Here is a 72,089-nt window from a genome sequence, read left to right as displayed (position 1 = left end):
TGCCAGCTCACATGAAGCCTGCTGCTTCCTCTCCTGGGCTCCAGTGCCCACTCTCATGGTATAACTACAGGTCGATTTTTGGTTTGTGGCTCTACTCTTTCTGCTAGACTTGAGTCCCGTCTTTGTGTCCCCAGAATTTAGTTCTATCTGTGGCACCCAGCAGGGCCTCCATAATCAGTTGGCACAGTGGATGAATGATCTCCAGCCCTTTGCCCTCTTCTCCAAGGTCCTGGGAGTTAACCAAAGGCATGCAGGGTGATTCCCCACAGTGACTGGAGAAGAATCGACTGTCTCCTTGAGTGGGGCCCCAGTACGGGCTGGATGTGGAGCCCCAGGTTCTTGGCTGGCCCTGCTTCTGACCATTTGTCCCTCTGTGCTGTCACTGCACCTTTCAGCTGTTCCACTGCCTCCAAAATGAGAGTGTGAGATCATGCACTGACTGGGTTGCCTTCCAGCTGTAAATCCCCATGATTCTGATGGTGCATCTCTCTCCCAGCGTCTAGTGGAGCCGCCTGCATTTGAAAGGACAATTTCCAGGGAGCAAGGGAGGCAATTGTAAAGTTTTCTAGCCCATGGCTCTGCCTGGGGACTTGGTGTCATAGCGTTTGCCCAGACTACTGTAGCCATCCCCAGACACCAATGAAGGTGACAAGCAGACAGATTGCCTTCGGCACCTCAAGAAGCAGGTGTATTGGCAAGGTGGCTTCTTTGGGTGCCGGAAAAATGAAGAGGTTGAAAGCAGGCACATCAACCTGTTTTTGAGTGCACTTAGCAGCTGCCCAGACTTGCAACCCCGTTTTTAAAAGCAGAGTTACTTCCTTAGTAGTAGAGCTCCATTATGCTTTATCACTAGACTCTCAGCTCTGCTCCATATTTCCCCTCGGTGTCCCCCTGCTCACTAACTCATTTATCCTCTCTTACAAACGTACAATTAAAGCCGACATAAAATACAGCCGTGACGCCACAGGAAAGCTTTCTGGTGATGCCTCGAGCTGGCAGAGCGCTTGTGGCCATGACAGAGAAGCCTCTCCACACTGTTTGTGGTTCCCAGGTGCCTCAAGTAGGTTTCTGGGGTTGGAGTGAGAGCTGCTTCTTAGTGTCCATTGGAAGGAATTTTAGGACTTCAGTGCTGACCCCTTGGTGTTAGGGCAGGAGGGGCAGCCCGAGGGGAGGCGGTGGCCCTCCCCCGACCACATCCCCCCAACTCCCTGGGCATCACAGGACCAGGCTGGGCACCTAGGACAGATCACACCTGACTCTGGTTTTCCTGTCCCAACCTGTTGTTTAATTAACATAACAAATCTTCACAGCTGGTGGCTGCCCTCTGCTTCGCATCCCCCCTCCTCCTCCCTTTTGTATACTAATTAGTGCGAAAGCAGGGAGCAAATCTTCACGCAGTGATTTGCCTTTGTAGTAACGATTATTCTGGGAACAACCCGACCTTCTCCAAACAGATAAACACCCACACCCTGAGTTTGAACCACATGCTTCCTTCCTCATAGATTTTGGGCTTTGCTAAGGCCAGGATTAAGAACCCAATTATTATTTTATTGTATTTTTTTTGCGGTACGCGGGCCTCTCACTGTTGGCGGCCTCTCCCGTTGCGGAGCACAGGCTCCGGACGCACAGGCTCAGCGGCCATGGCTCACGGGCCCAGCCTCTCCGCGGCACGTGGGATCCTCCCGGAGCGGGGCACGAACCCGCGTCCCCTGCATCGGCAGGCGGACTCTCAACCACTGCGCCACCACGGAAGCCCGAACCGAATTATTGAAGAGCATGATACCACATTTGTCTCCTCTGGTTCTAAAAGACAAAAGGGATTGGGAAGAGAGAAGGGGAGATAACATCTCCAGGGGATGTGAGTCGTTTAAAAGTGCTGGCTCCTCCTCTTTGCAGAAAGTCGACCCTTCTCTGCAAAGGTGGAAACCTAGTCTAGCCAACTGTCATGTGGAATGTCTCAAAAAAGCCTCTGCTAGCACCTCCCCATCTATAAAGCGGCTCCCGCCTCAGACGGCTCTCAGCCATGCTGGTGCATCGGGGCCTCAGGGGACAGGGACTTACCCAAGTCTGTGCCTGGAGCACCGTGCACAGTAGCATCCTGGAGAGGGATCTGAGGACAGAGGGATGGAGGCGGTGCCCCTCCAAGGCTTCCAGAGGCAGGCAGACCTTCAGCCCCATCCCTGGGTCCTCGCTAGGGCACTTGCCAACAGACCCCTGTGGCTAGTTAGTCCCCTGGTAAGGCTATATTGTAACATGGCAACAGAAAAGGAGTTTTTGGCCTCTGCCCTCTAGGTGGTGTTTTAAAGAATAGATAGTGCACACAGACGTGGGGAACGGACATATGGACACCGCGGGGGGGGGGGGGGGGGGGCGGGGAAGAGGGGGTGGGATGAATTGGGAGATTGGGATTGACATATATATACACTACTATATATAGAATAGATAACAGATGTGGACCTACTGTATAGTACACAGAACTCTACTCAGTACTCTGTGGTGACCCAAACGGGAAGGAAATCCAAAAAAGTGAGGTTACATGTATACGTGTGGCTGATTCACTTTGCTATACAGCAGAAACTAACACAACATTGTAAAGCAACTATACTCCAATAAAAATTAATTAAAAAAAAAAGGATAGTGCATATTGTGTTTGAGGGGATTTCGTTTATTGTGTCTTTTTTCCCCCCTAGTACTCCCTTCCACCTTGGAGGTTAATCTCCTTCGTTTCGCCCCCACTTTCACTCCCTCTGCCAAACACACAGTCATATAACCTTAATCATTTCACTTTCTCCCCATCTCTTCTCACACTGTTCTCACCTGTTCAGGGGTTGGGAAGGCCTGGGCTCTGTGTGGGAGTATTCAGTAATCAATTAGCGATGTCTGCCAGGGATGGGGATGTGGGCGGTACCAAGTAAGCTATTTATCTACCATTCCTACCCTTTAAAAATTTCTTTTTTGATTGTGGTAAAATCCATATAACTTACAATTTACCATCTTAGCCATGTTTAACAATCTTAACCCTGTGGTAAAATCCATATAACTTACAATTTACCATCTTAGCCATGTTTAACAATCTTAACCCTGTGGTAAAATCCATATAACTTACAATTTGCCATCTTAACCATGTATTAATACACTAAATACTACCATCAGTAGTATTAAGTGTATTCACATTGTTGTGCAACCAACCTCCATATCTTTTTCATCCTGCAAAACTGAAGCTAGACTCATGTATCAATAGCTCCCCATCCCCCCTCTCCTCCCAGCCCCTCGTAATCACCATTCTACTTTGTTTCTATGAGAGCGTGACTACTCTAGACAAATGGAATCATACAATATTTGGTTTTTTGTGTCTGGCTTATTTCACTTAGCAGAACGTCTTCAAGCTTCATCCAGTTTGTAGCATGTGTCAGAATTTCCTTTCTTCCTAAGGCTTGACAGTATTCCATTCTGTGTATATTCCACACTTTGTTTATCGATTCATCTGTCAAAGGACATTTGGGTTACTTCCATCTTTGGGCTACTGTAAATAATGCTGCTATGAATATGGCTGTGCAAATACCTGATCCTTTTTAAAAATTTCCAACAATTCAATGATCTAACCCAGTGATTTTCAACTCTGGTTATATTAGAACCACCTGTAGAGCTTTTAAAAAATACTGTTCCCCCCTGGGCTTCCCTGGTGGCGCAGTGGTTGAGAGTCCACCTGCCGATGCAGGGGACACGGGTTCGTGCTCCGGTCCGGGAAGATCCCACATGCCACGGAGCGGCTAGGCCCGTGAGCCATGGCCGCTGAGCCTGCGCGTCCGGAGCCTGTGCTCCGCAATGGGAGAGGCCGCAACAGTGAGAGGCCTGCGTACCGCAAAAAAAAAAAAAAAAAATACTGTCTCCTGAAACACCACCCTAATTAAATCTAAATGTCTAGTGGTAGAGTCCATTGACCAGAATCAGAGGTGCTGGGTAAAAATACTGATTCTTGGGAGACTGTGATTCAGTTGGTCTGGGATAGGGCCCAGAAATCTTTACATTGAAAAAAGAACCTCAGGATATTTTCATGATTGGGCATTTTAGGAATTACTGTCTAAATCATCAATTAAAGTTCTCCCTGACCCCCACAAAACTTTTATCCTTTGGTCATAAATGGCCTCAAATCGTTTGCTAGTTATCTTGGTCTTATATCCCCACCTGGATTGTAAATTCATAAACTTGTAGAATTTCTGAACTCAAAGAGACCCTAGAGACAAGATAATCTGTTCCACGGAGGCCACACCTTAGTCAGTTTCAGGGCTGGGTCTAGAAGCAGTTTAAAATTCTCTCCGCTCAATGGTAACTTAAATTTTTGCTTTCCCACAGTGCCAAGGCAGGCCAGTACTTTACTTTTAAGAAAGATTGTACGTGATTACTGTTGTTCTGGTGAAAGGGTTGGTGCTTCCATGTAGACCTCCTGCTGCTCTGAGAAACCCCTGTCAATGGATAACTGGTATGGGGTCATGAAATGCAAGGAATTGAATGACAAAATGGTCTAAACTGTGCCAGCCATAGCACCAGGTGCCGATATAACAGACTTGACCTTTAGGTCAGGTTCAAATCCACATCTGCTGTGAGACACTGGATCAGTATGGATGTAATTATACTTTCTTAATTAAGTCATAAATCATAAGAGTTCACATTAATGGAACACTGACTGTTCATCAGGTGGCATGCTAGATGGATTACATGGAAAATTTCCTAGGTCTAGGAAGAAACTAAAGCTTAGAAGTTTTAACTGACTTGTCTAGAGTGACTTGCTAGCAAGTGGCTAGCAAGGCTTGGATTTGAAGTCGGTGTGATTTCTCAGTCCATTCTCTTAATCACTAGGCTAGTTTGTGTCGATAAAAAGAGATGAGGTGATAAAATGTTTAGCATAGTGTCTAGAAGCTCAGTAAGTGGCCATCATCACCATCATCATCATCATCATTATCATCATTGCAACAGCAAGTAACCCTTACATAGCTCTTATTATGTGCCAGAAAGGCACTATTTTAAGCACTTAGCATAGATTTATTTGCAAAATACCCCTATGAAGTAGTACCATTATAGCAGATTTTATAGATGAGGAACCTCAGGCACTAAAAAGATTACATAACACAAAGTTATACAGCTAGTAAGTGACAAAGGTGGGATTCAAACTAGGGAATCTGGCTACAAACTTTAATGCCATTAACCAGTGCACCCTGCTGCCTTTCAGGTGGTAAATGGTAAGTGCTGCTACTACTAATGGCTAGTAATAAGGCCCTCGGTTGCTTTCAGCACAGTGTTTTCTTACATTCTTTCCTGTAGGCATCCCCTTAAGAAAAAAATAAATATGATAATAGATTCGAGTGTCATTTTTTTTTTTTTTTTTTCGGTACGCGGGCCTCTCTCACTGTTGTGGCCTCTCCCGTTGCGGAGCACAGGCTCCGGACGCGCAGGCTCAGCGGCCATGGCTCACAGGCCCAGCCGCTCTGTGGCATGTGGGATCCTCCCAGACCGGGGCACGAACCCGTGTCCCCTGCATCGGCAGGCAGACTTTCAACCACTGTGCCACCAGGGAAGCCCTCGAGTGTCCTTTTATATTTCCCCTTTCTGCCCACTCAAAATTCTTATACAGTTCAATCTAATACTATTACACGGCACCTGATTTCTTAGTCATTTTGGAAGTGACCTCTGGGAAAGGGATATTCTCGGTGTTATTACATTTTTTAACCTGGAAGAGACCTTTGAGATTCTCTTAGGACAGAAGTCTGTAAAATAGAGTGCTTGTACCCTACAGGGTGCACAAGGGTATCCACTGGGATTGGGGAAGAGAAAAATACAAGTACAAAACCAAGGAAATTAAAGGCCGTGGTGATCTTACTGTTGATAAGTTCAACGGGCCCCTCCTAGACCTTATTATAGTGATTCCTCGGCTGGTCCCTGCTGAACCCCCCCCTTCTTGAACCGTTCATCTCCCTTAACTGAGTGAGGTCACTCTTGTACCTTTTATTCTGTCTCTCTCTCTGACTGCTTCTTCTCAGTATCCCAGTCCCTGTATTTAAAAGAATTTTTTAAAAAAATAGTATATGGATTGACACAGTATCTTCACTTGCTCTAGGGGTCACGTATAGTAGGTCCTGTGTCCGAGTCAAAGGTGGAGGGTCTATAGCATGGACAAAGCTGCCTTCCTTGTTTCATTTTCTTTTGGCATGTTTATGCATGCTGTTATGGGTTGAATCGTTCCCACAAAAAGGTGTGTTGGAGTCCTAACCCCCCCAGTACCACAGAATGAGATTTTTTTGGAAATGGAGCTGGTTGTAGAAGTAATGAGACCATATTGAATTAGGGTGGGACACCTAATGTGTCTGGTGTCATTATAGGAAGAGGAGAAGAGACACACAGGTAGAGACAGAGAGAGAAGACAGCCACATGAGATGGGGCATATATTGGAATGAAGAATCAATAAGGCAAGGAATGCCAAGGATTGCCAGCAAACACCAGCTGCTAGAAGAGGTAAGGAAAGATTCTCCTCTTCAGGTTTTAGAGGCAGTCTGAACCTGCTGACACCCTGATTTCAGACTTTTAGCTTCCAGAGCTGTGAAGCAATACATTTCTGTTGTTTTAAGCCCCCTTAGTTTGTGGAACTTTGTTGTGGCAGCCACAGGAAACTAATAACACGCACCTATGTAGGTAGATTTATGAATTATATTTCTGTTTAAATGAAAGTATCCCTCACCAAATGGGCACTCTGCAAAGACAGCCCCATTTGAAGATTACACCTCTGATGCAAGGTCAAGTGGACCACAGGGACGTAGCAGCACTGCCCCTCTCTCCATTGACCACTATCATGAGGAAAAAATTATGACAGCTCCATCAAACCTGGTAGGAAGTCAGCCAAAATGTCTTGAGATTACCAAGATATTTGATCTATTGATTATCATCTACTATTATTATGATAAATCAACCTTACCTCAGTTCATTATTATGCCTGGAGGTATTAGCTGATGATGGTATCAAGCCATCACAATCAACAGGACATTTAATATTCCTTATTTCATCTTTCTCTCGTCCTATTAAATATTTTATTTTTATGCCCTTTAATAATACATGCAATATTTCTTCATTAAAGCACCTTATAAATTAAAGGATAAATAAACGCATATGTATAGGTAGTACGTACTCATTTTTTTTTTTATTGATGGGACACATGATCAAGTCAACACACACCGCCCTTTTATGCATGAGGAAGTAGGTCTTGGATGGTTATGTGAATTCGTTACCCAAGGTCACAATTTGAATTTGGTTCTTCTGTCTCTAGGCTGGGGTCAAGCTTCTACACCACTCTCTGTCCTTCAGAGATGTAGTGAGATGCACACTTTGTCTGATTTTAGCATCAGGAGGCCTTGGGCAGTTTTGAGTAAGCTGCTTCTGTTCAGCAAGCCTTGTGGGGAGCAGAGGTGTTCCAGCAGGGGCAGGCAAATGTGGACTTGAATTCTGGCTCTACTTCTCACTAGTTGTGTGACCTGGGGTAAGTACTTTGACCTCTCTGGTCCTCACTTTCTTTAATTATAAGATGCAAATAATTGTGTTTTTGCCATAGGATTATTTTTAAAGAAAAGATTATATAATGTTGTCAAAGTGTAAACTACATGATAGTAGTAAAGTCTAGTAGTAAGAGTTGATGTTACTGTTGAGATTATGAAGGTATAGGAGATATAGTTCTGTCTTATATATGGAGGGGTTCCTGCAGACCAATGGATAAGACCCATGTCCAAATGTGAATATGATTCACCTGGCTGGGCATGTGTCACAGAGGTAGCGTGGTGCTGCAAGTGGCTCCCCAGCCCAGGGAGCCCAGTGATGGCTTCTGTGGGCTGAAATTGGCTGGATGGGAGAGCTGTAATTCCTACTACCTTTCCTGGAGTCCTGGTCATATTCTTGGTGCTAAGAAATCCGCATGGCTGAATGGGAGTCACTTAATGCTCTTGTCTTGGTCGCAGGCAAATGTCTTGAAGCGGGGTCCTCTCTCTCACCTCTATCCACTCCTCAGTCCGCTTTTGTCCATCAACTGCCTGGAAGCTGCCCAACCAAGGGCCATAGTGGCCTCCTTGTTGTCAGGTCTAGTGGATACCTCTTGAGAGTTACCGTGCCACCTTGGCTGTTTTGGTCACTGTTTGGGAGCATTTGACCCCTTCCTTCTTCTGGAAGCATTCTCTCTTAATTGAGGAACACCACACTCTCTTGAATTTCCTCCTTTCTGTGCAACGCCCTTTCTCACTCTCTGGCTCACATTCTTCTACTTTATATTTATATCCTGGGATTTCTCCCAGTTCTGCCTCAGGCCTCTGTTCTTCCTGGACAGTCCCATCTATGGGCTTGGCTTCCAATGCCCTTGGCATCACTGATTCTCAAACAGACGGAGGGCTGTCAAAAATGTCGGGCGATGTACCAGCTATCACCAACATTCGCTGTCATACTGGTCCTTTTTGGGGATGGTGGTTCCTCAGTTGTATATGTGTGTGTATGTAATGTGTGTATCTGTTGAGAAATTCTTATTTGATGCTGACAGATCCCAATCCATCACCTGTACACATAGGTGCTACTACACATATCTACTTGGATGTCCACTAAGCACGTCACACTCAGTCTAACCCAAGTGACACTAAGCTCTCCCATAACCTTGCTCCTTTCCTTGCATCTCCACTTTCAGTGAGTGACACCACCATGCAAGCAGTCGCTCAGGCCAACACTTGGCTGTCATCCTTGCTTGTATTGTTCCGTTACCCCTGATCCGATGCCCACAATCAATTACCAAGCCCTTGTGAATCTACCTTCTGAAAATCATTTGCCTCAGATCATTTCTCCTCTTCCCATGGATGCTACCCTCCTCACTTCCACCCCCCAGTCCATTGGCCACATGGAGCCTTCTGAATGCAATCTCATCATGGCACTCCCCTGCCTGAGGGCTTTTGTGGTTTCCTGTTGCCCTCCAGATTCAGCTGGGCTCTGCCTACCTCTTCAGCCTCATTTCTTGCTTCTTCTCACCATACTCTGCACATTTTGGCGATACTTAGGGAGACCTGTAATTGATTTTCCAGACAAAATATATTTGAGAATGGAAGAGGGTGCTGTTAATAATTATTCTGGGACAGTAAGAGAGAACTAGAACTCTCCCAAGGAAAGCAGGAGGTACAGTCAACACAAATCACACTGAACCTTTAGTTCCTCACACATGATTAGTTTACTTTCATCCACAGACCTTGGGTTTGATGTCCCCTCTTTGCCTTTCTGAGACCTCCATCCCCTCTGTGTGTTCTCCTAGCATCCTGTACCTCACCCATTTAGCATGTAAAACACTCCATTTTAACTGTTTTTTTTTTCCCCACCCTCATCTAAGAGAAAAAGAAGAAGTCAGTTTGGATCTGCAGTTACTTTCATGCTTTTACCACTCCCTAAACTGCTTTCTCCAGCACAACCCTGCTCTCTTCTTAAATAAGAGAGAGTAGGTTTCAGGCTTAGATTCATCACGTAAGTGACAGACTCTAGCCAGAAATTTAAAACGTCGTCTTGTTTTCATTTTATTTACTGAGGTTTATCTTCTCTTTATAACAAGTAATGCTGATTTTCTATTTGTGCTAATGACATAGCGTTTTCTTTCAAAATGAACTAACTAAAAGAAAAGGAGTCAACTGATATAAAAACAATAAAGTAATAATAGCCCTGTTGATACATGACTATAGACAAATTTCATGACAGCTGGTACATCCAAGAATAAGGACATTTTCCCATGAGACAATAGATACCATTATCACCTAAGAAAATTAGCATAGCAAAGTCTGTAACTTTTGATATAGTCTAAATATTGACATTTAAAAATAAATCTCCTACATTATTCTCTTAAATGTATCCAGTGGAATCTAAAAACCAAAGGACTTTGATACTCATCACTATCTATTTTAAAATATTTAAACAAGCTCCTTTTTAGCATTTGAGCATTTTACATCTTTATTTTCTATCTATTCTGCTTACTCCACAAAATCTTATCCTAATGTATAGTTGTTTATGCTTGAAAGTTTTTATTGATCATTGTGGCATGTTCTTCTAAAACAAACAAAAGAAATGCACAGATTAAAATTGAATGCTTCCTTTATATCCTATGATCATAAAACCCCAAGTATTAAAAAATTCTTTCTGATTGAGTTATAATTATTATCAGTAGTACACAGATATACTATTAGTGCGTTATTGACTACAATAGCATAATAACATCCCAATAACACCCCAATTTCAATATTAGTCAGAAAGTATAAAAAAAGGTTTTGGAAAGATATCTCCTAAATGGCATGATTGGAGTTCTAACAACGAGTTCCTGTATTCATGGGTGAGTATGACTTATTGCTGGGAAGAGGCCGGGTGCAGCACCAATTCTATTTCTATTTTTTATAGATGCAAATAAAAAATTTCACATATAAAATAAGCAGTTATGGAAGAAGATTTATGATACCAGTTTGAATTCCTTCGCGGTTATATGACAACAATCACATAGTGATATATCACAGAATTTATTTTAATAATGATACATCATTTGCTAGCTGTTAGGTCCTCTTCCAATTTTATTAAAAGCAAAGAATTGCAAACAGCCTGAACTGCAGAAGATTTGTTATCCAGCTCTTAGACTTATTCGCTCTTTTGATTTCTTGGAAATATACTGAAAAGTATTTATTAATCTTTATCAAATTATTATTAACAATACTTATTTTTTCACCTAAAGACATCATCTTTAACCTTCTATACTTATAAATGAGAAAAATATTGGGCATTGCAATACACTTTTGCCAATGTGATGTATACATACATTTTTAAATCAGATACAAAGGCTTCAAATGTATTTGTATGAAACTGTGGAGTTATAGATTTTAATTTATGGACAATGTCCACCATGGTCAAGCTCATCAGCCAAATCTACTTGCTTGCTGCCAGAAAACATCTGACTTCATTTTCCAATTCAAGTAGCCATTTCTGTGTCACCTCTCTCACTTCTGATCTAATTCTAAGAAAGAGAAAGAGAGATGAGTGGGACCTGGAGCCTTGGAGCCTGCTGCCTGGTGACATAAGGCCTGTGGTGACTCTTTGCTTTGTTCCCGGCCTCAGGAGACTTGCTGTCTTTGATGCATGTTGGGGATGAAGAGGAGAGGATGTTAAGCAGAGATTTTGAATATCTGAATTCAGAACTTCCTTATATGGCCAAAATACCTTGTATCTAAGGCCCCAGTTTGCCCTTAACAGAATGTGTATAACCGGGAGAGACCAGCAGCCCTGCCCGGTGCCTCGCTCTGACAGCTGACCCTCTCCCTTTATTTAGGACCTGAGCCAAGGACCACCTGGGTCAAGTCGCATGGGAAGATTCAGGCCAGGTGAGAGGGCTGAGGTCTGTAGTGAGCCTTGGGTGCCCAGAGGCAGGGAGGTGGCAGAGGGGGACCAACAGGTTGGCAAGAAGCTTCTACTGTAGACCGTGGCCATAGTGGAGATGTGAGTGGGAAATCTGGAATTGGATTGCCTTCAAATTATTGATGGTTGTGGTTACCCTGGGGAGGTTTCTAGTCCCTCCGGGGTGCACGTACCCCCCCCCCCCACCCCGCGCCATGGAGCCTGCTGGGCTAGCCAATTAGCTTTGCTGGAGTCTGGGTTGAGGATGAAGTGGGGGAAAGGGGGATAGGAACAGAGGGGGACCAGTGAATGTCCCTGCTGGTCCTGGGTGCCCCAGGCTGTGGTCTCCTGACACAGCTCTGAATGACTCAGGGAAGCCCTAGGATCCCACCCTCCACTAAGGAAAAGCTTTTGACTCTTCTACTTTCTTGGGAAACTGTCAACATTTTTTAACCATTTTTTTTTCCAGTTCTGTTGAGATATAATTGACACACAGCACTGTTTAAATTTAAGGTATGATTTGAGTTACATATCTTGTGAAATGATTGCAACAATAAGTTTAGGTAACACCCATCATCTCATATACATACAAAAAAAAAAAAGAAAAAAAAATTTTTTTTTCCCCGTGCTGAGAACTCTTAGGATTGTCTATAACAGCTTTCACATGTCACATTCAGCAGTGTTAACTACAGTCGTCATGTGGTATATTACATCCTTAATACTTATTTACCTAGAGCTAGAAGTTTGTAACTTTTGATCACCTTCATCTGATTCCCCCTTCCCCCAGTTCCTCACCTCTGGTAACCAGAAATCTGATCTCTTTTTCTAGAAGTTCATGGTTTTGTTTTTTAAAAAATAAGATGCCACATATAAGTGAGATCATACAGTATTTGTCTTTCTCTTATTTATTTTACTTAGCATTATGCCCTCAAGGTCCATGTTGTCACAAATGGCAAGATTTCCTTCCTTTATGGCTGAGTAATTATATATATATATATATATATATATATATATATATATATACATATATACACATATATAATAACTTCTGCTGTGAATAATGTTACTATGAACATGGGGGTGCAGATATATCTCTTTGACATAGTGGTTTCATTTCCTTTGGATATATTTTCAGAAGTGGAAAGCTGCATCATATGGTAGCTCTATTTTTAGTTTTTTGAGGAACCTCCATACTATTTTCCATGGTGGCTGCACCAATTTACATTCTCATCGACAGTGCACAAAGGTTCCCTTTTCTCCACATCCTCTCTAACACTCGTTATCTGTTATCTTTTGGATGACAGTCATTCTGACAGGTGTGAAGTGATCTCTCATTATGGTTTTGATTTGCATTTCCCTGATGATTAATGATATTGGGTACCTTTTCATGAACCTGTTGGCCATTTGCGTGTCTGGAAAAGTGTCTGTTCATGTCCTTTGCCCACTTTTAATTGGAGTATTTGTTTTTTTTTGCTGTTGAGTTGTGTGTTTTCTTATATTTTGGATATTAACCCCTTATCAGACATATGGTTTGCAGATATTTTTTTCCCATTCCATAGGTTATCTTTTCATTTTATTGATTGTTTCATTTGCTGTGCAGAAGCTTTTCAGTTCAATGTAGTCCCACTTATTTATTTTTCATTTTGTTGCTTATGCTTTAGGTGTCATATCTAAAAAAATCATTGCTAAGACTCATGTCAAGGGATATAGTCTATGTTTTCTTCTAGGAGTATCATGGTTTCAGATCTTCTATGTCTTTAATCAAACCATTAACCTTTAATCAAGACTCAGCCAAGGCCATGGGGACAGAGTGGTTTTCACAAAATGCATATTGAGGAACCTCTTGAGTTTCTTCCTTCTGAGAGGGAGACTTTCTAATATATTTGGGGAACTTCTGGCGTGCAATAATCTATTCTGAACCTCTCTGAACCAGTTCTTCAATTAATCTCTTGGTTTCTTAGACTAGGTAAAACCCAGCCGTCTGTTCCTCTCTCTCAGTTCTGCAGTGACACACAGAGCAAAAGGAGGAACTCTTCTGATGTGCCCCTTCTCCCCTTCCCCTCCATTCCTGTCACTTCCCAGTTTGGGTCAAGGAGAGGTCCCAAACTGGTATAATTTGAACAGTTTGCTCAGTTTGAACAGTACACTCATTATTCAATTAAATTTTTTTCCTCATCTGTTGAAATCAGTAGATTTTACTTTTCATCCCCAAATTCCAATTTCAGGTTTTTCTTAAAAAATCAAAATAAAAACAGCATTGTCACATGGCAGTGATTGGCTTGTGCTAAGTAATGCTGTCCTTTTTAGGTGGTAGCATGAGATTTCAGGTTTGCCATAGTCCCTAGCTGACCCTTGACACTTCGGGCCTGTTTCCTGTAGAAATTTGGATTTGTGATCTCTAGATGAAGGTTTATTGTGGTAGTTTGCTCATTTTGCCAATAAATATTAATTGAATACCTATGACGGCTATCCAGACTCACAAAATCCCTGACTGCATGGAGCTTACATTCTAGTGTGGGAAGACAGTCCATAAGCAAATAAGTAAATTATAGAAATATGTTGGAAGGTGATTGTTCTATGAAGAAGATACAACGGAAAAGTGGATAGCAAGTGTGGATGGGTGCAATTTTAAAATAGAATAGGCAGGGCAGGGCTCACCAAGACATTTAAATTAAGACTTGAAGGAGGTGAAGGAATACTCCATGCAAATACGGTTTGGGAAAAGCATTCCAGGCAGAGGGAACAGTAAGTGCAAAGGCCCTGAGGCAGTAGGATGTTGTAGAAAGAGCCATGGCTGGGGACATGGACACTGCTCTGTGCTCTAGGTGATCACTAGCCCCCTTTGAGCATCACTTCTTCATATGAAAATGAAGGTTTGAGTGAGGAGATTTCCAGGGGCGCAATCAGCTCTAACATTTGATGATTTTACAACAAAGCCCTTCCCTTAGGTAAAACAGGAGGCCGTTTGCCAATGTGGATGCGCTTATGGAAATAAACAGACTTTTATTGATTCTCTGAGGGGATTGGAGTTTGAGAAAGGTGGCTTTCACCCTGGACTTCTCTCACAGGGGAAAGAAAGGTCATGCTGGGGTTTGATGGCTGAAACATGCACCTTCTTGCTCTCTGAGGGCTGAATTTCCAGCATACATGGGGTGTAGATGGGTTGGAAATGAATGGAATTGGCAGAGTTGATCACTATCGTTTTTATTACTGTTCAGTGTTTGACTTCTGCTGTAGCCCAGGCAGATGACAACAGATTGCTGAGCATGACCAAAAGTAGATGATTTCTTATCTGATCATTGTTTATGTGTATTTGGGATGACCAAAGATTTTTAATATTGGAAAGTCAAACAGCACGGACCGTTTCAGCCACCATCAGCTGAGCCTATTATTTACAGTCCTATTCCCTTAACTTTCCAGTTCTTAAAAAAGAAAAAAAAGAAAAAAAACCATCAGGCATCAGCAGCTCAGCTTGATAATGTTGGAGGATGAAAGCTGGAGAGAAATACACATCCTTCACAGCTCTTGGGTCCCTTCTGGGAAACTTTGGGTTTAACACACAGTTGCTTTCTTGTGACTTACGTGGTTGAATCCCACAGGAAATGTCCATCATTATGGTTAACTATTCTTTAACCGTGTTATACCGAGGGTTTGGCCACAGCAGGGAGCTAAGTGCCTGGAGGGATTATTTCTGCAACTAGAAAGTTCTCAAAAATACACGGAGAATTATTCTGAGGTTTCTATGATTTGGTTAAAAGTGTTAAAATATTTATATTTTCTGGGGGATGATTGGAAGCTGAGGACCCCATGTTTACATTTGGGAGGTAGGTTAGGGAAGGTAGGTGGGGAGGTGATGAAGAGGAAAGGAAAGTTAAGAAGGGTCTGGGATTTTACTCTACTTGCAAGCCACTCAGCCCACCACAGTGTTGTGGATGCTGATGGACTCCTGGTTCAGAGACAAAGAACCTTATTACTTCCTACAGTAGCAGTAGCCACAGTATCAGCATTTGGGGCAGTGCCCTGACCCCATTCCCACAGGGTGATATGATGCAGGTCAGGTGACACCTAGACACGCAGCGGGTTGTGTTACAGGAGGGGCGCCCTGAGCTTAGGGAACTGGAATCTTTTATAATGGGCAATAAGCATGCCTGCTCTTAGCTCCAGAGGAAGACGTCGCTATTATATGGGCAGACTGGCCCTTTGCTCTGGAGAGAGATAGTCTCTCTACCTTCCAAGACTGTTCTCTATACATCATCCTGAAGCGGATAGGCTGGAATAAAAGCAGTCAGTACCTCTGCTTTCAGTATGTGCAGAGACGCATGGAGAATTGTCTTCCAGAGATACATTTCTGCTCCAAAGTTGCAATTTCCCCCCCTTCCTCCCCAGCTGCCTCAGGTGAGTTCACTCCTGGTTTTGCGTCCTCGTAGTTTTCGCTTTCTAATTTCTAAGGAAATTCAGGCAGATGGATTTCTGCCTGAGTTTAAGGCACAATTCAAGCCTCTTCCTGGGGGTAAAGGCTGAGAAGAATTTTTGAAAAGTCTTATTCACGTTATGTCTCTCTTTTGCCTTGGTGCTCTTGGCAGGGCTGTTGGACACCCCGACTAGTGGAAAAGTTAATTTCTCATCATCTTTGAACTAGATGGGACTGTGGGTTGTTATCTAGGCCAGTCTTCCTTGACTGAGGCAGGTTTTACATTTGAGGCAACTAAGCTCCTAAAGAATCAACTCTCTTGTTCAAAGTCACTCAGCAAAGATGTGTGGGAATCAGGATTCCAAGACAGATCTATGGAAATGAAGTTTCCTGTAGTTTTCCTCATAACCAGAGTTTAGACGAGGGGATCTTTTCAGACAGGCTTGACCAAGGAAGAAAGATGAATGGGGGTCCTCAGCAGCTTCAGCAATTCTCAAGAAAGCAGGATGGGACTTCCCTGGCGGTCCAGTGGTTACGACTCTGCACTTCCACTGCAGGGGGCACAGTTTCCATCCCCGGTTGGGGAACTAAGTTCCCACATGCCATGCAGCACAGTGCCCCTGAAAAAAAATTAAATAAAAAAAAAATTTTTTTTAACCAAAAAAAAAAGAAAGCAGGGTGTGAAAGAGATTACTACTTGACTACTCACTAACCATCCTCTCCTTTTTAAGGACAGAGTTCTATAAATTTGAGAGTGGCAATTTGCCCAATTAAAAAAACACAAACCATTTGGTAGCTTTCCTTGAGGTTGGGGCAGTCAATGAGGTGTGGGTAGAAGTTACTTCCAGCAGTTCTTTCAAGGGGACTCACTCAGCTGGCAGGAGACTCTTACCTTCTCCCTGTACCTCCTTCCTGCCCAGAACATGGCTGGGATGACTAGAGGCACAGTGATCGTCTATTAAGGAAACCTTGTAGATGGAAGCATGAGTTAAAGATGGTGGAGAAGAAACAGAGAAGCCTGGCCCAATGTGAACATCATGGAGCCACCACACCAGCCCTGGTGCACCTACCTCTGCACTTCAGTGTGAAAGAAAAAGAATTTCTCGCCATTGTATTTCCGCATAGCAGAGGCATGTAACTCTTTGCAGATTTTAGGGGCTCGTTGAGACCTGATTTTGATCCTTGAATGTTCGTTGTTGAACCCACTGGTTGGGTTTTTAAACATTGCAAACAACAGAAGCATTGGCTAATTTTAGAATAAAGGGACTAAGTATCCTTTGAGAACTTTATGGGGTTGTTCATAAGCTTCAAGTGAGGGCTGAAGACCTAGGCCTGGAGCAGATGGGCACCGGCTTGCCCTGGAAGGTCCTGGTAAGCAGGCTCTGCTCATTGATCTTATCAGTGAACCCAGATTTCTTGCCACCTTCCTTGTGTCCTTCTGTCAAGATTCAACATCTAAGAGAAGCAAGGATTTGATTGGCTGAGCCAAGGTCACACGACTGCTCTAAGCTAACACGGCCGACCTGTACCAAGTTGGTAGGAGGAAGGACAGAGCAGAAGGAGCTTGCTGGGAACACTCCAGCTCCCTCTCTGGGAGGGCGGGCACCTGGCTTTATTGTACTATAAGGATGGCATCCCAGTGGGGGTCAAAGGCAAGTTCCCACAGGGAAATCAGAGTGCTGTGCGGAAGGGATACTGCACTGAGTGCCCTACCTCAAAACAAACAAGACAAAACAAAACAAAATTGTCCAGGATAGCAGAGGATTTAGACCTTTCTTTGATGAAGTGAATTGGTCAAGATAAAAGGCAGAGACTGTTAGGCCACGAAGGCTTCAGGGATGAGCAGTTCCTGACAAGTCCACCCACCTTGGGAACAAAGGCTTATAAAAATGGCATCATGTAAAAGAGCTCTTTTAATCTTCTGAGTTTATGTAGATGTAAGTGATATCTCATGGTAAAAATACTAACACTTCTATTTCTTTGGCTGGCTCTTCTTCCCTTAACGGGTTGCCGTTTCTAATTCCCACTCATTTGCCCACCGTAGCAATTATGGGTCTTGCCTAAGTGCGGGCAAGTCATCTTGTCCTTCACAGTGAAAAGTCAGAACTCCAGAAAAATCAAATACTACTCCCAGGGCTTTGAGATGTGATGGTAGCATAGGGAGGTAAAAGCAAATTATAGAGTCTGCAGTTAAGGTGGACTGTAGGTCATCAGTTAAGTAAGGGCTGCCAAGAAGAGCTGGCCTCAGTGTCAACACTCTCATGAGTAGAGAAACAGATGTGATGCTCTGGCCTCAGACATTCGAAGTGTGCACATATTATTAGTGAAACATGGCTAGAGACTCGGACCTTCAGGGTCCCCACCAGACTTTGGTTTCTTGTTGCGACCGTATTGAATATACATCACTGAAGAAGACTGTTAGTAGGAAAGCAAAAGCTCGAGTCTCTCCCTTTCCGGTAACTCTTTAGTGGCATCCCGGGGTCAGGAGAATACAATCCAGCCTCCTCATTCCAGCCAATGAGATCTTTTATGATCTGACCTTGCCTTCCTGCACGCTCCCCTCTTTTCCTCTGACTCCACATGTTGCTTTAGCCATTTTGGTCTGCTTTCAGTTTCTGGAGGCTGGTTCCTGCCCATTTGCATTTGCTGCCTGGGAATGCTCGTCCCAGAACTATGCTTGCCTGACTTCTCCTCTGGTCTCAGCTCAGATGTTGCCAGCCCTTAGCGGGGTCTCCAGAGCCCAACTGCCTGGCTTCAGGTCTTGGTTCTATCACGTGCTGGCTGTGTAATATTCAGCAAGCTCTGTGCCTCATTTTGCTCAGCTGTAAGTGGGGATTATGATATCCTTATATCATAAGGTTGTTTGTGCAGTTGATAGAATTTAGTGTAAGTAAAGCCCTTAGGACAGTGCCTGGGCGCAGTCAGTGCCACAGAAGTTATAGCAGCCCCCCACTCCAAGTCACGAACCCTGCTCTGTTTGCTTTACAGCAGTAACCACTGTTTGAAGTTACTTTATTTGCTTCTTTACTCTCTGTCTTCCAGGCTATATGCAGGTTGAGTAACTGGAACTACACAGAACTCAAAGTTTCTTCCTTAGATAGGGGAGGATGGAGCAAAACTTCCTCGATAGCATCCTCATGTGTCCCATCCCCCCTCTCCCTCCCCGCCCCCCAACCCCGACCCAGAGCCCTGGTTTCCTACCCTGTGTGGTGAAGGGCTGGGACCACATCTGTGGTTCTGTTGTGTATCCAAATCCCCAGGGAGCCTGTGAAAACTAGAGGTGCCCTGTAGAAATCCCATATGATCCCCAAATCTCACTTCTAGGTTTGTATCAAAAAGAATTGAAAGCAGGGTCTTGAAAAGATACTTGCACACTCCTGTCAACAGCAGCATTATTCATAATAGCCAAAAGGCGGAAGCAACCTAAATGTCCAGGGACAGATGAATGGATAAACAAAATGTAGTCTACCCATACAATGGAACGTGAGTCAGTCTTAAAAGGGAAGAAAATCCTGTCAAATGCTACAGCGTGGATGAGCCTTGAGGACATCATGCTAAGCGAAATAAGCCGGTCATGATAGGAAAAATACTACCTTGATTCCATTTATGTGAGGTATCTAAAGTTTACTTCACAGGAACAGAAAGAATAGGGATTACCAGGGGCTGGTTGGGGAGAATGAGGAATTGTTGTTTAGAGTACAGTTTTAGTTTCACAAGATAAAAAAGTTCTGGAGATCTGTTTCATAACAGTGTGAACATATTTAAGACTACAGAACTGTATACTTAAATATGGTTAAGGTGGAAATTTTATGTTATATTTTTTTGACCACAATAAAAATAAATAAACCATGCCGGACCTAGATTCCAAGTAAATAGGTCGGAGCGGGCAGGGCATTTACATTTTAAAACTCTCCCTGGGAGATTCTGACACTCACCAAACTTTAAGAAACACTAGACCGTTTTTTAAGGATGCATCTGTGGTTTGCACTTAGAGCATTTAAACCTTGCACCATCCCTCATATAAAGGCTTAATTAAATGGAGGAAAAAATGATCCCTAAACCCTCCTCATGGGTTCTCTTTCATTTTGCCACGTTAATCTGCTTCTCATCTGTATTTCCATCTCTCTGCCCTCTCTGTCCCAGTGGAGAGGGATCCCTGGGAGTCCGCCCGCCAGGGTGTTTTCCTAGAAGTGTCCACAAGGTGGCAGGCCAGGCACTTGGATTTGGGCCGCCAAGGGTGCGCGCAGCCCACAGCCCGGAGCGCCCAGCAGTTCGCCGAAGGGGTGAGGGACCCCAGGACTCTGCACGGTTTGGGGGTGCCTGGAGGAGGTTGTGGGGTTCCCGCTGATGCCCAGCCTAGAACTGAAGCCGGCAGGTCAGTTTCCCGGGAGCAGGCGTGGGTTCGCTCTTAGGGGAAGGCGAGCACTTCCTGTGCCCTCCCCGCAATGAGCGCCGCGCCGCAGCGAGGGGGTGGGGGTGGTGTCGGAGCGTCTCTCCCGGGGAGGCGGGCGTTCGAGTGGGTGCACGTGCGGAGGAATAATGTTCACAAGCTGCTCTGCTTCTTCGGAGGGGGAGCAATGTTTTGGTGATAGTTTCCTTCCAATAATTAAAAGGCCGGAGGCGGAATAGATGCTCTGTGTTTTCTGAAAACTCTTATGTGATGGGGCAGGGTGACGCCCGTTAACACGCACCAGCTGTTGGATATTTAATAGGCATCTTAAAAATATTGATTTGCTGACCCACTTCAGGCCTTGATCCAGCAAGGGGTCACAGGCCACAGCAGTAAATAACTCGGTGAGTGATTTGGTGACACGTTGAGCCGAAAAGTGGAGGACTTTTGACATGATTTTAACGTGCTGTTCGTCTCTCAAGCCAAGACTGTGGCTTTCAGTAGGTACAGAATGTTGGCACGCGAGGAGAAAAATGACATGGAGAAAGCGGTGGGTGCAGCCCAAAGAGCACGGGTTTGGGTTTGGGCAGATGTGGTGGGAACTGGGGTTCTGGGCAAGTTCTTCGTCCCGTCTAAGGCTCAGTTTCCTCATCTGTGTGACGGGGATAAGAACACCAGCATCATGGGCTGGTAATGAGGAGTAGCTGAAATGTGGATTCATTCATTCATCCACTCATGCAACAAACATACATACATTCAAGACCTATATGCCAGGCACGAGCTGGGCACTGAGGGTGCCCAGACAATGAGCCCTGGTCCCTTGCAGTCAGGTGGGGAGACCAACATGTCCATGGAAGTTTTCCATGCAGTAGGAGAAGCACCCCTACCAGAAGTTCACTTGGGGTGCCCTGGGGACCAGGGGACTGGCCAAGGGGTATTTGGGGAAGGAGTAGAGAGAGATTGACATACAAACGGAGGCAGCAGACTTCAGTCCAGAGGGGTCCAGCCCAAACACACCTGTAGTTTGGAATGTACAGTGTTTGCCACTATGTTTTTTCTAAAAATGGAATTCTTTACCATCATTTAAAAGTGGAGAGATTGCACTCACTTGGAATTCTAGGTTTCCAGCTCCTCTGACAAAAATAGATTTGGCTACATGAAGCCAATATTTCTGCAGGAAACTGTGGTATGACACTAAGTCGTGGCTGCCTTGAGACAGTGTGCACCCCAGTCCCCACCATGCCCAAGTGCTCGCCCAACTCAACTTGCTTCCCGTGTTCAGACCCTATGGACATTGGAGGTGCAACCTCCACTATGTGTCTAGAACAGTGGCACTCAACGGGTTCTTCATACCTATTTCCTTTCCCTTTTGAGGGCTGAGAGGGCCTCAGAGGCTGCTTTCCCAACAATGACAGACATCTATGAAGAGCTTAACTAAAGAAAAATGAAGGAAAGAGAACACTTTAGATGGAGCCACAGGTGTAAAGTCAGGATTCAGTCCGCTGGGTTTTCTGTTTCATTTTGGGGGTCCTCTCACATTCTGGCCATAGCCAGGGGTCTGGTGAATGTCTGGAGGCTGGCTGGAGTTATGGTTGTGTGGAGGCCTTTGATTGTCAGCCAGGCTTGGCTCATTTTAGAGAACCACATGCAAATCCTTCTCCAAAGTGCCATTCCCCCACAAATAATAGTGAACTATTGGAGGGAGGGTGGTGAGCCTAGGGTTCTCTAATAACAGCATTTTCATGAAAGAAAAATCACATGCCCACCGTGAGCCCAGCTGAGAACATGAAACCTACTATTGAGACATTCTGGTTAACAGAGAGCATTATCCCATCAGATGGGCCTGTCCGTGGGGGTCTGTGGGAAGCCAGCTGAGAGGGCTTTGCAGGTCCTGCTGGAAATGAGTGGGTAAAAAGTATCCATCCATCCAAGGATGATTAATCTCAGTCATGGGGCTGTCAGGAAGCCCTGGCCTTCCCTTCCCGGTGGCAGGAGGTGAAAGTGGATAATTCACTGTCACCAAAGGAGCCCAGGGAGTGTGGGATGGGGGGGGGTGGCTAAATGGAAGAGGGAGGGGGGCAGGAGGCTGCATCATGAAGTCCAGACTTCACACTCAGGTTTCTTCCTTTTGGGGGCTTGAGGGTGGAGCCATCTATAGGTGTCAGTGGGTTTCTGTGGTGGCACCATGTTCTGCATGTTCCCACCCTGCTTCAAGAACCAAGAGGTGGGAAGTCAGCTGCAGGTGGAAGGGGGCTGGGATTAAAGAACGGAGAGAGAGGGGGCTTCCCTGGTGGCGCAGTGGTTGAGAGTCCGCCTGCCGATGCAGGGGACGCAGGTTCGTGCCCTGGTCCGGGAAGATCCCACATGCCGCGGCGCGGCTGGGCCCGTGAGCCATGGCCGCTGAGCCTGCGCGTCCGGAGCCTGTGCTCCGCAACGGGAGAGGCCACAGCAGTGAGAGGCCCGCGTACCGCAAAAAAAAAAAAAAAAGAACAGAGAGAGGGACCAGCAAGTCCTCTATCCTCAGATAAGACCTGCCCCTTGCCCTTCCTCATATGCTTAACTACCTTTTGTTCTCATTGCATTATCAAACTAAACAAACAAGCCAACCCACCAAAACCCAAAAATACCACTTTTGCTCTGCAAATAATCACACATACACAGAAGTATAGAGAATAGCATAAACCGAATGGTTCCTGCATATTAGAATCACTTGGGGATCTTTGAAAAATCCCAATGCCGAGGTAACCTCCCAGACCATTTAACTCACCATCTCTGGGGTTGGAACAGAGGCATCAGTATTTTTGAAGCTCTCTGGCTGGTTTCCATGTACAGACATGTCTGTGACCTCGTCATCCAGCTTCTACAATTATCAGTAAGTGGCCAGTCTTGCTGATCTTGTAGCTCTTGTGTCCTAGGTCCCCAATTTTCCATTGCCCCCCAGATTATTTGAAAGTGAACAGCAGACTTATTTCCTCCTTAAATGCTTCAGAATACATTGAGAACCTGAAAAAAAAACATAAGCACAATAACATTGTCACTCCAAAAAAATTGTGATTCCCTAGTGCCATCTAATATCCTATCTTTGGTACACACTTCAGCTTTTGAGACATTCCTGTCTCTCCTTTATCTTTGATTTTAATTTGATTCCAGAGGGATGAATAATGTCCCCTTCTCCCCATCTTGGAAGTAGTAGAGTTGGTGAAAAGGGCATAAAGTTGACACCCCTGGTTACTTGCCCCTTTTCCTCGGTGTGACTCTGTGTTCTCATTCTCTTTGGAGACAGCCCAGCCCACGTCTGTGGGCAAGAGGACAGCCAGAGGGGCAGAGATGCTCATATATTCAATGACTGTTGATGACTGTTGATCGGGAGCTCCTGTCTGTCCAGGCACCGTGTTAGGTGCTGGATCACCGGGCCTGTCTTTGTCACCATAATATTCTGTGTAGCACAGAGTCTGGTATATGGTGGGGACTCAAGAAATGTTTAGTTCAGTGATGAAAGTGTGTGTTTTTGTTACCAGGACTGTCAGATGCCCACTGCTGATGGGCTGGGTCCGATTATGCAATATCCCTTTATAAATCACATAGGTGCGAAACTTACACATCGTCCTTCTTTACTTGAGGATCTGAGAACTTTGTTTTCTTTTAAGTAATTTTCATGAGAACATAATATGGATTCCCCAAATGAGATGAAACAGCTTGGCAGAGTGAAATCTTAGTAGCAGGGAGCAAGGGCAGCCTGAACAGTTGAAATGCAAACCCGCTGGCTAAGCCTCATTTCAGCTGTGAGGTTTCAGCTTTCTCTTTCCAGCGAATCCTTTTAAAGGGGCGCAAACACGCCACAGAAATTGACTGATTTGAAGTTGACCTTCTTTTATTTTCTTTGCCCAGCCTCTAAGTGAAATGCTTAGGAACAGAACGATAAAATGTTCAGAAGGTGACTAGTGTCGCCAAGGAAGATAGTGAGGTCTCACTGACCCACACGTTTTTTTAAAGAAGATTCTTCTGCTTATCACACTTTTATTGTAGAAAATTTGAAAAATATAGGATAAAAGTATGAAGAAATGAAAATCACCTGTATCTTACCATCTAGAAATAACTACCATTATCTACTGGAGATAACTGACCATTTTGGTGTATTTCCTTCTTGTCTTTTTTTTTTTTTCTATGCCTAAATATAGACTATTTTCTTATTAGAGTTATTGTTAATTTCTTTAATTTAAATGTACATAGGACTTTATGCTTTTATAAGCCATAAACAATCTGTTTCCTTCTTTGTTGCTCATTATAATTCAATAAAGGATGTGGGAAGGAACTTATTCTCATATTACAAGTGAGAAATCAAGGTCCAAAAGGTTAAGTGATTTTTCTCGAGGTCACACAAGTGGTCCAGGTCATTTGTCATCAAGGGGTCTTTCTGTCCTGTCCCAGTCCTCACTGTGTATAGAGGCCTGTCCCAACAGTGGGATAGCCCTGGGATTATTTATGGCCGCGAGACTGACTGTTATTTCTTTCCCCATCTCCAGAAGGTTTGATTCAGAGGGTAAGGACACACACACCTCCCGGTACAGTCTAATTATAGACGCTGAGAGGGAAGGTGTAGAAGATAAAGTACCATCATTTATGGGGTAATCCAACCTGCATTCCAGATGACGTACTGTGTTAAGCCCTTGTGGACTCTACCTGTCTTTCGACCTCTGACCTCCAAATCCTTACCCACCCATCCCCTCTTCCAAGGGAAGCTGCCCAGCCATTGCCTCTGCTGCCTCACCTGCCAGGCTTAGTGCCAAGGTGCCCTGGGCCTTAGCCTCATCTTATCGGTGTCCCAGGGCTGGATTATGGTTACAATCTGGTATAAAAAGTTGTTCTAGGACAATCAGATGTTCTTCCTCAGGAATTACTAAACATGGGGAAGATTTACCAGTGATTTACTGAGGCAGAGGGTCAGGACAGAGTCACGGCCAAAGCCAAGTGTAAAATGAGATTATGATGGAGCAGGAAATTTGAATATGTTGGCAGAGAGAAAAGAACTGTGAATCACAGAGAGAATCAGAACCATGGAGGGAGAGATCAAGAGACCAGCCCTACGTTGCTTGTTCCTTGGGGTTCCAGGTTCATGTCCAGCCCCTGTGTATCTGACAATAATTATCTTCACCCACCACCTCCCTGGAGGTAACTTGCTTGTCTTTGCAGCCAAACAAGGCAGCCTGCCTGAATGGTCACAACTCCGCAGCCCTATAGACTGGAAGAGACCTTCCAGAAGGCCTTGCTTGCCCTCCCAGTTTTGCAGATGAGAGAGCTTAGGCTGCAGAGGGGAGAGGACTTGCCCACGGTCAGCAGGTCTCCTAAGTCTAATCCAGGTTCCCTACCGTCTCCAGGCCATGTGCTTTCTTGATTTCTTGCATCTCAGCCTCGGCTTCCTGCCATGTCGTTAAACTTGACGGTGGGGCTCATGCTTCCTACATCCATTTCTTCCACTTCCTTTTGCTGTGTATATTGCTAAACACTGAGTAGGTGCTCAATAAGTACTTGTTAACTTGAAGGGGAAGATGCTTTCGGTCAGAGGCAGTGATGGAGGTGGCCATTGATGAAAGCTCCCTTGACTGATGGCCAGGCTGGCATTTTGGGTGAGTGTGAGACAGGACCCCTTGGCTCCTGTACAGTCACTAGTCTTTGAGGTTGGAGGTGACTCTTCATACTGTGGATTTGCCACAGCACAACTGAACAAAGAGGATGGTTTTTGCTGTGTCTGACAAGGCAGAATCTATCACCAGCAGTGTACAGCCAAGAGAAAGGAGGTTCAGAAAATGTGTGCACATCTGATTAGACTGTATATCTCCTGGGCAAAATTGAATATGGTGCATTATATTTATTGGTTGTTCGGATTCTCCAAATCTTTTTTTAAACAATATAGCCAGAATTTAGCTTGACCAGAGTAAGAGGGAGGGAAAATGTAGTTCAGAAATGGTGTTTTAGACTGATGTTATCTAAGTCTTCATTCTTTCTTTTTTTTCTAACAAATATTTATTGAGTGCCAGGCATCACTTTAGACACTGGGAATACAGCAGTGATCCAGGCTTTGAAAAATTCGTGCCTCCCTGGAACTTGCATTCTATTGGGGTTGCAAAAGTAATTAAAGGAAATGTGACACGTACTAGTTTGCTAGGGCTGCAAAAATAAAGTATCACAGGATGGCTTAAACAACAGAAATTTATTGTCTCAAAGTCCTGGAGGCTAGAAGTCTGAGATTGTTGGCAGATGTGGTTCCTTCTGGGGCCTCTCTCCTTGGCTTGTGGATGGCCATCTTCTCCCTGTGTCTTCACATTGTCTCCCCTCTGTCTGTGTCTGTGTCCAACTTTCCTCTTCTTAGAAGGACACTAATCATGTTGGATTAGGGCCTACCCCACTTTTAACTTAATTAGCTCTTAAAGACCCTATCAGTGGTTAGGACTCTGCATTTCCATTGCAGGGGGGCCTGGGTTTGATCCCTGGTCGGGGAACTAAGATCCCGCAAGCTGTGTGGCATGGCCAAAAAAAAGACCCAATCTCCAAATGCAGTCACATTCTCAGGTACTGGGCATTAGGGCTTCAACATATGAATTATAGGAAGGATACAGTTCAGCCCATAGTATGGCATAAATAAAAAAGTTGATGCATGATGACTCAGCAATTTAAAACATAAAGGTTTTGATGCTTTTCCAAACTGGAGAAGGATCGCTTGTCCACCCATGATGCCTATGGTCAGTGCTGGCTTAGAGCGAAGGCTGACCTCGGGCAGCAAAGTGATCTGGAGTGATGCATTGAGTTATCCTCAGTGAAACTAAGCAGGCCATGTGAGAGAATTAAACTACTGATCTGGACTTAATTAATAAGAAAGTCTAAACAACTGAGAAAGAGGCCCAGACCCCCTATCCCCACACACATATATTTAACATATCTTGCTGGAAATAAGTAAATTTATTTTCATAAACAATGACTCAGGGAGAAACTGCAACCATTCCACATGGAAGCATTAAAGCTGTTTATTTTTTCCCTTTAATTACCTCCTGTTTTCCTAATGGGATTGGCGTGTGTGTGGTTCCTGCTTCTTTATGTACCTTGTTGCCGTGTGGCTCATCGGTTTCTCTTTTCTTTTATGCTTTTGTGGTTTTACTAAACAAATGACCTTCTGTGTCACAGTGAGCTCCTGGCTCTCCACATGCTGATGAGCATAAATCCACCCAATCTGGAGCTCTTTGCTGTGGAAGATTCAGTTTGGCTTTTGAAATAAGATAAAAGTGCTGAAATAGTTGGTCAAACACGTAGGAGAAGGGCTCATGGTCCTCCCGGGGCTTTGATGCAACAGATGCCTGCTTGAGCAGTGGAGTGTGGGTTTGGTCAGTCTGTCAAATCGGAAAACCCATCCATCTGCTAGTCTGAGAACGGAGACTCCTCTCATGGGCACACTGGGACTAATTTGTTAGTAAAGAGCTCTGCAGGCCACTGAGTCCCAGGGAGAGTTGGTGAAGCAATAAGAAGGGCGCAAAAGCTGTGTCAGTTTTTTCCCAGAGCGACCAGTTGAGAAAGGAAGGATTTAGATAAACAGGGGAAACAGTTGGGTTGACCTGAGGCCTGATTAGGAAGAGAGGGTTTTCTTTGTGCTTTCTATGCTCTTTTTTTTTATTGCCTTAAGAAATCTTGGTAGGAACTTCTATGTCCATCAACTGATTCCCTTGTTTCTGTATTTGTTAATTTACTGAATACCCATTAGGTAACAGGGCCTGGGATAACATATGATACTTTCCTTCAAAAAGCCTGTGGTAGGGAGGTGGCAAGATGGCAGAGTAGAAGACCCCAGCCAACATCCCTCAAAAAGATCAATAATTAGACAGCTATCCAAGAACAGAACCAGCTTAGGAGAGCTCTGGAGTCCACGTAAGAAACTCCAGCAATATAGTAGAGCAAAAAACCCAGAGAATAACCACAGAAAAAGTGAAGGAACAGTAGTTTCATTTTGCCTGCATCATCCCATCCCCCAGGCTGGCCCTGCTCCCCTTCTAGAAAGAGTTCCCCTTGCCAGGAAAGGGAGAGTGGGATGAGTGACCAGATGTCAGGATACTACACAAAGGACGGACCTCGATTTCACTCCACCCAGAAACTGGCAAAGCTGAGATGTATAAAGATGGCTGGGGGCAAGGAAGAGGAACCGTGGCTGCCAATATCGGCCACACAGCAGGAGTGACTGTGGTTCCCAGTGACCTGCTTTGCGGAGGACCCCGACGGCTTTCGCCACTGAAGAAGCCAGCAGGCCCCCTGCAGATGTCACTGGTTTTCACCCCACAGGTATTGGCATTCACTAGCCTGAGTCCCCCGCTGTTCATTACCTCTCCCCCATCCCCTGGCCACCTCTGGTGCCTGGGACCTGCACTGGCAGCTAGTCCCAGCCTCTGTGTTGCACACATGCGAGACAGCAGCCTAGGTCCCCGTGGCTGACCTCACTGACGTGTGTGTGCTCGGTGCTGGCTTCTCCAATGTGCGCTTGCACACCACTGGCCTGACTCCCGTCGCTGGCCTCCACTGCTGTGTGCATTTGTGGCGAGAACCTGCAGCCACGAAAGTGCACATGGACAGCCAAGGCTCCCACAGCTGCTGTGGGCCCAGATCCAGCCCTGTCTCCTGTCACCGGCCTGCACCACGGGGTTCACCCGCCGCTAGCCCCTTCAGCTGTGCACGTGTACCCTGCTGGCCTGACTCTCATTACCAGCCTCCACTGCTGTGCTCGTGCCTGTGGTGAGACCCTGCAGCCACAGGAGTGCACACTGACAGTCAGGGCCCCTGCAGCTGCTAGTGTACACGCAGTTGGCCCTGATCCTTGCTGCTGGCCAAGGCCCTTGCCACTGTGTGTGCATCAGCTCCTGACATTACACGGGCACCTGCAGCTGGGTCCTGCAGCTGAGGGTATGCGTACCACCTGCTCTAGCCACCACTGCTGCCGGCCCCGGTCCCCAGCTGCTGGACCTGGAGGTGCTGCTGAGGATCCCAGCAGCCCTTGCAGCCACTGTGGACCACCACAGAGCTCACCAGACACCACACAGTTGTAAATGTTGTGGACCGCAGTGGCTGAGCCACTGAGACATCATGCCCTTCTGTATCTGGAGATGCCGCGTGGCCCACCACTTGATGCCCTGCACCACCTGACCTAGAATCACAGCACACTCCAGTGTGTCCCCATCTGCAGATGAAGTGCTTTCCTTCCTGAAGTCAGTCCATAAAGGCTGGAATTTTTCTGGATTACTTCAGATGTGCACACAGCTCCACCAGACTATGAAGAATCAGGGAAACACATCTCCACCAAAGGAATATAGTAAACCTCCAGTCATTGGCCCCAAAGAATGGAGATCCAGGAATTGCCCAACAAAGTTATCAAAATAATTGTTCCAAAGATGCTCTTTGAGAACACAGGTGAACAATTTAATGAAATCAGGAAAACAATGCAAGGACAAAATGAGACGTTCAACAGAGAGATAGAAAACAAAAAAGAACCAAACAGAAATCTGGAGCTGAAGAGTACAGTGATAGTTCCATAGAATTGAACTATCTATTGAAGAATTCAGTAGAAATCTTTGACAGAAGACTGGACCAAGCAGAGGAAAAACATCAGTGAACTTGGAGACAGAGCATTTGAAATTATCCAGTCAGAGGAGCTAAAAGAAAAAAGAGTGAAAAAAGAAGGCTACAGAATTTATGAGGTGCCATTAAGAGAAACAATCTAAGCATGTTTGGAGTCCCAAAGGGGAGGAGAGTGAGAAAGGGGCAAAAAGCTTACTTAAAGAAATAATGGCTGAGAACATAGCAAACTTGGGAAGAGATATGTACATCCAAGTTCATAAAGCTAATATGTTATCCCAGAATTTCAATCCAAAATGATCTTTCTCTAAGACACATTATAGTAAAACTGTCTAAAATCAAAGACAAAGAGGGAATTTTAAAATCAGCAATAGAAAAAATATTTCTCTCGTACAAAGGAAACCCTGTAAAGATATCAGTGAATTTCCCAGCAGAAACCTTGCAGACTAGGAGAGAGTGGGATGATATATTCAAAGTACTGAAATAAGAAGACTGCCAACTGAAATACTTTATCCAGCAAAGTTGTGCATCAGAAATGAAGGCAAGATAAAGACTTTGCCAGACAACAAAAACTGAGGGAGTACATCACCATTATATAATATCTACCTCACAAGAAATGCTGAAAAGAGTTCTTCAGACTGAAACAAAAATATGCCAATTAGTAACATAAAAACTTATGAAAATACACAACATACTGGTAAATATAAATATATGGTCAGATTTAAAGTACTCTAAAGTGATAAATATATAGTCAGGTTTAAAATACTCTAATACTGTCATAAGGTGGTGTGTTACGACTTAACTCTTGTATAAGCTTAAAAATTTAATAATTTTTAAAATTATTAAAAATAGCTATAGCTACAAAATTGTTCATGGATACACAATATAAAAAGATGTAAATTGTGACAACAAAAACATAAAATGTGTTTGGGGTTAGTGAAAGGGTAAGGTTTTATTTTTATTATAATTGAAGTTAAGTTTTATCAGCTTAAAATAAACTGTAATATCTATAAAATGTTTCAAATAAGCCTCAGGGTAACCGCAAAAGAAAAACCTGCAGTAGATACACACAAAATAAAGACAAGGGAATCAAATTATGCCACTGTGGAAAATCATCAATTCATAAAGAAAGAAAGCAAGAGAAGAAGAAAGGAAGAAAGGAGCTATAAAACAGCCAGAACATAATTAACAAGATGGCAATAGTAAGTACTTACCTATCAATAATTACTTTAGGGCTTCCCTGGTGGCGCAGTAGTTGAGAGTCCGCCTGCCAATGCAGGGGACGCGGGTTCGTGCCCCGGTCTGGGAGGATCCCACATGCCGCGGAGCGGCTGGGCCCGTGAGCCATGGCCGCTGAGCCTGTGCGTCTGGAGCCTGTGCTCCACAACGGGAGAGGCCACAACAGTGAAAGGCCCGCGTACAGCGCAAAAAAAAAAAATTACTTTAAAAGTAAATGGATTAAATTCTCTAGTAAAAAGGAATAGAGTGGCTGAATGGATAAAAATCAGGACTCAACTATATGCTGCTTACAGGACACTCACTTTAGCTTCAAGGACACACATAGGCTGAAAGTGAAGGGATGGAAAAAGATATTCCATGCAAATAGAAACCAAAAAGGAGAAGAGGTGGCTATACTTATATCGGACAAAATAGACTTTAGATCAAAAGCTGTAACAAGAAAAGAAGATGGTAATTATTTAAAGATAAAGGGGTCAATTCATCAAGAGGCTCAAGCCTAAGTGAGCCGCAGCTCCTACTCAGCCATGCGATCACAAGCGTAAACAGCTGTTATACTTACAACCATTCTGTACCCATACAATCATTCTGTTTTTCATTGTCAGTACAGTATTCAGTAAAGTACATGAGATATTCAGCAGTGTATTATAAATTAGGCTTTGTGTTAGATGATTTTGCCCAACTGTAGGCTAATGTAAGTGTTCTGAGTGTGTTTAATATAGGCTAGACTAAGCTATGATGTTTGGTAGGGCAGGTGTTTTAAATGCATTTTAGACTTAAGATATTTTCAGTTTATGATGGGTTTATCAAGATGTAACCCCATCATAACTTGAGGAATGTCTGTATCTTATAAGGGGTCAATATAAAATATATAAAGAAACTCTTGCAACTCAATAGCAAAAAACCAAATAACCCAGTAAAAAATGGGCAGAGGACCTGAACAGACATTTTTCCAGAGAAGACATACAAATGGCCAAGAGCTACATGAAAAGGTGCTCAACATCACTAATTATCAGGGATACACAAATCAAAACCACAATGCGAAATCACCTCACACCTGTTAGAATGGCTATTATCAAAAAGATAGGAGATAAATGCTGGCAAGTGGTTTTGAGAAAAGAACCCTGGTACACTGTTGGTAAGAATATAAATTGGTGGAACCACTATGGAAAACAGTATGGAGGGTCCTCAAAAAATTAAAAATAGAACTGCCACAGGATCCATTGATCCTACTTCTGGGTATTTATTGAAAGGAAATGAAATTAATATCTTGAAGAGATATCTGCTTTCCCAGGTTCATTGCATTATTCACAATAGCCAACACATGGAAATCACCCATGTGTGTGTTGACACATGAATGGATAAAGAAAAAGAAAACATATGTGTATATAACTTGCCTGCATGGTTATAGTAGCTTCATAACTGGTTTTTCCACCTCTAATAACTTGCCTCTTAAGTTGGCCTCCACAACCAGGCTTATCTTTCCCAACTATAGGTAAGACCATACTTCTACCCTCTTAGAGTCTTATAAGTGGCTCCCCATTGTCTAGAGTTTGGATTCCTCAGCTTGGCAAGTCTATCATTCCCCCAGCTGGCCCTGCCCCGTCTTCCATCAGATTCTGCTGTCGTCAGCTAGAGCATGTGTACCCTTTCACATCTCTATGCCTTGGCTCGTATGATTTCTTCATCTTGAAAATCTTTTCCCTGCCTCATCTGTCTCTTGAAATATTTTTTTATCCTTTAAGCCTCAGTTCAAGTTCCACCATCTTTATGAAATCTTTGTTGATATCTAGTCAGAATTAACTGTTTTTCCTTACTGTAATTTATAGCTCTGCTTTAGGTTCTGCTGTAGAGTTGGTGCTTATATTCTAACTCTCTCCAGATTGCAAGCTTTTGAGTTCAGCAGGTATCGTATCTTATTTTTCTCTGTATGTAGCCTAGTGATTAGCATGTATTAGTATGTAATTCTACACACAAATTAAGTGTTCAGTAAGGGCTTACTGGGTAAACAACTGTCATCAGGCTATTGGATTGTTCCCCTGGGAGGTCCCTTCATCAACCTTAAGCTCCTCATGTCCAAATCTGAGATCATGAGTTCTAGCCACCCCCAAACTGGCTCTCCTAAGCAACTTTCCTAGTTCTGTCAGTTGCCACTTAGTATCTGGGGCCCCACAACTCAGCCATCCTTGATTTTTCTCTCCATTCTCCCATAATACCTGTTAATCTCTAGGCCTTGCAGATTTTACACAAGATATGATAAATATTTGTGCTTTTCTCTCTGATAAACCTGGCCCTTCTCACTTCATGCTCAGTTTATCTTAGTAGAATTTTAGCTGGTCTCTCTTGGGGTCCATCTTCATAGAAGTGGTTGAGCGTAGCTGTGTGCTGAGCCAGCCATAGAACAAAAAACATAGACAAAGCCCTTTAAGGACTGTGAAACATGTCTACATTTCATTGATCACAGTCAGGGCTTCACTATCAAAAAGTAGTTTTTATAAAGTTTTTGTCTTCTCACAAAAGCAATACAAAAGCACTGTAGAAAAATTTTAAAATATCAACAGGAAAAAAAATGATATAAAATCCTACCATTGTGTATATATATATATATATATATTTTTTTTTTTTTTTTTTTTTTTTTTTTTTGCGGTATGCGGGCCTCTCACTGTTGTGGCCTCTCCCGTTGCGGAGCACAGGCTGCGGACACGCAGGCTCAGTGGCCATGGCTCACAGGCCCAGCCGCTCCACGGCATGTGGGATCCTCCCAGACCGGGGCACGAACCCGCGTCCCCTGCATCGGCAGGCGGACTCTCAACCACTGTGCCACCAGGGAAGCCCTACCATTGTACATTTTGATGTATCTCCCACTATTTGTTTTTGGCGTGCATGTATGTGTTGTGGGTACATGTGTGCCTGTGTATGTGCGTGTCCTTCAGGTTAGGGTTACATTTGGCTTTAAGTGACAGAAAACCCAACTGAAAATGTCTTAAACAAATAGACAGTTATTTGTCTCTCGCAAGAGATCTGTAGAGAGCAGGTACTTGGCAGGCTCTGGGGCTCGTGATGTAGTGCTGGATTCTCTGCAGTTCCCTTGGCCATTTGCTCACGGATTGAAGGCGGTGGCTGCAGTTGTAGCCGTGTCAGCTGCATTTACTGCAGGAGTGAGGCAGACGGGGAAAGGTAGCACTTGCAGACATTTGGATGTGTTTCATGGGTCAGAACTCTGTCACGTGACTGTTCCAAGCTCCACGTCAGGCTGTGAAGATGAACACTTGGCTTTTTCACCTTCCCTGCACAGCAGGCAAGAGTGAGAGGCCTAACGTTGCTGTTGGGTGGATTGAACTGCGGTATCTACCACATAGACAATGAAATTTATGGCTCCAAAGGTGTATCACCTAAAGAAAGCTTTGTAGAATTAAAGCTTTGTTGCTCTGTCGATAGCAGCAATGACACATGGCTTTTATTACATGTGGAACAAATCTCTGAATTTAATTAATGTGATTGTGGGCTTCCTGCAGCTGGGCCCTCACTGTGGCTGACCCCTTGGTAGAGCAGATGCATATCCTTCTGTCTGCCCCTATAACTGCTATTACTGACCACTGGGTGGAGGGGGTGGGGGGAAGGAGGGACAGGAGAGCTCTTCCTTGAACGGCCATTTGCTCCACACTCCCAGGCCTGGCAGATATTTTTAGCTGACTCTTTCTTTGATGCGCTGGTGGGCTGTTTGGAAATGCCTCTGCCTGGGAATCCCCCTGCAGCTCTCTCGGTGCAGACTGTGCAATTCCCACCTTCCTTGCTGCTCTCCTCCTGGTTTTCTGATGTTGTCCATACACTGTCTCACTATTGGAGGCCTCACGCCCCACCCCCAGGAGGACTTTTGGCAGGTTTTAAAATGGACCCAGGCTGGCTTTCTTTCATGGTCTGCATCTCATTCCTGTAAACCCTGAGGGTTCAGGCCCGTCCCAGCTGTACGCCCTTCTCCTGCTGCCATGTGCTGAGTAGATTTCTCTACAGTGTACAATGTCCCCTAAGTATGGGGACCATCTTCCTACTCCTTCAATGGCCCAATGGCAGCCCCCTCCCTAGGCTTGAGGTGACAGAAAGCACATCCTTCCCCTTACATGGCAGTGTAGGGTGGGACTCACAGCATCTCAAAAATTCTCTTCAAAGCAATCGATTCACAAATTCCCCCTTCATCCACTCTCTTAAAATTTTATATTCCCAAAGCAGATAAAGGCCTCTGGGTGAGGAACTCAAGAGTTAGGAAACTAGTTCCTAACCATTTCCTATAAATTCTGCGTTGGAGGTTTGTCTTAGTCTGGGCTGCTATCACAGAATGCCATTGATTGGGGGGCATGTAAACAACACAGATTTATATCTCACACTTACGATGGATGGGAAGTCCCACAATCAAGGTGCTGACAGATTTGGTGTCTGGTGAGAACCTGCCTTCTGGTTTACAGAGGGTTGTTCTCTCTGTGTCCTCACATGGCAGAGGGAGATGGGAACTCTCTGGGGTCTCTTTTATAAGGGCACTAATCCCATTTGTGAGGTCTCTGCCTTCATGACCTAATCACCTCCCAAAGACCCCACCTTCACATACCATCATGTTGTGGGTTAGGATTTCAACATACATGAATTTGAGAGGACTTAAACATTCAGTCCTTAGCAAGCCTGTTCTGTGCTCACTCTGCAGTCTGATATCTGTGGTATTGGCATCTCAGTTGGAGTGGACAGAATTGCCGGCTTGCCTCTTCTTCCAGGTGAATGCAAGAGCTGTATATCTGGTGAACCTCCCCTCAAGGCTTCTCTAAAGTCTAGGCAAAGACGATTCCTGCTCTCTCTGGAGCTGAAAAAATAAAAAGCCAGCAATTGTCCTAGTAGAAATAAGTATGTATAATGATTTATGTAATCCAAATGGCTGTGAGAGCTGAAAATTGGCTTGTATAAGAGGTTAGGCAAATTCTTGCTAAGGAGTCTAATGCTGTGAACTGTCGCTGTCTATTTAAACTTCACAGGGAGTGCCTTATGGAGGGGCAGCTGGACTTGCTCTGTTTTTCAGAGAACAGAGCCTGATGGCTTCTCACACTTAGGGCTGTCCAAAAGCAAATGCAGGGGCTGCTCGTGATAGCCAGGTGTTGGACGATGTGCTGAAAGCCCAGTAGCTGGTGTCTGCATCCCAAAGAAAGATGTGATCTGGTTACAAGATCAATGGCCCTGCCTTATGGCAACTCCTGCAAAGTTCCTACTGTTGAGTTTGGGGAACTTCCTCCACACTGGACAAAATGCTGCCTCTAGGACCCGGTGGCTGGCTTCCTGCCAGGGACACGGCGGGTGGGGAAAGACAACCTTTGTGGTGGAGGGCTGAAGTTGTCTGTGTGTATGTTAGCTCATATCCTGTTCCCTTTCCAGAAATCCTGCCTTATTCTCCCTCCATCCATGCAGCTGAACCATCTTCGGAGCCTTAGCTCAAATGCCCCTTTTCCATGAAGCCTGGAAGCCATCTCTCCTTGAGGTCGTGTGCAAGTGCTGCTATCTCCATGCTTGCAATCCTGTTGTGGTTCCTGTGTGGTGACATCTCTGCTGTTACCTTATATGCCTTTTGGGAAGAGCTGATGATGCCCACATGAAAGAGAAGAGCCCCAGAGAATTCTAATGAGAGACAAGCCATAAGAAGCTACATGGGGCCAAGACTCTCAGCTGTAGAATTCATCTTTGTTGAATAATTGAGCCCTGTCCATCTGAGATTACTGATTATTCCTTTCATTTCTTTACTTTCAACACAGGTTAACTGAGCACTGACAGTGTGTCAGGCCCATGCCTGGGCCCCAGGGCACTTTAGGAAGGGCTATGGTCCTTGTCCCTCCAAGAACCCAGTCTCGGGGAAGCCTGGCCCATGTGTGCATGTAATAAGGTGGAGAATGCCATTCATTCAGGTCTAGGGGGAGCCTTCTGGCAAGATGAGCACTCAGAAGCTCAAGATGGGCAGCCCTTCCCCAGGGGATGGGTGTGGCAAGGAGGCTCTCCCATCATAAGCAAGGGTGCTGGAGCAGAGGAGGCCGGTGTGCAGAGGAATGGACAATACAGCAGGGAGGGCGGTGAGAGGAGAGATTTTTGGCAACTGCTATGAGTGGGAAGCTTTGAGGAGAGGGACAGATGTCTAAACAGGATTTTTTGCTGTGGATTGTGCCATGTAATCCTTACCTCCGCCAGCAGTGTCCTTTAAGGAAAATATGGCAGATTTGGGGAATGACAAGTACTCTTCACAGGGGTGAAGGGAGGTGAGGTTGACCAGATGGCCTGGCAGTTCACCTGTGTTTTGATGTCCATACCACAACCCATATTTCTCCTTTTACCCTTTGGTTAGAATACGCTTTTAGCAAAATTTATGCATTCTCAATAATTTTTATTTAACTATTTAATCTCTTTAGTGTGTTACATTAGCTAATATTACTTACTTTTGTCTTTTTAAAAAATAATATTTATTGTATTATCTGTTTTTTATGATGTAATCTTACTGTTTATTTTATCTTGGCCACCTTTTCTAGTTCTAATGTTTTACGTGTGCACTGTTCAACTTATCACATTTATATTCCAGCGTGTTTTGATTTTGCTGGTATTCGTTCCAGCATGTTTTAAGCTAATGTTTATTTATGGTTTTTACTTTTCCAAAACTGTTTCAGATAAATAAGCTAAAAGCTTCTTTTACCTTATTACTATCACGGGTGGCTGTGCTGATGTCTGGCCTCCTGTTCTACCTGCCTTTTCTCCCTCCCACAGTCCCTGGCAGAGTGGGTGGCCTTAAATCTTTACCAGGAAAATGACTGAATGCATGATTCACTCGTGTCAGGTCAATCACTGGGTCCTGGCCATATTACTTCCTGAACATTTAAAATCCATCCCTTCATCCCCTCTGCTACTCTGTTGTACAGACCACCACCATCTCTCAGCTGGGTCCCCACACAACCTCCTCCTGTCTTTTCTCTTCTTCTCTCCAATTTACTCTCCATCCCGCAGCACTGTGATATTTTTAAAATGTAGAAAAAGAGTATGCAAACATGCTCCCACTTATTTTTGGCTAATGAGTTAGGATATATAGCCTTTTTTTAAATTGTAAGAATTAAATATACATGCTTCCGATGTTTAAAAATAATTCATGTTAGTTTTAAAAAAGTATTTCTACCATGGAAAATTTCAAACCCAGATGAAAGTAGAGTGAATAGTATAATGAACCTCCATGTACCCATCACCTGCCTTCAAGAGTTATTAACACTTTCCATTACCAACAGTTCACCATTTTCTCATCAATCCCTCTTTTTGTTTTTATTTGTTTTTGTTTTGTTTTGTTTTGTTGCGGTACGCGGGCCTCTCACTGTTGGCGGCCTCTCCCGTTGCGGAGCACAGGCTCCGGACGCGCAGGCTCAGCGGCCATGATGGCTCACGGGCGCCTTCCTGCACCGGGGCTCGAACCCGTGTCCCCTGCATCGGCAGGCGGACTCTCAACCACTGCACCACCAGGGAAGCCCTCTTCGTATATTTTAGATCTGGTTTCAAGGTCCCAAACTCTGGTCCTGACTCCCCTTCTTTGACTCCTCTTCCTACTGCCTTTCCCACCTATAACACACCATACTCTCTTGCCATAGAATTAATTACATTCTTTTGTAATTGCCTTGTTTACATATTTATTTTCCTCCTAGACTCTGAGTTCCTTGCAGATAGGATATTTATGCCCCCCCTTTCCTTTTAATTATGGCAAATATAGAATGAATAGGTAGTTGACCTCATCCTCGGGGACGTTCTGGCTGCCGGGAATTGGGATGCTTCTGACACCCCTCTCTCACCCATTCTTTGTGCGTGTCACCATTCATTGTCCTTCACATGTCACCATTTACTGCACTCAGCCTGGGACACCTTTGGTGAGAAGTGAGGGCAAGCCAGAGCATCCATGGATCTACCCTCCCTGCTTTTCTGTCGAGCTGGGGACTTTCTGAGGCATGAGAAGCCTGTGGGGTCCCCACGGCATGGGCTGCTCTGTGCCAGTGCCCCATCCTTGTCCTGGGACCTGGGGACTGGGGAGCACAGGCTGGGTCTGCAGGTGGAGAAGGTGACAGGCAGGGTTACAGGCTGGCTCCTCACATGAATGTCCAAGGCTGCCCTCTGGAGGTCGGTCAGCAAGTCTGACAAACAGCTCATCAGTCTCCATGGAACTGCTGTTTGTTAGAGGCATAAACGTACTGTTTGCCACATTGGCCTTTGTGTAAGAACAGAGCGTGTTCTTCAGTAGGGCTGTATCTTATTCATTTGCCTTGCACACATTCATATTGGGATGGATTAGCCCAGTAAATGGTCTCTCTGCTTCTCCAAGGTAGGGCAGACATTTTCCACCTGCACGTAATCTCTTTTCTGAGAATATTGTCCAAAAACTAGGTCATCTATTGTAAAGGAAATTAGGCAGTAATTAAATTTAACTGGAAGTTACAGTATTGGTGTTTCATTTTAGAGGGAGTGTGCCTCCCTAATGACTTTATTGCTACAGTTATGTGGGCTATTTATTTATTCTTTTTGACAAGGTGTAGTGGAAAAGGTTGTATTTAATAAGTTAGATGATAGTTTCTGGACTTGAATTTTTAAAAAAAATTTTTATTGAAGTATAGTTGATCTACAATGTTGTGTTAATTTTCTGCTGTACAGCAAAGTGATTCAGTTATACATATATATACATTCTTTTTTATATTATTTTCCATTATGGTTTATCACAGGATATTGAATATAGTTCTGTGTGCTCTACAGAAGGACCTTGTTGTTTATCCATTTTATACACAATAGTTTACATCTGCTGATCCCAAACTCCCAGTCCTTCCCTCCCCAACACCGCACCCCCCCCCCCCCGCCCCCGCCAGCAACCACAAGTCTGTCCTCTGTGTCTCTGAGTCTGTTTCTCTTTCGTAGATATGTTGATTTGTGTCATAGTTGAGATTCCACTTATAGGTGATATCGTATGGTATTTGTCTTTCTCTTTCTGGACTTGAATTTTTAATGGGCAGAGTCTCACCTTGAAAGGTGAGTTCTGTTTCTTTGTCCCCTTTTCAGGTCAACCTGACAGAAGCCAACTCAGTTCCCCTGCACGGTCGTTTGGTTCAGCGGCTTCAGGATGGGGTGTCTTTTGGCAAATGAGCCATGTAGACAGACGAGACCAGGCTAAGAAAAAACAGCTGTTTTGGGTGGCTTCTTTTCACGTATGCAGTCAATTGTCACAGCTGGCTGGGGTAGTAGTGACCTCCTACTATCTCCCCTCATTATTTTCCAATTGGAAAGGGCTCAGAGAGGTGAGTCCTGCAGAAGGCCAGCCTGCTAGGTGGGTGGCAGAGCTGGTGGGAGGACCCAGGTTCTGCTACTCTATGTTCAAGCACTTGCCACCTTCCCATGGTGGGGCCTGAGGTCAGGGCAGCCGGGGAGGGTTGGGCACCATCATGCCTGTAGGAAATGCTGAGTGAGTGCTTGCTGAGTGAAAGGACCCCCTTGGAACAGCCTGGCTGCATCCTCCACATGTGGATTATGTGGCCTCCTCACACTTCCTTTAGACCTAAGGTCCACTTAGATCACCCATAATGACCATCCGTTAGCTCGTCCATTAGGTCATCCGTTACATCGCCTGGGCAGCAGTCCCAAAGTGCTCGGGGCTCACAACTTGCTTTCCACCCTGTCCTTCCTCCAGAATTCTTTGATCCCAGGCCTCCTCTTCTAGCTTCCTCTGCTCAAACGCTCTAGACAAATCAACCACATAAAGACCACTGGGTACCCAAATGTACCCAATCCCATTTTCCTGCGGTTTCTTCACTGGAGGCCATTATCATTAGTGTTTGTGAGGAAAACCTATCATTAAAAACTTGCTATGCTCCTTAAAAAAGTAATTTATTTCTTCTGAAGGCTCACAAACATGGTGCAATGCCCCTTTCCTAATACTTTTCTTGCTGACTACCGCTTCTTCAACTAGACAGTGGAGGGGACTGGGCAGCCCACCCAGTGAGTTGTTCTGTGTCTTTGTGTGGAAGTTGCCAGCTTCACATGGGGACCTCGCCAAGGAGGATGACACAGGGATTGTATCTCAAAGCCCCATCTTGCTGTGTACACATGAGGTTCTGGTAGAGCTGGACAATTTTCATAAACAAGGGGAAAACCATAAGTAGCAAAGTAATACCTCAGCTCCAGAGATTCCTTAAAGAGCAAAGAAGTGGTTAATAAGGAAGCCAAGTACAATGGATCTGTATATAACCTGCTCCCACATTCTGTCAGTATATAATTACCACATATTTTCCAATCTGCCCCTGGGAGACATGCTAGGTAAAATAGGTTGAGAAGAAAATAAAGATGCTTGCTGTACAATATATTAGGTGATACCTGTTAATACTTGAGCAGGCTCTTTGCAGGATGATTGGAAGGCCCCGGATGCTCTCAGTACAGACAAAGCAAAGTGACTGTTTAAGCTCTTTGTTCTTTTAAATACATACAGGCCTGTGCAGTGTGCAGACCATGTAAAACTATTAAGACTCCCTGTCTTAGGGGTTGGAGGTCTTGCTAGACTTGACCAGGGGAAGCCCTAGTTATGTGGAAAAATGGTTTGTCTCCATCTTCCCCCAATGCCAGGGGCAGCAACTGACGATTTTTCTCCCATGTTGAGTTTGGCAGGGGCCTTGGGAGGGGCCCTGTGGTGCTGGAGTTAGTGTCATGCAGGTTACACCAGCCTAAACTGTCTCCAAATTCTGTTTACCCCTCTTTCTTCTTCCTTATTGGGAAAAAAAAAGAATATTTGGAAAATGGAAATAGAATACAAATATAGTCACCTAGAATCCCATATTTTACTTTTTTTTCTTCTTTCCACTTTTTGCATATTATGTTTCAGTTTTGTTCTCATAAAAATAATATACATATGTTTTTATAGTTACAATTAGTGTCCATATACTTTCTGGAATTCTGATCTTTTTTTCCCCACATAATCACATTTCCCCCATGTTTTACCCAGATTTCACACTAGTCATCACAAAGTTAGGCTGCCTATCATTTCATCATGATGGTATATCAGAATTTAAGTAAGCACGGATATGTCTATGAGGTGCCCAGCACAATGACTCTTGTTTATGTATTAATTAATTTGTTTGTTAATTCATTCATTGAACAACACTTATCAAAAATCTATTGCATGCCAGCATTGGAGAGAGGGAGATAAATAAGACATAGTCATTGCCTTTAAGGAATTCCCGGCAGGTGACATGGAAACTAAGGATGACCATTAAAAGAGAAACAGTGTTTTCTACTCATAATACTTCTGACACCAAATATATGGGAGGTTTTCCTACACCAACCAATTTCCAACTCTTCAGACACCAACTGGGTTTCCTACAACTCAATTTTGACACTACCTGGAGTTAGCACAGACCCCACAAGTTCAGGGCTCAGTCCCACAAGATTCCTCCCACTTTGGATGCAAATCACAAGAACAGGCCTCCCACACTTCTCACTGACCTACTGTAAACTGGGGGTTCTCATAACCCCCTCCTCAGGCTTGATAGTTTGCTATAATGGCTCACAGAACTCAGGGAAACACTTATGATTATGAGTTGATTATAAACAATACAACTCAGGAATGTTACCGAACTCAGGTTTGGGACCTTGCTGCTCAGAAGCCAATATTTGAGAGGCAGATGTTGGTAGAAAGGAAAGTTGCTTTAATCAGAAAAGCTGGTAACCTGGGGAGAAGGTGGACTCATGTCCTGAGACCCACTCTGAAGATTCTGCTCAGCCATGATGATTTTTAAAGGGAAAAAGGGGAAAGAATCTCAGTGAATCATCAAGGCAGGAGGTCACATTCTTTGTCATTCTCCATTGCTTGCAGGCTGGCTGATTCCTCACGATCTCTCTTCAGATGTTATCTTGTCTCTTTGTGGTCTGCCTGCAGGATTGCTAAGGGGGCTGTTGGGGGTAGAGAGCTAGCCGTTCTTTAACTACTTCATTCTTCATTCTTGCTTCTTTTAATCTAGGAAAAGGATCAAGGTATGGTGTGCATTCAGGAGAGAATAAATCAGGAGTTAGGTTAAATTGCCTAGTAACCTCATTCCCATAATTACGTTCTTTTAAGGTTGGAGGGGAACAGAAATGAGCAAACAGGGAAAGGGCAAAAGGGCTGCTTCCGGGAACAGCCAGGTAGAAGAGATGCGTAGGGCAAGGTATGTGGGAAGGACCCAGGAGCTTCTATGTCCTCGCCGGGCCATCACCTTCCCAGCACCTCGAGGCATTCACCAACCAGGAAGCTCTTGGAACCTTGTGGTTTAAAGTTTTTATGGAGTTCTATTACATAGGCAGGATCGATTAAATCATTAGCCATTGGCTCAATCCCTGGCCTTTCTCCCCTCCCTAGGGGTTGGTGGTGGGGCTGACAGTTCTAACCCTCTAATCCCATGCACGGTTGGTTCCTCTGGCAACCAGCCTCCATCCTCCAAGAGTCACCTCATTAGCAGAAACTCAGGTGGGGTTGAAAGGGGCTTAGTATAAATAGCAAAAGCCACTCCTCTCACTGCTCTCACTAAGGAAATTTCAAGGGTTTTAGGAGTTTTGTGCCAGGAACTCGGGACAGCGACCAAATATCCTGCTCCTTATTATATCACGATATCAAAGCCACCCAGGCAGATACACTTGAGGACACCGCTATGTGCTGCCTGTGACTGTGGGTCCATGGTTTAAAGGCTGGAGGAATTCTCTCACCTGGAGTCATCGGAGAAGGCCTAGGGGGTGCTTGAGCTGGGCCTTGGCAGACAAGTGGCGGTTCAGCACATGCAAGTGGGAGCAGCATGTGAGGAGTGGGCACAGCTCACTCTGACTTGGATGACTTCATACTTTGTTGCCAAACTGGGACACGCATGAGCGTGAAGGAAGACGTCACTCTGTTAAGATTTACAAGGGATGCCGCGTAATTGGTCATTCTCAGTGGAATCCTCTTATCAGAACCACAGGGGCGTTAGAGCTTGGGGTAGGGTGGGGGGTGCTTGTTAAAGTACAGCTCCAAGGCCACTGCCTTCCTGCCGACAGGTCAAAGAGGGCTTGGGATCTGCATTTTAACAAGCACCAGGCAATTCTGATGAAGAGAGTTCACAGACTGGATTTTTAAAAATTAGGAGCCCATTTATATTTAGTTTTAAAACTTTTTACTATGGAAATCTTTGAAAATACATAAAAAAGAGCAGAATAAAGCATCCTACATGTAGTCATTCAGTTCCAACAATTAGCAACATGTTTCCCTAATGTTGTTTTATCTGCCTATCCCTCTTTTTTTTTTTTTTAGGCTGGAGTATTTAAAGCAATTTTGAGACATTATTTCACCCACCTGTAACATGGACTTTTAAAAAATGTAACCACGATACCATTATCACACCTAAAAATATTAATGGTAATCTTTAACATCCTCTAATACTCCATCATTGTTCAAATTTCCCTAATTGTCTCAAAAATGTCTCTTTAGAGTTCTTTTTTTTAGGAGCCAGAAAAGACTCGCATACTGTTTTTGGTTGTTTTATTTCTTAAATCTGAGACCTTTTTTAAAAAAAAAATCTGTCTATATATTTATTGAAGAAACAGGTCATATGTCCTGCACAATTTCACGGATCACATCTTGAATAACACTGATCTAGTCTTTCTTATTGAAGTTATTAACCATCTTTCTTTCTAGAGATTTCCACTCTGGACTTGGTTAGCCCCAGGACAGACTCACAGCCATCAGTTTTCCCATACTCGGGTTCGGCTGATCACTGCTCAAAAGCCAATACTCAAGAGACAGGTGTTGGTTGTAAAGGAAAGGTTGCTTTATTCAGGAGGCTGGCAGCCTGGGGAGAAGGCAGACTCATGTCCAAAAGCCAACTTGCAACTGCCAGTCAGGGGACAACAGCTTTTAAAGGGCGGTTTCAGGGGTGTATAGGCGGAAGGAGGGTGCTACGTGTAGAACAGCACTGTCAGCTCCCACAGTCATCTTGAAGTTAGTCATGTGGTGGTCTGGTCTGCATCATCTTGATTGTTTTAGGTACAATTAATCTTCAGTTCCAGGGTTGGTTTGTTCCCATTTCCTTGAGGCCAGTTCTCAGAATTGTGTAAGATGGAGAAGCTTATGTCATAGCTACAATCTGTTCATCACGTGGTTAACTTCTTCCACCTTATGGGGGTTTTGGTATCTACAAAACAGCTCAAAGGATATGGCTCAGAATATCGTCTATAGCCTTTGAGGAGGAACTAAAAGTCCTCAACTTTAATGACTAAACTTATTATTTTGTCCTGTTTGACCGCTTTTCTTTGCTTCTGCATCATTTTCATTTCTCTGATTAACTTTATTCTTTGGCTAAAGTTTTTCTACAAGCAAGAGGCAGGCTGAGGACATGGGGGGTTTTGTCCTGAGAAGGCCGCATGGGGTCCTGCTCGTTATATCACAGGTGAGGATATTGGCCATGTGGTGAACAAAATTCCTAGGGAGACTTTGGTCACTCACATTCATTCCATTGTTTATTCATTTTTTCCCAATAAACTGGCATTAATATGTGGCAGTCACCATCAGACTCAATGATGTGAAAGAAAGTTCCTGTCTTCAAGGAGTGTAAACATGACAGCTAACCGGGCCAGTGGGAGTGCAGTGAATTCTGGATGCTGGGTCCACATAGCTGTGGAGGGAGGAGTATGTAGAATTAGACATCATTTTCCCCATCTTTATATGTTCGTTACGTTTGGACTTTATCATGACTGTTAAGACCATGATAAATCATTATGGTAAGTAAAACAATACAGAGATGAATAATAATAAAGGGTTGACAATTTCCCTCCTACCTCCTTATAACGTCAACTTTGGAAATCGTCAATATCAATAATTTGGTGTGTGCTCTCCATGTCCTTGAGCCAAATCCTCTGAGCTGAGAGGCCTTCTCTGGGAGCCTGAGGCGGACGGGAGAGGTTTCTTCCTGCAGGGGACTCCCCTGGTCCTGGTGCTGTGGGAGCCCTGCAGGACTTTGAGCTGGACAGCGGCATACTCACTCACTGTGCTGGGACTTGTGTGGCCACGGTGTGGCCCAGGGGAGATGAGGGGTACCTGAGCTAGGCCACTAGCTGTGGGACTGGAGAGAGGGACACATGTGACAAAGGGGGCGAGGAGTGTCCTTTTCTCACTGGGGGATTCTTGTCCCTACTCCTAGAAAAGTGGCGCTTGCTGGCCATCACCTCCTCTTGCCACGTTGTACTAACCAAGGGCTGCCACTTGGTATGCTCACGCTATCCTCGGGTAGGCTGGCAGCAGCTGCTCTCAGGCATCCTCTCAGCATGGTTCTGTGTCAGAGTCCAGGCCCAGGAGGACCCACGATCATTAATTAGTGGCAAATGGGCCTGGGAGGGGAGTGGCAGCGTGCTTGCATTTCCTGGTTCAGCTGCCTTGGAGGGTGGTGGCAGTGAGCTTCCAGACAGCTTGTGATACCACAAGAGCCGAGGAAGCAGCGTCAGAGATAAAAGCATAAGCTTTGGAGTTGGGAATATCCGGGTTCAAACTCTGGCTTTACCACCTGTGTGATCTTGGACCAGTGACGAAACTGTTCTGACCCTGGTTTCTGCGTGTGTGAAGTGGGATGGATGATACCTGCCTTATCCACCCCCTGGGCTAATGAAATATACCCAGAGCACCTAGCACAGTGCCTGGCACATGGTCAGGTGGTTCTTGTTACATCATGACATCATCTCATGGGTCCATCCCAAGGCTGTGAAGCAGGATGGTTTTGAGACCCGACGGCCCTTGGGGAGAAGGCTGCTGAATTGTTGCAGGCTTGGCAGCCAGTGGGCAGCTGGGAATGGTTCCTGGCTAATGTCAACTCCCCTCTTGTCCTCCTCTCTTATCTCCCAGGCTGGCTATTACTCTGTATTTTACTTTTCACCCCTGCCGTGGGATCTTTGATGTGCGTTTTAATGAGATCTCACCCAGGGTACGGCCTGGCTTCGAGGCTTGCATTTCATATTTATCTGCCTGTCAATCCATCAGGCTTGACAGTGATGGGCACCCACTATGTGCCCGATGTAGCCCTTGGCTTGTTATGGTCCATGCCTTGGTGCCCAAAGGGACACCGTATTTATAGCATCCTGTCTGTTTGTCTCCTGCTTTAACCTTGAAACCGTGGCTTTATTTTGTTAACCTTGCCTGGGGAACAGCCAGCTCATTCTTTGCCTCCTTTTCCAACCGTGTTCCATTCCTCTGCAAATGATACATCTTTGCCTCCAGGGCAGGACTCTACTGTCTCCACTCGCTCACACCCTGATTGGAATGCAGGGGTGGCAGGCTATCTGGGAGTAGAATATGCCAGGGGTTCTTGGTCTCTTTTACCTGAGCAATTATTTGTGTATGGAACTGGGGATAGGAGGAACTACTAAATAGCCATCTTTTTCCTTGGGAAGGAGAGATGTCGGCCTTGTTAATATTAAATCATTTGCTGCAGCTTCTTGCTCAGTGTTTTCTGGAGTTCACCAACTCTTTCTGGTTCCTGAATTCTGGGTTATTATTGATAAATCAGGCTTGCTGTTAGACTTGCCCACTTATATGCTAGGGACAACGTGTCGTGGCCCAGATGTAGCTGAGGGGGGAGGTGGACAGCACATTCTCTAGTTGCCTCTTTCCTATAATTGTTTAATTTTTTTTTTTTTTTTTTTTGCATTACGCGGGCCTCTCACTGTTGTGGCCTCTCCCGTTGTGGAGCACAGGCTCTGGACGTGCAGGCTCAGCGGCCATGGCTCACGGGCCTAGCCGCTCCGCGGCTTGTGGGATCTTCCCGGACCGGGGCATGAACCCGTGTCCCCTGCATCGGCAGGTGGACTCTCAACCACTGCGCCATCAGGGAAGCCCCCTATAATTGTTTTTAAGATAGTGTGTTGGCATGATGGTTGTTAAGACTATGTTGGAAACACCTTTGGGAAGCAGTGTGAAATAAGCAATTGAAACATCAATGGGTAGATGAGGGAAAAGGTAGCCCGTGAGGGACACCATTTTTCTGTGCTTGTTCATCCCACCAACAAAGGGTACAGGCGCAACTCACCCCTGGCTCACGCTCTCCACACCTTTGCAGGAACCTGGGTTTCATGGTGGTTCTTTATCCATCTGTTTCTCTAAGCTTTGAGACACAGTAAGGCTTTTTTTTTTCTTTTCTTTAACAGCAACTTGACTTACACCTAATGTTTTGTGTAATCCACATATTGGAGAGTATAAATTCAATAGAGAAGGAGAGGAAGGGCATGGGAGCTGGGAGAGGACAGAGAGCCAGCTTTGACTGTTGACAGTATGAGGTGGTGTCCTGTGCATGTGGGCCACTAAGTTTTGGGATAGTTTGTTACACAGCAGTAGATAACTATTACAATGTCTGTTGAGTAAGAAGAGTGTTTTCAGACTCAGCCACACGCTGTGCTCAGAAACAGCACCCATTAGCACCCACCCTAGCCCAAGTCAATGATTCAAATTCCCTCCTCCTTCAAGGTGACCCCCCTTGGCAGTGAGATGGGTGGTAGTTGTATTTGCTCAGTCAGGATAGGGTAGGTTATGCTGTGGTAACAACTCCCAAATTTCAGTGGCGTAAAAGAAAAAAGGTTAATTTCTGTTCTTGTTCATGCCGCATGACCTTTGTAGGTCACAAAGGTGGCTCTGCTTTAACTGTAAGTACTCAGTGCCCCAAGCTGACTGAGCAGCCACCATCTAGAAAGTTGCTGGTCACTATGTCAGAGGGAAAGAGGTCTAGAGGGTCTTGCACTGTTAATTAAATGCTTCAGCTTAGAAGTGAAGGGGATAGGGATATGCCACCCGGAATTTGCTACTTTGGCATAAGGAGTATTTTGAGCTGAAGGAAATTGAGAAACGGCAAACAGAGGAGGAACTCTCTGCCCTTCCCTCTTTCTGCCTAAAAGCACGGCATATGCTTCCCTTTGTGAAGGTATTCCCCTCCCCCTTCTCTTGTACCAGGAAGAGAATGACTTTTAAGCACTGGAGATGACTCTTATCACTAGAGACAGCACTGACTTGAGTTTTCATAACCACTTTACTAAAAAACCTTATCTACATTAGTTTCTTGTATATATTTACCTTTCCATGACTTATCACCCCTAGAAGACCAAATGCCTTTTCCGTTGTCTGGTCACATCTCCGTGATTTATCAGCCTTTGTTAAAATGGTATATAAGCTCTCAAGCTAACTGCTTGTGTTTTCATTTCTTTTCTGTGAAGCTCCCATGAGCATGCAAAATAAACTTTGTCTTTTGTTAATCTGTCTTTTGTCAGTTTAAGCTGCAGGCCCTGGGAAGTAAACATAAGAGGATAGGGGAAAAGTATTTTTCCTCCCCTACAGAAGTTATACACACTATGTCACTGACTAGAGCTAGTCACAAGGCCACACCTTGTGCCCAGAAGTTTTGCTAAGTGTTTATTATGTCAAGCACTGTGACAACTGCTTGATTTAAATTGTCTCCTTTGTCTTTACAACAGCCTTATGAGGTAGATACTATTGCTGTCTCTTCCATTTTACAGAGGGAAATTGAGGTACATAGAGGTTAAATAACTTGCTGAAGGTGAGACAATAAGTGGTGGAGTCTATATTCAAACTCCAGATTCTTATCTTCAGAGCCCAAGCTCCCACTACTGCAGCATGTTGCCTCCCTGATATGAGTTGGAGCCATGAGAACAACCAAAGATGGTCTAAAAACACTGAATCTCAAGAGAAACATGGGTCAGCATCTTGGTATCTTCTCTCCCAGGAAGCTTCTTGGTTGCTATGCAAATTTGCTGGATTTCTACCCAGAGGCCTTGAAGCTTCACATATCAAATAGTAAGGGAAGTGTGGTGGGTGCTGGGTGCTGGAATGGCTATTATCAAATCCAAAGAATATTTTATGTTTCAGAAATGAGACAACAATAGCATATTACATTTATCACAGGCTTACTATGGACCAGGCTCATTTTATTTTCACATCTTTATTGGAATATAAATGCTTTACAATGTTGTGTTAGTTTCTACTCTACAACAGAGTGAATCAGCTATATGTATATATATATCCCCATATCCCCTCTCTCTTGAGCCTCCTTCCCACCTTCGCTATCCCACCCCTCTAGGTTGTCACAAAGCATTGAGTTGATCTCCCTGTGCTATGCAGCAGCTTCCGACAAGCCATCCATTTTACATTTGGTAGTGTATATATGTCAGTGCTACTCTCTCACTCCATCCCAGCTTCCACTTAACCGCAGTGTCCTCAAGTTGGTTCTCTACGTCTGCGACTTTATTCCTGCCCTGCCACTAGGTTCATCAGTACCGCTTTTGTAAATTCCACATATATGCATTGGCATGTGGTATTTGTTTTTCTTTTTCTGACTTACTTCACTCTGTATGACAGATTCTAGGTCCGTTCCTCCTCACTGCAAATAACTCAGTTTTGTTCCTTTTTATGGCTGAGTAGTACTCCATTGTATATATGGGCCACATCTTCTTTATTTATTTATTTATTTTTTTTATTTTTTTTTATTTTTTTTTTGCGGTATGCGGGCCTCTCACTGTTGTGGCCTCTCCCATTGCGGAGCACAGGCTCCGGACGCGCAGGCTCAGTGGCCATGGCGCATGGGCCCAGCAGCTCCGCGGCATGTGGGATCTTCCCGGACCGGGACACGAACCAGTGTCCCCTGCATCGGCAGGCGGACTCTCAACCACTGCGCCACCAGGGAAGCCCCACATCTTCTTTATCCATTCCTCTGTTGCTGGACACTTAGGTTGCTTCCATGTCCTGGCTACTGTAAATAGTGCTGCAGTGAACATTGTGGTACATGTATCTTTTTGAATTATGGTTTTCTCAGGGTATATGCCCAGTAGTGGGATTGCTGGGTCACACTGTCGTTCTATTTTTAATTTTTAAAGGAACCTCCATACTGTTCTCCATAGTGGCTGTATCAATTTATATTCCCACCAACAGTGCAGGAGGTTCCCTTTTCTCCACACGCTCTCCAGCATTTATTGTTTGTAGATTTTTTGATGATGGCCATTCTGACTGGTGTGAGGTGGACCTCATTGTGGTTTTGATTTGCATTTCTCTAATGATTAGTGATGCTGAGCATCTTTTCATGTATTTGTTGGCCATCTGTATGTCTTCTTTGGAGAAATGTCTATTTAGGTCTTCTGCCCATTTTTGGATTGGGTTGTTTGTTTTTGTGATATTGAGCTGCATGAACTGCTTGTATATTTTGGAGCTTAATCCTCTGTCAGTTGCTTCATTTGCAAATAAACAGAGTGTTCTGCCTACGTTTTCCTCTAATAGTTTTATAGTGTCTGGCCTTACATTTAGGTCTTTAATCCATTTTGAGTTTATTTTTGTGTATGGTGTTAGGATGTGTTCTAATTTCATTCTTTTACACACAGCTGTCCATTTTCCCCAGCACCGCTTATAGAACAGGCTGTCTTTTCTCCATTGTATATTCTTGCCTCCTTTGCCAAAGATAAGGTGATCATAGGTGCGTGGGTTTATCTCTGGGCTTTCTATCCTGTTCCATTGATCTATATTTCTGTTTTTGTGCCAGTACCATACTGTCTGGACTACTGTAGCTTTGTAGTATAGTCTGAAGTCAGGAAGCCTGATTCCTCCAGCTCCGTTTTTCTTTCTTAAGATTGCTTTGGCTATTCAGGGTCTTTTGTGTTTTCATACAAATTGTAAAATTTCTTGTTCTAGTTCTGTGAAAAATGCCATTGGTAATTTGATAGGGATTGCATTGAAACTGTAGATTGCTTTGGGTAGTATAGTCATTTTCATAATATTGATTCTTCCAATCCAGGAGCATGGTATATGTCTCCATCTGTTTATGTTATCCTTGATTTCTTTCATCAGTGTTTTATAGTTATCTGAGTACAGGTCTCACCTCCTTAGGTAGGTTTATTCCTAGGTATTTTATTCTTTTTGTTGTGCTGGTAAATGGGATTGTTTCCTTAATTTCTCTTTCTGATCTTTCATTGTTAGCATATAGGAATGCTAGAGGTTTCTGTGCATTAATTTTGTATCCTGCAACCTTACCAAATTCATTGATTAGTTCTAGTAGTTTTCTGGTGGCATCTTTAGTATTTTCTATGTATAGTATCATGTCATCTGCAAACAGTGAAAGTTTTACTTCTTTTCCAATTTGTATTTCTTTTTCTTTTCTGATTGCTGTGGCTGGGACTTCCAAAACTATGTTGAATAATAGTGGCGAGAGTGGACATCCTTGTCTTGTTCCTGATATTAGAGGAAATGCTTTCAGTTTTTCACCATTGAAAATGATGTTTGCTGTGGGTTTGTTGTATACAGCTTTTTTTTTTTTTTTTTTCCAGTACATGACCACTCACTGTTGTGGCCTCTCCCGTTGCAGAGCACAAGCTCCGGACGCGCAGGCTCAGCGGCCATGGCTCACGGGCCCAGCCGCTCGGTGGCATGTGGGATCTTCCCGGACCAGGGCACGAACCCGTGTCCCCTGCATCGGCAGGTGGACTCTCAACCACTGCACCACCAGGGAAGCCCTGTTGTATATGGCTTTCATTGTATTGAGGTAGTTTCCCTCTAAGCCCACTTTCTGGAGAGTTTTTTTTTAATCACAAATGGGTGTTGAATTTTGTTAAAAGCTTTTTCTGCATCTATTGAGATGATCATATGGTATTTATTGTTTAATTTGTTAATATCGTGTATCACATTGATTGTTTTGTGTATTTTGAAGAATCCTTGCATCTCTGGGATAAATCCCACTTGATCATGGTGTATGGTCCTTTTAATGTGCTGTTGGATTCTGTTTGCTAGTATTTTGTTGAGGATTTTTGCATCTATGTTCATCAGTGATATTGGTCTATAATTTTCTTTTTTTGTGATATCTTTGTCTGGTTTTGGTATCAGGGTGATGGTGGCCTCATAGAATGAGTTTTGGAGTGTTCCTCCCTCTGCAATTTTTTGGAAGAGTTTGAGAAGGATAGGTGTTAACTTTTCTCTAAATGTTTGATAGAATTCGCCTGTGAAGCCATCTGCTCCTGGGCTTTTGTTTGTTGGAAGATTCTTTTTTTTTGTGGTACACGGGTCTCTCACTGTTGTGGCCTCTCCCGTTGCATAGCACAGGCTCTGGACGCGCAGGCTCAGCAGCCAAAGCTCATGGGCCCAGCCGCTCAGTGGCATGTGGGATCTTCCCGGACCGGGGCACGAACCCGTGTCCCCTGCATTGGCAGGCGGACTCTCAACCACTGTGCCACTGGGGAAGCCCTGTGGGAAGAGTGTTAATTACAGTTTCAGTTTCATTACCTGTGATTGGTCTGTTTATATTTTCTAATTCTTCCTCGTTCAGTCTTGGAAGCTTGTACTTTTCCAAGAATTTGTCCATTTCTTCCAGGTTTTCCATTTTATTGGTATATAGCTGCTTGTAGTAGTCTCTTATGATGTTTTGTATTCTGTGATGTCTGTTGTAATCTCTCCTTTTTCATTTCTAATTTTATTGTTTTGAGTCCTGTCCCTTTTTTTCTTTCTTTTTTTTTTTGTGTGTGGTACGCAGGCCTCTCCCTGTTGTGGCCTCTCCCTTTGCGGAGCACAGGCTCCGGACGTGCAGGCTCAGCGGCCATGGCTCATGGGCCCAGCTGCTCCGCGGCATGTGGGACCTTCCCAGACTGGGGCATGAACCTGTGTCCCCTGCATCAGCAGGCGGACTCTCAACCACTGCACCACCAGGGAAGCCCCCTTTTTTTCTTGATGTGTCTGGCTAAAGGTTTATCAATATTACTTATCTTCTCAAAGAACCAGCTTTTAGTTTTATTGATCTTTGCTATTGTTTTCTTTGTTTCTATTTCATTCATTTCTGCTCTGATCTTTATGATTTCTTTCCTTCTACTAACTTTGGGTTTTCTTTGTTCTTATTTTTCTAGTTGCTTTAGGTGTAAGGTTAGATTATTTGAGATTTTTCTTGTTTCTTGAGGTGAGCTTGAATTGCTATGAACTTTCCTCTTAGAACTGCTTTTGCTGTGTTCCATAGGTTTTGGATCATTGTGTTTTTGTTGTCATTTGTTTCTAGGCTTTTTAAAAATTTTCTCTTTGATTTCTTCAGTGATCTCTTGATTAGTTAGCAGCGCACTGTTTAGCCTCCATGTAGTTGTGTTTTTTACTGCCTTTTTCCTGTAATTGATTTCTAATCTCATAGCATTGTGGTTGGAAAAGATGCTAGATACCATTTCAATTTTCTTAAATTTTCCAAGGCTTGATTTGTGACCTAAGGTGTGATCTATTCTGGAGAATGTTCCATGTACACTTGAGAAGTAAGTGTATTCTTCTGCTTTTAGGTGGAATGTCCTATAAATATCAATTAAGTCTATCTGGTCTATTGTGTCATTTAAAGCTTATGTTTCCTTATTTATTTTCTGTCTGGATGATCTGTCTGTTGGTGTAAGTTGGGTGTTAAAGTCCCCTACTATTATTGTGTTACTGTTGATTTCTCCTTTTATGGCTATTAGCATTTGCATTATGTATTGAGGTGCTCTTATGTTGGGTGCATAAATATTTACAATTGTTATGTTTTCTTCTTGGATTGATCCCTTGATCATTATGTAGTGTCCTTCCTTATCTCTTATAACTGTTTTAATTTTTAATTTAATTTAATTTAATTTAATTTAAAATTTAATTTTAATTTTAAAGTCTATTTTATCTGACATGAGTACTGCTACTCCAGCTTTCTTGTGATTTTCATTTGCATGGAATATCTTTTTCCATCCCTTCACTTTCAGTCTGTATGTGTCCCTAGGCCTAGGGTGGGTTTCTTGTAGATAGCATATATAAGGGTCTTGCTTTTGTATCCATTCAGCCAGTCTGTGTCTTTAGGTTGGAGCATTGAATCCATTTACATTCAAGGTGATTATTGATATGTATGTTCCTATTACCATTTTCTTAATTGATTTGGGTTTGCTTTTGTGGGTCTTTTTCTTCTCTTGTATTTCCTGCCTAGAGAACTTCCTTTAGCGTTTGTTGTAAAGCTGGTTGTGTGCTGCTGAATTCTCATAGCTTTTGCTTGTCTGTAAAACTTTTGATTTCTCCATCGAATCTGAATGAGATCCTTGCTGGGTAGAGTAATCTTGCTTGTAGGTTTTTCCCTTTCATCATTTAAAATATGTCCTGCAACTCCCTTCTGGCTTGCAGAGTTTCTGCTGAAAGATCAGCTGTTAACCTTATGGGGATTCCCTTGTATGTTATTTGTTGCTTTTCCCTTGCTGTTTTTAATATTGTTTCTTTGTATTTAGTTTTTGATAGTTTAATTAGTATGTGTCTCGGCATGTTTCTCTTTGTGTTTATCCTGTATGGGACTCTCTGTGCTTCCTGGACTTGATTGGCTATTTCCTTCTCCATGTTAGGGAAGTTTTTGACTATAATCTCTTCAAATATTTTCTCAGACCCTTTCTTTTTCTCTTCTTCTTCTGGGACCCCTATAATTCGAATGTTGGTGCATTTAATGTTGTCCCAGAGGTCTCTGAGACTGTCCTCAATTCTTTTCATTCTTTTTTCTTTATTCTGCTCTGTGACGGTTATCACTATTTTATCTTCCAGGTCATTTTCCCATTCTTCTGCCTCCGTTCTTCTGTTATTGATTCCTTCTAGAGTATTTTTAATTTCAGTTATTGTGTTGTCCATCACCGTTTATTCTTTAGTTCTTCTAGATCCTTGTTAAATGTTTCTTGTATTTTCTCTATTCTGTTTCCAAGATTTTGGATCATCTTTGCTATCATCACTCTGAATTCTTTTTCAGGTAGGTTGCCTATTTCATCTTCATTTATTTGGTCTTTTAGGTTTTTACCTTGCTCCTTCATCTGTAACATCTTTTTTTATCGTTTCTTTTTTTTTTTTTTTATTGGTGGGGCTGTATTCATTTCTTACTGGTTGTTTGGCCTGAGGCGTCCAGCACTGGAGTTTGCAGGCAGCTGGATAGAGCTGGGTCTTCGTACCGAGATGAGGACCTCTGGGAGGCCGTACCCTGATTAATATTCTCTGGGGTCTGAGGTTCTCTTTTAGTCCAGAGGTTTGGACTCAGAGCTCCCACCACAGGAGTTCAGGCCTGACCTCCAGCCTGGGAACCAAGATCCTGCAAGCCACATGGTGAGGCCAAGAAAAAAAAATTTAAAAAGGAGCAGTACAATAACAAAGAATAAAAAAGAAAAGAAAATTAGAAAGATTAAAAATATATTAGGAAAAATAAAAATATAATTGAAACAGCGGCAGTAAGGTAAAACAAAACCACAGCAGAAAAACGGAAAAAAAAGTTGGGTGGGGGTGTGTGGAACAAGCCAAAAGGAGCAGAACAATAACAAAGTATAAAGAATAAAATAAAATTAGAAAAATAAAAGATTTATTAGAAAAAATAAAAATATAAATGTATCAACAACAAGGTAAAAAAGAACCCCAATCAATCTAAAAGGGGAAAAAAGAAAAGAAAAAAAAACCAAACCTTGGCTATGGGGGGCGGAGTTTAGGCAGAGGTGGAACTTATGCAGGGGCGAGATTTAGGGTGGATTAGGGTTAGGGGCGGGACATAAGCAGGGGGTGTGACATTTGAGCGTGGTGCGGAGCCTAGGCTCAGGACCCAGAAAAGGCATTGGGGGAAGGGCCTCTGCTTAGGACCCAACAGGGAGCAGAGAAGCAGCATGTCCAAGGGGCTGCCTGCAGAGTGTGGGGCTCTGGAGTTTGGTGGTAAGGCCCTGGGTGAGGGTGTGTGGCTGGGGTTTAGGCCCAGCGCAGCTGGAGGGGGTCTCAGAGGGTGTCTCCAGAGTGTAGAGGTGGGGCCCTGGGTGGGGGTCTAGGGGTGGGGCTTGGGCTCTGCATGGCAGGAGGGAGACTCAGGGCAGAAGATTAGGCCTGGGAGCCCAACCAGCTCCCAGGTGCTTAAGTGGATAGGGAAGGCGCTGGCCGTGTTCTCTTCCATTCCTCCATGTCTGCCATGTCTCCCCCTGGGTCTCCCCCATTCCCGCTGGACTCCTAACCGTGGGTGGGTCCCACTGGGTGTAGGAACTCCTCCCTCCTCCAGCCACCCCTCAGGGGTGCCAGTCGTATGGGTCCGGCCTTTATTTTTGCTCCCCCTTCCCTCACTCCCACTCCCTCAGGATCCACCTGGCTGGAGGGTGCCTAGGTGAGCAGAGGATCAGGCCTGGGATCTCAGCAGGCTCCCGGGGGCCCAAGAGGGCAGGGGAAACCTGGTCACTCTCCCTTTTGATCTTCTGCCCTCCCAATGATCGTCCAATTTCCCCCTTCAGACATGGGATCCCTTCCCCTCCCCCAGCCGCTCCTCAGCGGCGCCAGTCCCGATCCGCCTCCACTTCTCTTCCCCCCCTCACTCCTCCCCACGCCCCACATCCTACCTGGTCGATGGGGGTTCCTTCCATCCCCTTAGGTGTCCGTGGTCCCCAACCAGTGCCTGGTAGGTGCCCTAGTTGTGCGGAGACGCGAATTCCTCATCCTCCTAGTCCGCCATCTTGACTCCTCTCTGCCAGGCTCATTCTAAGTCCATTACATTTATTTAGTCCTTATAGCGCTCTTATAAGGTATGGGTATTATTATTATCCCTATTTTATAAATGAGGAAATGGGGGCCCAGAGAGGTTAGGCAAGTTGCCTAGCATCACATGACTGGCATGTGGAGGAGCCAGCAAACGTTTTGGAGAGGTATGGTATTGAAGATTGGATTTTATTTTCTTGCCCAACTCTGTAACATAGTATCAGATGATTTTAGGAAAGGTACCAGCTCTTTCATTCAATGTATTTCCTAATCTTTGAATTTAGAGCTCAAAGCAGCAGTAAAATGGAAAAGGGAAAATTTGGTGATACGGAGGGAAATGGCCACAGAAAACTCAGATGTCTTAAAGGACATCTATTTTAGTGTTTAGAGATGGAGTGTTTTGCATATCACGTGCCAGCGAATGTTTTTAAGAACTTGAGAACATTTGGTTCTCCTAGGTGTCCCCGATGGCCCCTTTCTTGTCCTGTTTATTTTATATTTCACTACCCATTAAGAAAGTGTATATTGGGCACTGTTCCACCACAGCTGCCTCACTGCTCAGTTATCTTAAATTCTGATCTAGTGGTTTTGGAATCAGTGAAGTTGTTTGTTTACTGAAACATTTCAAAATTAAAGAAAACTTGTAAGAACTTTACAAAGTACTTTTCTTCTCCTGGACCATTAAGGGGAAGTCCCATTGCCCCTGAATACTTTTTTTTTTTTTCTATAAACAAGGATATTCTCCTCATCAGCGGCTCTCAATGTGGAGTCTCTAAATTAATAGCATCAGCCACTCCTGATAACTTGTTAGTGATGCAAATTCTTGAGCCCCGCCCCAGACCTCCTGAATCAGAAACTCTGAGGTGGAGTCCAGATATCTGGATCTTAACAAGTCTTTAAGATGGTTCTGATGAACACTCAAGATTACATGTCAGGTATTCTGTAGAGTATCCTATATTACCTCACCACAACCATACAGATCAGGCACAGGAAATTAATACTGATACATTACTACCATTTACTCCTCACAATCCATTTACATTCTGCCAATTTCCCTAATTTTCACATTCTTTACAGCAAAAGAATGACACCCTGATGCTCCCATTGCATTTATTTGTCATGTTTCTCTAAAGTATCCTTCAGTCCTTAATATTTCTTGGATTTTCATAACCTTGACACCTTTGGAGATGACAGGCCAGTTATTCTGTAGACTGTTCCTCAATTTGCATTTGTCTGATGTTTCTTCATGATTTGATTCAGGTTGTGTGGACCCTTGTCAGAAATATCACAGATGTGATGCTGAGTTTTTCTCATTGCATCCCGTTGGGTGGTACACAATTTCAATTTGTTCTCTATCTGATGATGTTTACTTTAGTTACTTGGTTAATGTGATGTCCATTAGACATTTCCACTGTAAAGTTACATTTTTCTTTATAATTAATAAGTACTTAGTTGAGAGAAACTTTGAGAGTATATAAATCCATTGTTTCTTATCAAACTTTTCATTTATTTGTTTGTTTTTTCATCCATCCATCCATTTGTATGGGTATGGGTCTCATGGATTCCTATTTTATTAATGGGTTATATTCATTACTACCATTATGATGCTCACATTGTCTCAGAGTGGGCCAGTGGAAGCCCTTTCAAGGTTGCTTGTGTGTTCTTTTTTTTTTTTTTTTTTGTGGTACGCGGGCCTCTCACTGCTGTGGCCTCTCCCGTTGCAGAGCACAGGCTCCGGACGCGCAGGCTCAGCGGCCACGGCTCACGGGCCCAGCCACTCCGCGGCATGTGGGATCTTCCCGGACCGGGGCACGAACCCGCGTCGCCTGCATCGGCAGGCGGACTCCCAACCACCGCGCCACCAGGGAAGCCCTTGTGTGTTCTTTTGACACGTCCTTGTCATCTGTTGAACTCTTCCATGTTTCCTGGTACAACAAGATGTTCCAGGCTCATCTTATATTTTCTTTGCCCTGGCTCTGGAATCAGCTATTTCTCTAAGGAGCTCTAGTTTCCTTTCTTTTCTTTTTTAGTAGTAAATGGTATTTAAAAATCAAGATCTGGGTACTAGGTGTGCTCATTGCTCCTGGGGTGTAGCTGCTTCCAGGCCCACTCAGTCAACAGAGCTAGGGACCGTATGTGTGTGTGTGTGTGTCTATACACATTCAAATCTGCATTTGTTTCAACATTTAGCTATACATATTGAAAACCATGAGTTCACCCTGATATCTCCAATTCCAGTCCAGTACCACAGAGTTTATTCTAGTTTTTTTCCCTTTTTGTATTTGTAGCTCCTTGCTTTAACAGTGTGGAATCTGATTCCTACTCTCTTATGTATTCCTACTATTTTATGTATTTGATCAACTTCTCTGTCTATGGGACCAGTTTCCCATCACCACTGCTGTCCCACTCCCTTCGTGGACACCCTCCCCATCCCATTTGGTCTCTGACACCCATGCTGGCACCTGCCACTGCTCTGGTCTGCACAGATGCCTCTCACTCCACTAGGTTCAGATATCCCATGAAGCCCACTTTGCTACACAGATGACCTCCTTACCCTGCTCAAACTTTGAAACTTTGTGCTGGGCTGCCTCTCTCATGCACCCATGGATGATGTCCTCACCCAGCTATGGCTCTGATACTCTGCATCACTGCCCTCCTTGCCCCACTCAGGCTCCAAAATCACACGCTGGGCTGGGCCACCAACCCTTCTTCTCTTGTGAATGCCTTACTCACTGCACTTGGGCTCCAACCAACTATCTTGGACTGTTCTCCTTCATCCCCAATTCCATCCCACCCACCCCCAACATGGGCATGCTTCCCTCACCTTGGTAAGACTCCAGCGCCCCACTCTGAGCCACTTAAAATTCCTCCACCATCCAGACCTTTGGATTGAATTGTTCAGGAAAGAATAGGAAGAAGAAGAGGAAGAAGAAAATACACTGGGCTTTTAGTGTGCTTTAAAAATCAACGTATTTATTCACAAGACCAGTAGATTTACTTTTAGCAGTTGTTTAGGAAGGATACAAAGCCATTTCCATTTTTGTCATAAAGCTTATGAACCATGTATTGCCCTAAAATAATGTCTTTATTATATATATCAGGTTCCTAGAGGCATTCCAAATGTTTTTTTTCTGCTCAGGGGAAAGTTGACTAGTATGGTAGGATTGAAGCATTTTTTCTTGGTTCTCTGAGAACCCTTGATATCCACACAATATCATTACCTTGTTACTTTTGTTGTTCATGTCATAGTTGGATTATATCTGGCCTTTCCTGCGTGTTTTTCATCCTCACTAGATGCACTAATGTCTCTGATTCATATCCTGAGGGCTTTTCCATTCTTTAGTGCTCAGATCTATGGGGCTTGGGTCACTGCTTCAGAGACAGCATCTAAGAGCCTAAGATGCAAAGAAAGAAGCTGCTTGTAAAAGTGTCAGATGAAAGAGTCAGATGCAAGATTTGGAAGCAAGCTTGCTGAATTTTCCTGTTTCTATAAACTACATATGACTGAAATGGGGGAGGAGGGGGAGGAATTTGAAGGATTGAAGAAAGAGGAAAGAGTGGGAAACCCTCAGGCCTGGGTTGGAGGAAGGGTGATGACATGACATTTTGTGGGGAGCACCAGGGAACCCTGAGTAGGTTGGACTCAGCTGTCGCTCTTGTTGCTGTCACCAACAGCCAGTGGTTGGCCTGTCAGCCGTGAGTGTCTGGGTCAAAATGACACTCGTCTGAGCCATGGAGATTCTGCCCAGTCTTTTTTCCTGTTCCAGTCATAACTCACTGCTGGTCACGGGACGGTGTAAGCATTTGCGAACAGAGACTAAGAAAATTGTAACCCTCGTGGGGTTGACATGGTGGCGTCAAGAGAGAACTTTGCCTCTTGATCGTGATGCAGCCAAGTTGGTCCGGACAGAACCAGTAGGAAATTGCGCCTTGGGACAGGACAGTGGTGAACTCACATTCCCTGTTATGTTATTGTTATTGTAGTAGATGTACATGGAAACTAAAATATTAGTACAGAATGCTACAGCATGCATAGTAAAATTCTCCCCCACCCAGTTCTGCTAGTGTTATAAAATCATAATTCTGAATGATAAGCTAATACCTTAACTCATTGATTTATCAACTTTAAATTGTATTTATTGATGCTTTAGTAAAATATATGAGGGTGAAATCATTTCAGTTACCCTTTTAATCTGATCCCATGAGATTTTTTTTATTGAGGTATAGTTGATTTACAATATTATATGTTTCAGATGTACAGCATAGTGATTCACAATTTTTAAAGATTATACTCCATTTATAGTTATTATAAAATATTGCCTATATTCTCTGTGCTATGAAATATATCCTTGTAGCTTATTTATTTATACATAGTAGTTTGTACCTCTTAATCCCTTACCCCTACCTTGCCCCTCCTCCCTTCCCTCTCCCCGCTGGTAACCACTAGTTTGTTTTCTATATCTGTGGGTCTGTTTCTTTTTTATTATATTTACTACTTTGTTTTATTTATTAGATACCACATATAAGTGATATCATATAGTATTTGTGTTTCTCTGTTGACTTATTTCACTAATAATATCCTCCAGGTCCATCTATGTTGTTGCAAATGGCAAATTTTCATTTTTTATGGCTAAGTAGTATTCCACTGTGTGTATGTGTGTGTGTCCACATCTCCTTTATCCATTCATCTGTTGTTGGGCACTTAGGTTGCTTCCATATCTTGGCTATTGTAAATAATACTGCTGTGAACACTGGGGTGCACATTTTTGAATTCGTGTTTTTGTTTTCTTCAGATATATACCCATGAGTGGAATTGCTGGATCATGTATTAGTTCTATTTTTAGTTTTTTTGAGGAACCTCCATACTGTTCTTCACAGTGGCTGCATCAATTTACATTCCCAACAGTGAATGAGGATTCCCTTTTCTCCACATCCTCACCAACATTTGTTACTTGTGTTCTTTTTGATGAGAGCCATTCTGATAGCTGTGTAGTGATATCTCATTGTGGTTTTGATTTGCATTTCTCTGATGATTCACCACATTCAGTATCTTTTCATGTGCCTGTTGGCCATTTGTATGTCTTATTTGGAAAAATATCTATTAAGGTTTTCTGCCCATTTTAAAAATTAGTTTTTTCTTTGTTTGTTTTGATATTGAGTTGTATGAGCTGCTTATATATTTTGGATACTAACCCCTTATGGGTCATATCATTTGCAAGTATTCTCTCCAATTCAGTAGGTTGTCTTTTTGTTTTGTTCATGGTTTCCTTTGCTGTGCAAGAGCTTTAAAGTTTAATCAGGTCCCAATTTGTTTACTTTTGCTTTTGTTGCCTTTTACTTAGGAGACAGATCCAAAAAAATATTGCTACAATTTATGTCAAAGAGTGTTCTGCCTGTGTTTCCTTCTAGTAGTTTTATGGTTTCTAGTCTTACATTTATGTCTGTAATACATTTTGAGTCTATTTTTGTATATGGTGTGAGAGAATGTTCTAATTTCATTCTTTTATGTATAGCTGTCCAGTTTTCCCAGAACCTCTTATTGAAGAGACTGTCTTTTCTCCATTGTACATTCTTGCCTTCTTTATTGTAGAATAATTGACCATAAGTGCGTGGGTTTACGTTTGGGCTCTCTATGCTGTTCCATTGATCTATGTGTCTGTTTTTGTGCCAGTACCATGGTATTTTGATTACTGTAGCTTTGTAATATATTCTGAAGTCAGGGAGCATGATACCTTCAGCTCTGTTCTTCTTTCTCCAGATTGTTTTTGCTCTTTGGGCGTCTTTGTGTTTCCATACAAATTTTAAAATTATTTTTTCTACTTCTGTGGATAATTGGTGTTTTGCTAGGGATTGCATTGAATCTGTAGATTGCCTTGGAGTATGGTCATTTCAACAGTATTAATTTTTCCAGTCCATGAACATGATATAGCTTTCTATCTGTTTGTGTCATCTTCATTTTCGTTCATCAGTGTCTTACAGTTTTCTGAGTACAGGTATTTTTTTTTATCTCCTTAGGTAAGTTTATTCCGAGGTATTTTGATGGGGATTACATTGAAACTGTAGGTCATTTGGGCAATATGGGTATTTTTACAATATTAGCTCTTCTATTCCAAGAATTTGGGATGCCTTTCCATTTATTTATGTCTTCTTTAATTTCTTTCTCGTGTCTTACAGTTTTTAGTGTGCAGACCTTTTACCTCCTTGGTTAAATTTGTTCCTAATTATTTTATATTTTTTGATGCTATTGTAAATGGGATTGTTTTCTTAATTTCCTTTTCAGATAGTTTGCTGTTAGTGTATAGAAATGCAACTGCTTTCTGTGTGTTTATTTTGTATCCTGCAACTGTACTGAATTTGTTTATTAGTTCTAAAGTTTCTTGGTAGAGTTTTTAGGGTTTCTTATCTATAGATTATGTTATCTGCAGAGACAATTTCACTTCTTTACAATTTGGATGCCTGTTATTTCTTTTACAATTTTACTTCTTTACAATTTGGATGCCTGTTATTTCTTTTTCCTGCCTAATTGCCTTGGCTAGGACTTCCAGTACTATGTTGAGTAAAAGTGGTGAGAATGCATATCCTTCTCTTGTTCCTGATCTTAGAGGAAAAGCTTTCAACATTTTGTCATTGAGTATGCTGTTAGCTGTGGGTTTGTCAAATATTATGTTGAGGTATGCTCCTTCTAAACCCAATCTGTTTTTTTATCATGAAAGGGTGTTGAATTTTGTCTAATTTTTTTGTATCGATTGAGATGATCATATGATTTTTATCCTTCATCTTGTTAATGTAGTATATCACATCTTTGATTTTCATATGTTGAACCACCCTTGCATCCCACTTCGTCAGGGTATATGATCCTTTTAATATTGTTTTGAATTCAATTTGCTAGTATTTTGTTGAGGATATTTCGTTTACATTTATCAGAGATATTGGCCTGTAATTTTCTTTTCTTGCAGTGTCCTTGTCTGGCTTTAGTATTAGAGTAATACTGGCCTCATAAGACATGATTGAAAGCTTTCCCTCCTCTTCAATTTTCTGTAAGAGTTTGGGAAGGATTAGCATTCATTTTTCTTTATTTTTTTGGTAGAATTCACCCATGAAGCCATCTGGTCCTTTGCTTTTTGTTGTTGTTTGGGAGGTTTTTGGTTACTGATTCAATCTCCTTACTCATTATTAGTCTGTTCAGATTTCTATTTTTTCATGATTCAGTCTTGGTAGGTTGTATGTTTCTTGAAATTTATCCATTTCTTCTAAGTTGTCCAATTTATTGGTTCACAGTAGTCTCTTATGATTGTTTTGTATTTCTGTGGTATCAGTTGTAATGTCTCCTCTTTCATTTATACATTCATTTATTTGAGTTGTCTTTTTTTTTTCTTGGTAAGTTTAGCTAAAAGTTTGTCAATTTTGTTCATCTTTTTAAAAAAGCCAGCACTTAGTTTCACTGATTTTTTTCTGTTTTCTTTCTAGTGTCTATTTCACTTATTTCTACCATTATGGTTATTATCTCTTTCCTTCTGCTAACTTTGGGCTTAGTTTGTTCTTTTTCTAGTTTCTTGAGGTGTAAAGTTATGTTGTTTATTTGAGATTTTTTTTGTGTGTGTGTGGTACATGGGCCTCTGTTGTGGCCTCTCCCGTTGCAGAGCACAGGCTCCAGACACACAGGCTCAGCGGCCACGGCTCATGGGCCTAGCTGCTTCGCAGCATGTGGGATCTTCCTGGACTGGGGCACGAACCTGCGTCCTCTGCATCGGCAGGTGGACTCTCAACTGCTGCACCACCAGGGAAGCCCTATTTCTTTTTTCTTAATGTAGACATTTATTGCTGTATGCTTCCCTCTTAGAATTGCTTTTGCATTATCCCATAAATTTTGGTATGTTGTATTTCTGTTTTCATTTATCTCAAGATACTTTATGATTTCCCTTTTGATTTCTTATTTGACCCATTAGGTTTTCAGGAATGTATTGTTTAATTTCAAATATGTTTATTTATGAAATTGTTTAATTTCAACATTTTCCTTCTATTATTGATTTCTAATTTCATAGCATTGTGGTTGGAAAAGGTACTTGATAATGATTTCAATCTTCTTAAATTTGTTAAGACTTGCTTTGTGGCCCAACATGTGAGCTATATTGTAGAATGTTCTATGTGTGCTTGAGAGGAATATGTATTCTGCTGCTGTTGCAGTTGTTTTATATATGTCTGCTAGATCCATTAGTATTATTCAGGTCAACTCTTTCCTTTTTGATTTATGTCTAGTTGTTCTATCCAATTTGAAAATAGAGTTTTGAAATCCCCTACTATTATTGCATTGCTGTCTATTTCTTCCTTCAGTTCTGCTAGTATTTGCTTTAAGTATTTATGTGCTCCAAAGTTAGGGGCATGTATAATTTATAATTGTTATATTTTCTTGGTGAATTAATCCTTTTATCAGCATATAGTGACCTTTGACTCTTGTGACTGATTTTGAAAGTCTATTTAAGTATAGCCACCTCTACTCTCTTTGGTTATCATTTCCATAGAATATCTTTTTCCAACCCTTTACTTTCAGCCTATATGTGTCCTCAAAGCTAAAGTGAATCTCTTGTAGGCAGTGTATTGTTGGAGTTTGTTTTTTATCCATTCAGCCACTCTGTGTGTTTTGATGGAGTATTTAATTCATTTATGTTCAAAATAATTGTTGATAGGTAAGAACTTACTGTTGCCATTTTCTTGATTTTTTTCTGACTGTTTTGTAGTTCCCTTATTCCTCTCTTACTGTCTTCCTTTGTAATTTATTTTTTTGTCATGGTGTCTTTAAATTCCTTTCTCTTTGTCTGGTGTATATCTATTAGAAGTTTTTTCTTTTTGGTTACCATGAGGCTTACATAAAATGTCTTATAGATGTACCAGCCTATTTTAAGCTGATAACACTTTACCTTCAATCACACCCAAGAGCTGTACAGTTTACTTTTATTTCTCCTCCTTCCACATTTTATGCTATTGATGTCACACTTTACATCTTTTTATGTGCATCCAATACAAGTTATTGTAGCTATGGTTAGTTTTAATACGATTGCTTTTAACTTTTATACTAGAGACAAATGTGACTTATATACCACCATTACAGTATTAGAGTATCCTAATTTTGACTATATATTTAGCTTTAACAGTGAGTTTTATACTTTCAAATGTTTTCATGTTATTACTTATACCATTCTTTAATTTCAACTTCAGTAACTCTGTTTAGCATTTCTTGTAGGGCATATATGGTGGTGATGAAATCCCTTAGCTTTTGTTTGTCTGGGAATTGTCTTTATCTTTGTGTCCTATAGTTCTGAAGGACAGTTTTGCTGGGTATAGTATTCTTGGTTAGCAGTTTTTTCTTTCAGCACTTTGAATGTATCATCTCACTCCCTTCTGGCCTGCAAATTTTCTGCTGAGAAACTCACTGAGAGCTTTTTTGGGGGTCTCTTGTATATGATGATTCATCTTTCTCTTGATGATTTACAAATTTCTCTTTGTCTTTTACTTTTAACATTTTGATTGTAATGTGTCTTGGGGATAATCTTTGCATTTATCCTACTTGAGGTCCTTTGACCTTCCTGTATCTGGATATCCATATCTCTCTTCTCCCTAGATTTTGGATATTTTCAGCTCTTACTTCTTTATTTCTGTGAGCAGTTGGAACCAAGTCACAGGCCTGTTTTGGGATCTGCTGTTAGACCAAGATTGTTTGGTCTGCCTCTGGAGGGCCTGATGGGGGATTGTTTCCCAGTGGGTCACTGTACTGGCAGGAGTCCTTGCTTACTGTGTCTGATAGGGGCTGCATCTGGATCACAGGCACATCAGGGTCTGCTTCTGGGACCAAGAAGTGGTGGGTGTATTTGACTCCCCCCAGGTCCCTTGGTGTATGGGGCTGGTGGTGGGACCAAGCCAAATGGGACTGTAGCCAAGTCCTCAGGGGTACAGAACTGCTTTCAGTTCTGTAGCTGGGACTAAAGTCAATGGGTCAGACACCTGGGCACAGACAGTCTTCTAAAAATGACCTACTTGTTCTTGTACTCCACTGGGTTTCACAGTCTCCTGCCTGGGTCCCAAAGCTCCCAAGAGGGTACTTTTGTTCATGGATGGCTACAAATTTATTGTTGCTGAGGGGGATACGAGAGGACCTATTCTGTTGTCTTGCTGATGTCACTCTTCTCTCTCCTGTTTTCTAAGCTTTGAATTTTCACTCTCCAGTCTAGTTTATTTTCAGTCTTTTCTTCCAGCCATTCTATTGAATATTTTATTTCGGCAATCATATTTCTTAATTCCATTACTTCTGTTCTTGGCTTATTCCTCTTTCAGAAGTGTGATCTTACTGTCTGCAAACAACACTTCTCTAAAGACAGTAATTATACATTTTTAATGCTTTAAAATTTTTTTCCTTGAATTCAGTAGACCCTTGAGGTTATTTTCTATTAGTTTGTCTTTCTTATGGTCTTTCTGGTTTTCTTCAAACGTTTGTTAATCCCATTTTGTACATTTATTTTTACAAAGTAAAGGCTGTGTTGATTCATGAGTAGGTAGGTGCATTTCCTCTGTCAGTGCAGAGCTGGATGAGGGCTGAGAGTACACCTACCTGTGTGGGCAGGGCTTGTATACTAGAAGCCTTCACTTTAGATTGTGCAAAAAGGAACCATCTGACCTCTGATGGTCTTACTTTTAGGGTGTCAAGCCCTGTGAGAGCCCTGGACTGCACCCATCAGATTATGCCTTTTCTTCAGAGAGTATTTATGTGGCTGCAGCCTTGAGGAAAATGCCATCACTGCACAGTTCTCAACCAAGGACCTTAATTTCTGTCCTTCATCTGGCCTATGTTCTGGGTTCCTGCTGATTTCAAGGAGTTCTTCCATTAAGAAAAGATCCCACCTTTACTACAGCATTTTTTGGTGCATGCTCTAAGCAGTGCATTTCTGCTGTAGTTCATCCTGTTTGCTTTCTACCTTTAGGAAATTTATTAGAAACATTGGCCTACTGATATCCCTGCCTACAAGTCTCAGCACTTTGAGGAATGTGCCACTATAATCTGTTTTAAGATTAGGAAGATAAACATGTGCATTCAGCCTGACATTTTGAACTAGAAGAGATTTATTCAATTAATTTTATAGTTGGTGGCATATCTCTTTAAATTTTTCAACAGTATGTGGAGGTTATATTTTATAAATCCCTAAGTACCTCAGTGTATCTTTCTGTTGTTTCCACATAAGCAAGGATTCTTAACTGGGTATAAAATTCAGGACATGTTGCTTCATATCCTATTTCAGAAGAGAATTTGAGGCCAGCCTAAATGTTTTTCTTATAGATGGTGCCCATCTACCATGTGTTTCTGCTTAACAATACATGTGATATTTTTAACCTCTTTTAATTGTTCAAAAATTTTAGCATGTTGACACTAGGTGTGGATCTCTTTTTAAATTATTTTTCCTGGAATGCAATTATGTTCACCCCTGTAAACTTGGCACATAGTAGGCACCCATTAATAGCCAGTAAATAAATGAATGAATTAACTATTCCAACTTGAAGTCTCAGTTTCTACTCAGTTTAGGTTTAGTTTCTACTCAGTTCTTTTTTATCATATGATATCAAATGTGGAATCCAAAAATGCTACAAATGAACATATCCACAAAACAGAAACAGACCCACGGTCACAGAAAACAAACCCACGGACACCAAAGGGGATGAGGGGGGAGAGAGAAATCAGGAGCCCGGAACTAATATATACACACTACCATATACAAAATAGATAAACAACTAAGTCCTACTGTATAGTACAGGGAACTATACTTAACATCCTGCAACAATCCATAATGGAAGAGTCTGAAAAATAATATAATATATATATATATATATATATATATTTAACTGAATCACTCTGCTGCACATCTAAAACCAACACAACACTGCAAACCAACCACATTCCGACAACAACAAAAAAATTAGTAACTTTCCAATAACCCTTTGAGGAGCAAGTGGGTAACTTGAGAGGACTGGAAAAAAAAAGACTGGAAATTTTTGTTAAAAGAGAGAAAAAGACAGCAAGGCGAAGGTTTTAATATTTTCTTTTCTTTCCTAGCTGACTGGTTGCTCCAAATTTTTAAGTACTTACCTCCTCACTTCAATCCTGTTCCATAACCTCAATCAGAGGGTAAAAAAAGACTACCAAGGTACATGATGGAAAATTGGAAAAGTTCATTTGGAGCTAATGTAATAAAAGGAGATAAAGATCATTCCAGATGTAAGAGTGGGCATAATGTATTCTCAACTCATTCAATCATAAAAATAAAATTTTACTTTGTTTCAGGACTAAACTGGATAAAAGGGCAGACTTCTTGCTATGAAACATACTTCCAGGTTTTCAAGCTTCACAAAAACTCTTCTTTAGGAACACAAAGTTGTGTTTCCCAGTTGTCTCCTCAGATTTCAGAACTATTTGTTTTCCCTTCCATCTTAACAAAACACCTGGTGCTAGCTCTGACACTTTGTTCATTAAATAATACTTACCCACATTTACCAGGTCCTACTACCTGTCTGGCATTTCCCAGGGCATGGTCATAATAGCCCTTCCCTCAGCTTTCTATCTCCCTCTGACTGTAGATAATCAAAGGGTCTCTAGAAAGTTTGTTGTTAAAATTCTTGCTAACTGTTGGTTCACAAACTGGCCGCCATACACAGACGGCAAGGAGAGACCAGAGAAAGAGGCAGCCACTCCATATTGGTAGATGGCAGGTTTAATAACAAAGGAACTTCCTTAGAGGCTTGTCTTGGGTGCTGCAAGACAAGTAGATCTCCACACCCACCTGCCAGGATCTTAAAAGTTTATAAAGAGACTCTATCAGAGTTCAGTTATGTATTCAGTCCAGACGGTCTCAACAACACCTACTCTCTCAAGGCTGCGTCCTTGAAACTATGGGAATGGTGGGCAGACAAGGGAGGGGGTGAGGAGCCTCCAATTCCCTGGTTCCAGGTCAGGGGTCAACCAGTGGTCACGTCCTCTCGATGACCTCCTCCAGCCCTCTTTAGACCTCTTTTCCTCTATATTGGTTTTCCAAGCCTCTCCACTCAGACTTACGTGACACATCTGAAGCAAGGTCCTGGAGTGATACTCCACTGTATGTGGCTGACGGTGGGCAGGACATGGTAGCAGTCTTCCTCTTTTGTTTTTGATATTCCTTCTTTTTCAGCTATTCTGATTTCTTTCTAATTATCTGTTACAATTCTTGTCTTTTCTTTTTGTCTTTGATTTGATTTTATAAATGCATTTCTGTTATTTACTGTCTCTGTTGTGGGTTTAAATTCTCCTATTACATTCTAGCGTCCTTGACATCTTTCCTCAAGTTCCCATTTTCATCTCACTCTGCTATTCTTACATCTTGATCTTTCTTCTTGTGGTTTTCTGTCCTGTTCCACAAAGGCTATATCTCTAGACCTTCTAATGAGGATGCCCACTGCAATCATTTTCATCTGGTTTTAGTAGTAAATCATTTTCAGAAGTACCTATTTTCCCCTCAAGTCTTTAGTATGATTTTCTCTTGTTGTGTAGTGATTTTTCATAAATCTCATTTTTTTTTTCTTGCGGTACGCGGGCCTCTCACTGTTGTGGCCTCTCCCGTTGCGGAGCACAGGCTCCGGACGCGCAGGCTCAGTGGCCATGGCTCATGGGCCCAGCCGCTCCGCTGCATGTGGGATCTTCCCAGACCGGGGCACAAACCCGTGTCCCCTGCATCGGCAGGCAGACTCTCAACCACTGCACCACCAGGGAAGCCCCCATAAATCTCATTTTTTACCCTTCTGTTTTCTCATCCTCACACAAAGAGGATCTAAATAGAGTCGGGATTTGTCTACAAAGAGGTCGGAACTTGACCCCACAGTCTGTCCGCTTTGGTGGTGATCACAACTTCTTCTCAGGGGTCATTGTATGCACAGTGCCCTAACCCCAGATCTGGTGTTATTAGGGTTTCCTCTATGGCACTTCTCCTGGGCTGGGTTGAGCTGCTCTTCTTCCTCCTCCGCCTGACTCAGTAGTCACCTGGTGTACTTACATTGAGTTGCTACTTTTTTCTATCATCTCCTTGATATTTCAGTTGAGGTACTTTCGTCTCTCAGAATTTAATATACTGATGCTATGTTCTTCACTCCAAATTCCTCTGTCTTCTCCATAGCTGATATTTAGGAGTTACAGCCTTCAATTGTGTGTATAAAATGACCAGTAACTTAATTTGTACACCCATGTACATAGCAGCATTATTCACATAATAGCCTAGAGTTGGAAGCCAAGTGTTCATTGATGGTTGAGTGGATAAACAACGTGTAGTATTTCCATACAATGAAATGTGATACAGCTTTAAAAAGGAAGGAAATTCTGACAAAAGCTACAATATGATTAAGCCTTGTAGACGTTATGCTAAGTGAAATAATCCAGTTACTAAAGAACCAATACTGTACGATTCACTTATATGAGGCACCTA

This window comes from Phocoena sinus, chromosome 7, assembly GCF_008692025.1.
Source record: "Phocoena sinus isolate mPhoSin1 chromosome 7, mPhoSin1.pri, whole genome shotgun sequence".
NCBI lineage: Eukaryota > Metazoa > Chordata > Mammalia > Artiodactyla > Phocoenidae > Phocoena > Phocoena sinus.
This window is presented reverse-complemented; position numbering follows the sequence as displayed.